General features: G+C 42.4%; 1 long non-coding RNA gene and 1 pseudogene across 1 annotated transcript; one reads left to right on the top strand and one right to left on the bottom strand.

Annotated features, from left to right (window-relative positions):
• Window positions 1-10,973: 10,973 nt before the first annotated feature.
• On the bottom strand, window positions 10,974-58,187 carry LOC148005977 (uncharacterized). The gene is made up of 4 exons (XR_015621066.1): window positions 57,870-58,187; window positions 19,230-19,335; window positions 18,974-19,120; window positions 10,974-12,238 (listed from the first exon to the last, which is right to left on the bottom strand). It is a non-coding gene; the product is annotated as an uncharacterized LOC148005977 (long non-coding RNA).
• A 4,266-nt stretch (window positions 58,188-62,453) lies between these two features.
• Eno1-ps10 (enolase 1, pseudogene 10) lies at window positions 62,454-63,825 on the top strand (annotated as a pseudogene).
• The last annotated feature ends 5,555 nt before the right edge of the window (window positions 63,826-69,380 follow it).

Genomic DNA, 69,380 nt, shown 5'->3' with positions numbered 1-69,380 from the left:
AGTGTTTCCCGTCCCTTCCTTCCTTCTCCCCCCAACCTCTCTCTCTCATTTATTTATTTTGTTTGTTTGTTTGTGTTTTGAGAAGGGTTTCTTTTTGTAGGCCTGGCTGTCCAGGAATTCCCTGCCTGGCCTCCAACTCACAGAGATCCAGCTGCCTCTGCCTCTCACCTGTTAGAATTACAGGTGTGTGCCACCACTGCCTGGCATTTCTTAAATTTTTAATCACCAGCGCCCCAATCCCTCCCTTTCCGATGCCCTCTTCTGGTGTGTCTGAAAACAGCTACAGTGTATTCATATAAATAAAATAAATAAATCTTCAAAAAAACCATAATCTTAAAATTACCCTGACTACTTAACTACAACTACTTTGTATGTAAAGTTTCAGAAGTATAACTCTTTAAAACAGAGTCTTTATACTTAAAATGAATTAGTACTGCTGTTTAAGAAGGTATGTTTGTGGAATGCTATTACACCTTTCATACGTATGTTCATCTGCCTCTAACCTTATTGGATGTCACTCCCTGTATGTGGTAAGGCTGATGCTATAGTCTACTGATGTAAAACTATAATTCCTGTACTTGTGAAGTGAGGGAAAGATGATTATGAGCTCAGGGGTAGCCTGGGCTATATAGTAAGATCCTATTTCAGTCATTAACAAAACATAAGACTCAATAGTCTTTATAAATTTAAGAAGAAAATATAGAGTTTTAGAAAAATACAAGAGAAATTTAAATAGCTTTTTCAAATGTTATTCCCCTTCCCGGTTTCCTGTCCATAAGCCCCCATCCCTTTCCCCCTCCCCCATATGGGTATTCCCCCCATCCATCCCCCTTACTGCCTCCCCCATATCCCCATGCACTGGGGGGTCCAACCTTGGCAGGACCAAGGGCTTCAATGTCCCCTGATGCCCCAACAAGGCTATTCTCTGCTACATATGCAGTTGGAGCTCTGGATCAGTCCATGTATAGTCTTTCAGTAGTGGTTTAATCTCTGGAAGCTCTGGTTGGCATTGTTGTTCTTATGGGGTTGCAAGCTCCTTCAGCTCTTTCAATCCTTCCTCTAATTCCTCCCAAGAAGGTCCTGTTCTGAGTTCAGTGCTTTGCTGCTAGCATTGACCTCAGTATTGGAATGCTCCGGATGTGTCTCTCAGGAGAGATCTATATTCGGTCCCTTTCAGCATGCATTTTTAGCTTCATCAATCTTATCTATTTTTGGTGACTGTATATATATGGACCACATGTGGGGCAGGCTCTGAATGGCCTTTCCTTGAGTCGCTGCTCTAAACTTTGCTTCCATATCCCCTCCTATGGATATTTCCCCCCTTTTAAGAAGGAGTGGAAGCATCTGCATTTTGGTCGTCCTTCTTCTTGAGCTTCCTGTGGTCTATGGATTGCATCTTGGGTAATTTTAACTTTTTGGCTAACATCCACTTACCAATGAGAGCATACCATGTGTGTTCTTTTGTGACTGGGTTACCTCACTCAGGATATTTTCTAGTTCCATCCAAGTGCCTAAGAATTTCATGAAGTCATTGTTTTTAATAGCTGAGTAGTACTCCATTGTGTAGATGTACCACATTTTTTAAATCCATTCCTCTGTTGAAGGGCATCTGGGTTCTTGCTTTTTTACTTTTCCAGGTGAGGTAGAATATATTTTTAATCTCAGCACTTGGGAGCAGAGGCAGGCAGACCTCTGTAAGTTGGAGGCCAGCCTGGTCTACATATCAAGTAGGGAAACCCTGTCTCTCAAATAAAAACAAAAGTGGATATGGAGGTTTTGCCTGGATATGTGTCTGTGCCCCATGTGCATGCAGTGGTTGTGGAGGCCAGAAGAGGGCATCACATCCCCTGGAACAGTTCTAGCTAGTCCTAAGACAAGATGGTACAGGAAGTCTTTTTAATTAAAAGCGCTGTGACCTTACCTAGATGACTGGTAGATGTGGCGAACTCACCACATTGAATTTACACAGCTTTTTTTTCCCATGTGACGATGACATTGTGTCAATGCGGCTGGAAATATGACTCATTGGTTAAGAGTGTATATGAGTTCAGTTCCCAGAACCCACACCACACACCTCACCACAACCTGCAGCTCCAGCTCTAGGGAGATCTGATACTTCTGGCCTCCCTGGATGCCTGCAGTCACATGCACATGCAGTCACATGCAGTCACATGAACTCACATGCAGTCACATGCACATACTTACAGAGTCACACTTGTGAACATAATTTAAAATAACGAGCCTTACAAAACCAGAATTAAACTAAAAACCAAACACCGGGAAGGGAAGCCTCAACGAGCCAGTCTTTCATAGGTATGACTGTTAAGTTCAGTTATCTCAGCTAAGTGGGACGTGTGCCCTTCTGCTGGAAATGCCAATAGCCACTTTTTCTTGACCTATATACAGAGTGTAACACCTTCAAAAATAACCTCCTTGGAGTGCCAGCTCCAAGAAAAATGAAGAAAAGGAAGAATTTTCTTGCAGAAGTCTAGTTGACCAATGTGTCCATCTTTCTTTTGCTTGCTGTTTGCATGGATTCGGTGTGTCTCCTGAGCTGTCTGGCGGGCTGGTGAGATGGCTCGGCAGGTGAAGGCATGGGATGCCAACCCTGACGAGGAGAGTTCAATTCCTGGGACCCACAGGATGGAAGGTGAGAACCAATTCCCACAAGTCGCTCTTCTCCACATGTGGCCTGCGGTGCACACAGGCACACTCTGGGTGTGCGCACATGAGTGTGCTTGTGTACATACATGTATAAAAGTAAATAAGTAAATGTAATTAAAACTTTCAACCGTGTGACGCTTACCGGTTTTGTTTGTTTAGTTGGTCGGTTGAGTTTTAATGATGCTTCTGGGTTATAGCTCACTTGTTCTTCTGTAAGAATTTCTGAAGAATTTATTGTAAGATTCAGTCATGAACGCCCTCTATAAGGTCTATTCCAAGTCCATTCAGATTTTCTGAATACACAGTCATTTTCATACAGGGAGCAAAACTTGCTTCCGAGATGCTCACATACCTGGTATGTCTCTAGATGCTTGCCTGCTTTCCATATTTTGGCTGACAAATAATTCTCTGATCATCATACAGGCAGCCACTATGACAGAATTTTACACCGGGAATAGAGGAGATGATCTGAGGGGACAAAATGACCTGTTACAGGGACCTTCCTCGTCTCCTAACAGTTTAGAATGCCTATCACGGAAGCAGATGCTGCATACAGATGTGTTGCAGCTGTTTGGATGGGAGCCGGCTGCTGTAGTAACCTCTGTGAGTGCCTCCATAACGACAGACTCAAACTCCACAGTATCAAAATCCCTATCTGTAACCCCCAGATGCCAAAGCTAATCTGAGAATCATCTGCACATAGACAAGTTTCATAATCACTATTAGTAGAACGTGGGTGGGCGTGGTATGCATTGGCAGTGGTCTTCATGGACCGGCTTCATCCAGTGGATCTACAGCCTAGAGTCGGGCACTTGTAATGTAGTAGGACCTCTCTAACTATCATCTTTCTCGCCCAAGTTTTATCTTCTGGGCTTTTGTCTGTTTCACAGATTTTTCCATAATCAGATTGCTTTGTCAATGGTAGCAGTTAAAAACAGAATATTGTTTATCTTTCTTTTTAAATGATGTTGTCTTTTTATTGGTGTATGGAATTTGAAAATTTTATAAAATGCATTTGACCACATTCAGTCCCTACCTAACCCCTCCCCTAACTCTTTTCAGAACCACCCCTACCTCTCTGCTCCCCGTCTTTTCTCTCTTTCTTTAATTACCACTGTTATGTGTAAATATACATTTATATGTATAAATACAACCCTTATATGTATAAGTATCCATTTAATGTTGCAAATATTTTTATTTTTGGAGCTGCCCGCTTGGTGTTGGATAACCCACTGGGGACTGGGTGGCACTTTCACATGCTATGTAATTTTGTTGCTCTCTTCTATTCCTAAACTCCTCAAGCAGTCAGATTCTGGTTCATGGTTTTATTGGGGTCTATATATATATTCCCCTCAGCTATGAGACTGCACCTATGCTTCCGTTGCATTTTAACTCATAAACGCTCTTCCTTCCCAGTGCAAAATACATTACTGTGCACGGCAAAAACAAAACAAAACAAAACAAAAACAAAAACAAAACCCACTTATGCACCTGAAAAAGATAGAAATTAAATGAAGACTCATGAAAAGCCAGTTGACCCTAGTCTCGCCTCTTAATGACAGTGTCTTTGGAACAATAAGTATGGTCTCCAACTCTAAGTTTTTTCATCTATAAAATGAGAGAAAATCTGTACACCCCATAGAATGAAATAAAACTAAGTGTAGGAAGTCCCTTTCACTAGTCAGGGGTCCAGGGTAGCCTGGGTTAATCGGGGTATTAGAAACACATGTTTAATTGAAAGTTGGTACAGATGGCTGTGTATAGAAACACTTACAGCTATGTGTGCACAGGTCAGTGTGTATACGTGCACTCCTTTGTTTCCTCAGCTAAGAGTTCCTAGCAGAATGACATCCTAACGACAGTGAACACCTGAGTGGTCTGGTCTCAGCTCTAGGGCTTCTTGGACAAATGGCTCATTCTAGGACTGGGACAGGAAATGTATCAGATGAGTCTGAATTGTGTCACGGAACTAAAAAGTAAGCAATTATTGAAAGTATACACACACAGGCACTGGTAAACATGGCAAAGGAACACACAGACCGAAAGAATCTACGACCAACAGGAGAACCAGCTGAGCTAAGGATGAATGCGTAGATCTGGGTCCGTGCTGCTCTCAGGAGTGGAGCACTGAGCGTTCCGAGCATCTGATGCAGCAATTATACCTCACAGGAAGGAGAGCTTACGTTCCCACTCCTTACACACGGTGACTTTGGTCCACAGTGACTATACACAGCACTGAAAAAGCAAAGAAGACGTTTACGAAAAGAAAGGTTCACAAACGCGGCTTTAGGTGAGCGTTCGCGATCAGGAACAGGATGTGAATGACACTTCGCGGTTATTACCTTTCTCCAATAAACTTTAAACTGTCGAATCTCTTTAACTGTGACAAAATAATTAAGCAAATTCCCACAGAACTTCTATAATATACTGGTGGACTTCAAAATGTCGTGGCAATAAAAAACAAAGTAAAACAAAACAAAACTTTGAAAAAATGTGCAAGTCAAAGAAGCCCAGGGAGTCAGTATAATTAAGATCTTGGACGAGTTTATGGGACAGAAAAGGACATTAGAAAAAACAAAAAACCCACAAGGAAACACAAGCAAACTACCAACTTATTATCAGTAATATATCTGCTGGTTCATTAACTATAATAACATACCACAGGAATGTTTGACTTAGTAATGGGGGAGCTATGCGTCTACATGAGAACTATGGACTACTCTGTGCTCAGTTTTTTTATAAATCTAAATCTGTTCTAATTTAAAAAGCAATGTTCCATAATATTTTTATTAATTATTTGGGAGTTTCACACAATGTGCCCCATCGCACTTGCTTCCCATTCCTCCCACCTCTGTGTTCTCCTCACTCCAAAAACCTCACCAAGCCCACATCCTGTTGCTCATATACTCACTGGAGCTCTGTCAAACTTCCGGTGGCTATTCCCTTAAAGAAAATTGAGTTCTCGTTCACTCTCCCACCAGAAGCCATCAGCTGTGAAGAACTGCACTTCAGTTAAAATTCAATTTTAAAAATGTTGTTTGTGCTGCCTAGATTGTGAAGTTGTTCAAGCGATCTGTGTAATTATCATTATCATTAACAATAAAGTGACATGTTTTCAGTTGGTACCAGTTCACAGTCAAAGCATAATCTGATTTAATCCCCTGCTTTAAATGGGAGCCATTATATCATAGAAAGAAATACTTAATATTTAGAAAGGGGCTGGAGAAAAGGCCCAACAGGTAAGCAGCACTTGTTGCTCTTGCAGAAGACACAGGTTCTGTTCCCAGCATCCACATGGCAGCTCACCATCATCTGTAAGTCTGGTTCCAAGGGATCCAGTACCATCTTCTGGCCTCTGAGCATCAGACACACATACCATCCACATACATGCATGCATACATACATACATACATACATACATACATACACACACACATGCAAACGTGTGGTTCTGCGTCTTTACTAACTTTGTGACTTTAGATAAGTTCTTTACCTCTCTGTTAAAGTATATGTACGAAGCATCCCCCAAAGGCTTAGGTACTGATGACTTTGTCATAGCTTGGGTACTTTTGAGAGGTGTTTGGGTCGTGAGAACTATGCTGGTCAGCTTTTTGTTGTTTGTTTGTCTGTCTGTCTTTGCTTTTGGGGAGAGAGAACATAATTGAGACAATGCCTCTATCAGATTGGCTCGTTGGCAAGTCTGTGGGGGGCATTTTCTTGATTAATAATTGATGTGGGAGGGTCCTACTATGGGTTGTGGCACTTCTGGGCAGGTAGTCATGGGCTGTATACAAAAGTAAGTTGAGCAAGTTAGGGAGAGCAAGGCAGTAGGTAACATTCCTCTACGGCTTCTGTCATGGCTTCCTCAAATGATAGACTGATTGGTGTGCCTGATGCTCCTACCCCAAAGGCCAGAAGATGGTACTGGATCCCCTGGAACCAGACCTACAGATGATTGAACTAATGATGAACTACTTATAAATCCCTTTGTCACCCAGCTACTTTTGCAGCCTATCATCTCGGCAATAGAGAACAGAAGATGACAATGACACTAACTTCACTGATGGACTTATCAGTGGATGATTTCTTACTGAGTGAACTGTTAGGAGATGGGACCTTATTAGAGGAAACAGGTCTCTAGGGATGTGTGCTTGAAGGATATATCATTTCCTGACCTTCCCCCCTTTCTATCAGCTTTCTGACTGTGAGGAGGTGAACAGATTTGTTCACCAAGTATCCCCTGCCATAATGTTGTGTCTGAACACCAGCCCATATCAGAAGGGCCAACTGACAATGGACTGGCCTCTGAGACTGAGCCAAAACAAGTCTTCCCTCCATTACATCATTTCCTTTGCTATTTTGCTGCACTACAAGTTGCTTTCTAATACTGAAAACCAATACTAAAACATAGGGTCATTGTTTTCGATCTTTCCTGACCATGTAGAAATCTACCTTTGGACAGATTTGTGGGAGGGACTTGGAAACGTTTAGAGATGTTTACAGCACTGCAAATGAAGCCTCATGGGTGATTCTGGTGTGAGCTCAGAAGAACAAATTGCTGATGGAGGCAATGAGGTGCTGACTGGAAATGAGGACTCCAATCATGTTACGTTCTAGTCAAGAAAGTGTCCATGATCTGTTCACACTCTGAGAATTCGTGAGATATTGAGCTTAAAGGTGATGAACTACTTACCTGGTAAGGAAGATGTCAAGGCAGCGTAACATTCAGGACTTGGCATGGCTATCACATAATTCATCTAGCCAGACTTACAGTGACAATTAGGAACAAAAAGCAGAGTGGATAGATTTGAAATCTTGCAATTTAGGTGAAAAGTTAGGCTAGGGAAGGTAGAATTTTTAAGAGCACCACTAAAACAAGTCACATGTGCATTTGAAGAATATATCATCTCCATGACTGCCTCTTTTTCCTCTCTGATTCCTGGTCCCATCACATGCTCCCTGTCATGGTTTTGTCTGCTCTGAATGAAGGCAGTAATGAAGTAACTATCGTAAGTATATAAATATAGGAAATACCAAAACAGGAATAAATAAAACTGACTAAAGGTAGATCCTGGCCCTTAAAGAAGATTTATCTTTATTATATGTATATGACTATTTTGTATGTGTGTGTGTGTATGTATGTATGTATGTATGTATGTATGTATGTATGTATGTAGACCATATGCATGAAGACCCACAAAAGCCAGAAGAAGATATTAGGTTCCCTGGAGCAGTTGTGAGCCACTGTGTGGGTGCTAAGAACTGAATCCAGGTGCTCTGAGGGAGAAGCCAGAGTTCTCAGCTGCTGGGCCCTCTTCTATTAAGACCATCTACCAGTAATTTTAAAATATACAAAATATACTAGGGACAAAATAGGCATGTCCCCAGATGCTTTGTTGGTCTGATCTCTAGGCAATTGCGTAGTCACACTATGAGCTGTAACGGTATATACATAAACTTCCAATTAGCCCCCTTTTATTATTTAAATAATATATTCTTCATAGAAATAATTGAGTCAGGCTCCAGCACAATCATACCAAGCTGCACATTTGTTTTGAGTAAGTTCATAATAGTTCAGAATTGTCTGCATTCATTACAGACATTCTAATCCTCTGTCTCTAATGACTATGGGACTGTATATTTCCACATTTGAATAGTAAACTTGATACAAATAATGACAATAGGCATAATGAAGAAGAAATAGAACTTTAGTTACTTCAATTCTATCATTTCTATGAACACATAAATTTATTTGTGTTTAAAAATTGAGATTTAAGATGGGGCTGGGGTGTTGCTTGGTGGTAGCAATACTTTTTTAGCAGACGAGATGCCGCGGGTTGATCCGCAGAGCTGCAAGTAAGTAAGAAAATAAAATCAAACAAAGGATGTATGAAAGCTGCTAAAATACTAAATACTGAAGAAACAAAGACCCTGCGATCCCAGCACCCAGATGGCCAAGGGAGAAGAATAAAAATTGGAGGAGACTGAGTAGTTCAACACATCTCTGTTTCAAAAAGAGACAAACAGAGGGTGGAGAAACAGCTCAGAGGGGAAAAGCACTGCCTGTCCCTTCAGTGTGGTTCCCAGCACCCAACTCAGGAGGCTCACAATTGCCTCCAAGTCCAGCTCCAGGGGGTAGCACCCTTTTCCCACCTCCATGGGCAAAGCCCACACGCATGCGTACATACACACACCCTGATGCACATATACATAAATAAAGTAAATCTAAAATAAAGGAGAAAACATGCAGTTTCTTTTTTACTTTAAAAGATTTGAGTATAATTGACATAGAATGTGCATATTGGAATGGTACAATTTGGTAAATCTTAACATGTGAATAAACATGAAAACTCCAACTAATATGCCTCATCTTTAAAATTTCCATTGTAACCCTTTTAACAGCCTGCTATCTCCTCCATTTTTAGGTAGCCATCAATCTATTTAATAAAAGATTACTAAGGGCTTTATCTTCTATAATTGGATATTATTAGTAATGAAATATATACATTTTCTGACTTCATTTACTTAGCAAAATTATTCTAGGCTGTTGCATCTAAGGCCACGAATATTCATGAGCAACTTATCATATTGACAGGAATTTTCATTCTCTTGAATAAAAACCCAATATGCCTCAGACATGGTGGTACAGACCTCTAGTCCCAACACTGAAGAGGCTGAGGCAGAAGGATTCCAAGAGTTCAAGACCAGTCTGATAAACATAACACGCAACCCTGTTCGAAATCAAAAACAACCAACCAGCTTTCCAATAAACCAAAAACACCACTAGTGAACACCTGTTCACCTTTCACAGAAAAGTTTTCTCATTTGCAATGTATGACGTCTCCACTTCCTCTGCGTTCCTGTCACAGTTCTTCTATTCATCTCTTGATTATGCAGTGTTAATAGGTGTGAAAACATACAATTAGACTTTAGAAATTAGATATTACTCACCCCAAGTTCATATCTCGAAAGACTTCTATTTGTAGTCTGGTGTTCCACTTGAAATAAACTCTACAAGATTAAAATTAATACGAGTTCTGCAGTTAATGGTAAAGATAGGTTGATAAACTTGGCTGTGCTCTTGATTAAACATGAGATTTGAAGGCCAATTTTTTTTGTGAATTCATTAAAAAATACCTAGGAGTTTGGGACTGGAGAGACGGGGTCGTGGTTAAGAACACTGGGCTGCTTTTCCAGAGGACCAGGTTAGTCACCCACATGGTGGCTCAGAACTGTCTTTAACTTTAGTCCCAGGGGGATCCAATGCCCTTTTCTGCCCTTCATGGGCACTGTTCCCACATGGTACATAGACATACATCCATACATATTAAACAAACAAACTCTAGAAGTTAAGGCTCAAAACTCAAAGTTATTACCGCAGACCAGAGTGTGACTTTCAGTTTCTTTTAAAAACGTTTTATATGTTCGGGTGTTCTGCTTGCATGTATGACTATGTAGCACTTGTATGCCTGGTGCCCCTAGAGGCTAGAAGAAGGTGACAGTCCCTTCAAACTGGAGTTACAAACCATTGTGAGCCACTGTAGGATACTGGAAATCAAACCCAGGTCCTCTGAAAGAGCAGCTCTTTACCACTGAACCCCCATTATTTTTCTTGTTTTTAACATTAGAGATAATATTTATAGTAAATATTATTTATAACAGAAAATATAATTAATTGATGATTATGACTGTGCATTTCCTTTCTGATTTTAAGAGAAGTGCATTCATAAAATGATTCAATCCTGGGGTCACATCTATTATACAACAAAAATGATTCAATCCTGGGGTCACATCTATTATACAACACTACCTGTAATAGCAACAACTTACTTGTGTGTGCACTGTGCAGGTGTGTGAGTGAGGGCACATGCTTACCATAAACACATGTGGAACTTAGAGGGCAACCTTGGGTGTCAGTCCCTGCTTTCCAGTTTATTTCTGAGACAGGATTGCTTTGCTGCTTGCTACTAAGAACACCAAGCTTGCTGTCCGGGGTCTTCTGTTCTCGTCTTTTCTGCTGAGATTGCCAGTGCATGGTGCCACACCCAGCTCTGTAGGTTCTGGGGATTTGAGCTTAGTACTCATGCACTTTACCCACTGAGCCATCTTCCCGACACAACAATTTAATGTTTTTAAAAGAACAATTAAAATTCATCTGGAGTTAGGGGTATAGTTCAGTGATAGAGCACTTGCTTGACACATATAAGCCCTTGGGTTTGATCCCAAGCAACACACACACACACACACACACACACAACTACACAACATAAATAAAAATGAAAAATAAAAAACCACAGTCCAATAATATGCTGCTTGTAAGAATCTAATTTCACCAGTAGGTACACATATAAAGTGAAAGTGAAGAATGAAAAAAAAACCACATTTCACTGCAAATGGAAACCGAAGTGATCGGAACTATTATAATTACATCGTATCAAATAGATGAAGTGGAAAACTATAAAAAGTAGACAAAGGAGATCATTATATAATGGCAAAAGAATTCACTATTCAGCATTGAATATAGACTATAAACCAATACCAGAACAAATACATAAAACAAATATCATGTCAAAAATCAAAACTAGATAGATGCACATATGATAACTGGGACTTTAAAATTCTACACGGGATAATGAAGCTCATCCAGACAGGAAAGTTAGCCGGGAGCCGTTGGAGGTAACTGACACTGCAAACTAAATGGCTGTAGTAGACATTTATAGAGCATTCTTATCCAACAACTGCAGAAAACACAATCTTGTCGACTTGTCAGATCTTCTCCACTACAGACTGTATGTTAGGCAATAAAGCAAGTCTCAATATTCGATACGAGTGTTGTAACATTTATAGTTCCATTGAAGTTGATAGTTTGCTGCAATAATGACTAGCATGGGAAGGAGCCCAGGAGTGCAATAGTGGCATGATTGTTTTGGGGGTAACCACCTGCTTTCTGATGAGATCTAATGCCTGCTCCACAGAGGAAACACATGCCTAGTACTGCAAATCTGGACAAGAACCCATGGTTGGGGAACTCAGTAGCCTCAGGGATGACACAATTCTTCTGCCAAATGGACATAGTATCAAACACTCTCTAAGATCACCTCTCTCTATCCATAGGTTAATTCAGCTCTCAATCTTCACAAATGATGTTCCTTTGTATAGTGAAGAGTGGTTAAAACAGAAACTCACAGCTGCTCAAAGTGCAGAGAATAGTGTCACTGAAGTGCTCAGCCTCAAGTGGGGACATCTACATCATATCCTTTCCCAAGACTCAGAGCCACCACGAAAGAAGGGGAGGAAAGACTGCATGAATTAGAGGTTGGGGAGGACCAGAAGAAAATCATGATATGGCTGCTGTACTCATGAACTCAGAGCAGCTGTGGATGCCTACACAGGTCAAGCCACACAATATTCTAGCATCATAAGCTCCCACCATTAACCCAGGGCAGTTGATAGCTGTTGAGGGAGGTAGAGTCAATTTTCTTGAGGGTATGAGCTCCTGGCAGATCAACCACACTCCAGAAGATGGCCTGACAGGCAGAAGTTTATGGGCAGCACAGATGGCAATTAACAGATGCTGAAAAAACAAGACACAAAATTTGAGATGGGTAGGGAGACCAGATGAATCTGGAAGGAGTTAGAGGGAAAAACTAGAGGTAATATGATCAAAATACGTTATATGAAATTCCAAAGAATTAATAGTTTACTTTTTTCAGAAAATATAATTTTAATTATACTTTTAATTTTTGTTAGTCAGGAAATGGATTTCATTGTGACTTTTTTTTTTTTTTTTTTTTGGTTCTTTTTTTCGGAGCTGGGGATCGAACCCAGGGCCTTGCGCTTCCTAGGTAAGCGCTCTACCACTGAGCTAAATCCCCAGCCCCGTGACTTTTTTTTTTAAAGACAGTGTTTCTCTGTGTAAACAGCCCAGGCTCTCCTGGACTCACTTTGTAGACCAGGTTGGCCTTGAATTCAAAAAGATCCACCTGCCTCTGCCTCCCAAGTGCTGGGATTAAAGCATAGGCCAACACTTTTTCTTTTATTTGTTTCACCACTACCCTTTCCTTCTCTCCCTCTTGTTGGTCCCCTTCCTCACCCCTCCCCCACTCTCCCATTTTGCTATTATTGCAGATATATCCCATTTTCTTCTCTTGTTCCTCTTCCTTTGCCCCCATCCCCCTTCTCTCCAGAGCCACCAGAGATGTAAAAGCTTTGGAGGGTGGCCTTTTGGGGAGCAGGGGAAGAATTGAGTGTGCCTAGTCATTGTTAGCCAAGGCATTTTGAGAATAACTGGTGTCCGCGTGTTGTGGTTGTGTGTGTGTGCATGTGCGAGTGTGTGTGCATGTGCGTGTGTATTTCTTCAATCCACTAATCTGTGATAACTCTTGGGCAGGTGAGAGAGTGCGACCATTGGGAACACAATGCCGGGTAGCAAGAGCTACATACAGCAGAGTCCCCTTTCTATTTTGTGTCTCATATGCATTCACATAATTGAGGTTCCATGTATGAGAGAAAACACGTGATCCTTGTCTCTCTGAATCTGGCTTATTTCATTTAACACGGGTCTGTTTAACTGCACGGAACTATCCCACACTGTCCCATACATTTTTCTATCTCATTCTTCTTTAGTATCTGAATAAATTCTATTGTGCATACATTCTACACTTCCTTCAAATATCCGTCTCTTGATGGCCAACTCTGTTTTTTAGAGTAGTAGCAGTAAACAGAGATACTTGTCTTTCTGTAGTATTCCGACTTACAGTCCTTTGTGTATATGCCCATGACTGTTGTTGCTGACATCCGATTCTTAGATTTTTGAGGAACCTTCACACTGATTTCCATAGTGGCTGCTCTAGCAGCCTATGAGGGGTTCCTCTTTCCGCAAACCATGGCAAGTATTTGCTGTCTTTAATTTTCTTGATAATAGCCATTCTAACTGGGGTGAAATGAAGTTTTAAGGCAATTTTAATTTGTATTTCCCTTGATGGCTAAGTATGTTGAACACTTTTGCAAATATTTATTGTCTGTTTAAATTTCTTCCTTTGAGGGCTATCTATTCAATTTTAATAAGTCTATTCACTGATTGGATGATTTGCTTTATACATACTTAATTTTTTGGAGTTCTTTGGAGATAATAGTCATGTCACATATATACCTGGCAAATGTTGTCTCTGTAGGCTGTCTCTTCATTCTACTGAGTCATTTGTTTGCTGTGCAGACGCCTTTTAATTTCACTCAATTTCACTTGCCAATTCTTGGGATTATTTTCTGTTAATGGAGACCTTTTCAGTAAGTCCTTGCCCATGTATGTTATGAAGGGCTTTGCTTGTGCTTTTCTCTAGCAGTTTAAGGCCTAAATTGAGGTCTTTGACACATTTTGAATTACAGTGTGTGTGTGTGTGTGTGTGTGTGTGTGTGTGTGTGTGTGTGTGTGTGTAGTCACATCCATGTCAAAGTGTGGATGGGGAGATCAGGTCTCACCTCCCGCCTTGTTGAGGCACAGTCTCTCTTCCTATTCCTGCTGCTGGTGACATACTCCAGACTAACCGGCCCACGAGCTTCCAGGTGATTATCTCGTCTCTGCTTCCCATCCTGCCTCAGAGGTTCAGGGATTGCAGATGCATGCCGTGGCTTCCTGCTTCTTGTTGATGTTGTCTGTCTGTCTATTTGGTTTTTTGAAACAGGGTTTCTCTGTGTAGCCCCGACTGTCCTGGAACTTGCTCTGTAGAACAGGCTGGCCTGGACCTCAGAGATCCTCCTGTCTCTGACTCCCAATGCTGGGATTAAAGGTGTGCCCCACCAATACTTTGCTTGGCATCCTGCATGTTATGTTATGTTATGTGTTCCAGGTATATATTGGACTCAGTTAATCAGGCTTGTGTGACTAGTGATTTTACTCACTGAGACATCTCTCCAAACCTTGAAACATGTGCGTGTGTGTATGCCAAATAAAAGATGTGCATCAAGTTTCATTCTTGCACACGTGGTTATACAGTTTTCTAGCACTGTTGTTGAAGGGATTGGCTTCTTTGCAATTATGTGGATGGAGTTGTATGGGCTTATTTCTGGAACCTCTACTCTATCCTATCCTATCCTATCCCATTGATCCGATCCGATCCGATCCGATCCTATCCTATTCTATTCCATTGGCCCACGTTTCTGTTTCGCGTGATGACCATGCTGTCTGTGCTACTGTGCTGGGAACTCCAGTTCCAGAGAGGTATTGTGATATTCCAGCAACAAAAAAAATCTTTTATTTATGATTGCTTGGACATTTTTGTGCCTCTCTATACATTTTAGGTTTTTGGGTTTTTTTTGCTGATTATGTTCAGTTTGTCAGTGTGCAGTGTGTTTCTGTGCAGTAGTCAGTGTGTGTAGTGTGTGCATTTTATCAGTATGTTCAGTGTGTCAGTGTGTACAGTGTGTCAGTAGAGGGTTGTGTTAAGTCTGTATATTACTTCTAATATTATGTATATATATGTTCCCACACAATTAATTCTGTGAACCATGAGCACAAGAGGCCTTTGCATATTCTAACATCTGCCTCAAATTTTTTCTTTTTCATTATAGAGGCTTTCTATCTTCTTGTTTGACTATTTTCTTTTTTCTCTCTTTTCTTAAAAAGCGATTGTGATTTTTTTTCCTGATTTAGTTCTTGGCAAGTTTATTGTTGGCATAATACAGAAGAGCTACTAATCTTAATATGTTGATTTTTTTATTCTAGTTTGATGAAAGTGTTAATAAGATTTTAATTTTTTCTAGTGGAGTCATTAGGATATTTTAAATATCAGATCGTGCCACCAGCAAATAGGAGATTTGACTTCTTTTCCTCCTTGCATCCACTTTATTTCTTTCTCTAGTCTTACTGCTAAGATTTCAATCACTATATTGTATAAGAGCAGAGAGGGTGGGGCTCCCTTCTCTTGTTCCTGGCTTTAGAGAACTGCTTAGACTGTCTCCATTTGGAATAACGTTGGCAGCAGGTTTGTAGTGTGTACCCCTTTGTTATGTTGAAATGTGTTCCTTATACTCCTACTTTATTTAGGGCTTTTATCAGGAACATTGAACTTTTTCAAAGGCCTTTTCTCCATCCAGTGAGATGATCACGTGATTCCTGTCATTAGACTCTCCACTCGCCATATTGCATCTCTTTTTTTTTTGTTGTTCTTTTTTTGTTCTTTTTTTCGGAGCTGGGGATCGAACCCAGGGCCTTGTGCTTCCTAGGCAAGCGCTCTACCACTGAGCTAAATCCCCAACCCCCATATTGCATCTCTTGATTTGCACATGACGCATCTTCGCATCCCTGAAATGAATCCAACTACAGCAGAGTATGATTTTCTTAAGTGTGTTCCTGTATTTGCAAGTATTTCATTGAGAATTTGTGGGCAGGGTGTGGTGACACACCCCTGTAATCCCAGCACTCTGGGAGGCAGAGGCAGAGGCTGAGGATATCTGTAAAGGTCAGCTTGGTCTACAAGGTGAGTTCCAGCACAGTAAGGGCTACACAGAGAAACCCTGTATCAAAAAACCAAAATGATGATGATGATGATGACAATGATGACGGCGGCTATGGCTGCGGCGGTGGTGGTGATGATGACAGGAACATGTGACAGCAGCACTGCTCACCCCAAGACTAGTGTAGGAAAGAGGAGGAAGAATGCGGAGGCCCCACCTATGAGGACGCTCTCACTAACCAGGAGATTGCCTGCTGGGCCCCATCTTTTAAAGTTTGTGTCACTTTCCAAAAGCAGGAAGCCATAGACTAAATCTGAACACTTGGGCCTTTGGAGAAATTTAGGAAACAAACTGTAGTGTTTCTTCCTTGCTTCCCTGTAAGCTGGTGTCTATCTCCTAATGCAAAGTGCACTTAGCTCATTTCTGAGTGCCTAAATTATTCTAGAGTTGTCAAACAAACAAATAATAATATTAAAAGAGTTACAGCCTTCAGTCTTCTCCAAGACTCAAGTGAACTTAGCTGTGAGCCTTCGTGAAAACAAAAAAAAGAGAAAGTTATGTGCTTCTAATACATGGGGGAGCAGCACAGGCCCCAACCCCCCTTTGAAGAAGGAAGAAAGAAATGTCGAGGGATAGGACAGAGTGAGGCTGCCACTCAGCAGCCCCGTGACCTTGGGCGCACTGTGGTGGACATCCGTTCCCAAGGGCTTGCGGTTTGCAGCACACAGAGTGTCTCTCAGGTTCTGGCCTGCCACTTTAGTTCCCGTGTATCCAAGAATAACTAGAAAACGAAAACGTATAAAAGAAAAAAATGGATATATTTATAATTGGGCCAAGCTGGAAAGAGAAAGAATCCAAATTCTCTCCACCACACCAGCAGCACTCACTGTTTAGGAAAAACCAACAGGCAAACGCCAAAAGACACTCGGATTAAGCATGAGACATTTGCCTTCCTTTTCTGGGAAGAGCAGGTCTGGCCCCAGGTTTTCTCCTTGTCTCCTCCATCCTCAGCACGCTATATATTTACAAATTATGCCACAAAGATCTTTTTTTTGCTTAAGTCTAGGCACGAGGAAAAAATAATTTTTTAATCTCTAATATTCCCCAGTTTTTAAAGCAAAAATAACCTGCAGCTGGAGGGGAAGTGGGGGTGATGTAATGAAATTGTAACCTCAAAATTTACGGAAGAAGAATATGTTGAAAAAGCAAATTTTAAGTGCTTTGTTTAAATTGTAAAAATGTAACTGAATGAAACATATTTCTCCCTGCACAAATAATTTACCAGTGCAATGATATATAGATGTTTTCTGTTCTGGCCTTTTTTTCACTGCAAGATGTTCATGTATTCATTTGATAAATAAATGTTGATTACAAGTGGTAAAAAAAAAGGAAAGAAAGAAAATATTTATTTATTTAATTTTCTTTTTTTAATGGGAGGATGGGTGAAAGATCCCCACCCATTCTAGGCCTATTCTTTGACCCAGGGCCATTCATCCCTTGATAGATGTAGATGAAACTCCTTTGTATCTTTGTGTTTTTTCTTTTGGAGGTCAGATTCCAGCCCATATTCCTGCAGGCTGATTAAACACATTAATTTTCCAAATGGAAATAAAAAAAAGGGGGGGGTTGGGGATTTAGCTCAGTGGTAGAGCGCTTGCCTAGCAAGCGCAAGGCCCTGGGTTCGGTCCCCAGCTCCGGGGGTTGGGGGGGGAAGAAAGAAAAAAAGGAAATAAAAAAAAAAGAGTCTCATAGCTAGAGAGGACACAGGTATCTCTGTCAGAATTTAGAAGAGCTCCTTGGAGGTCCCAGGTGGTCTTTCCCAGTCCCAGTCTGTCACAACCCAGTTCCACCTACCCAAAGTGCCAGGCTGGGGTCTAACCATTTACCATGAAGGTCTTGGGAGGGAATTTAAAATCCAAAACTATGGCACAGCCTTATTACTAATAACCACAATAAATCAAGGAAAACGAAGTTTGCAGGGCATTGTTCAGCTCACTAACACTTGCTGTATCATGGTTTCAGAATGAAATGTCCCCACAGGCTCATTCTTTCAATCACTTTCTCCAGCTGTCATTACTATGTTGGGAGATTTTGGACTGGAGCCACCCTGGAGGGAGTGGTCACTGTGGAGTGGCCACTGATTATAGCCTGGCCCTGACTCTTTCCCAGGCTTTCCACTTCGACCTCTGACATGATGTAACCAGCTTTGCTTCTGTGGCCAACCCTTCTCCACCATTGTGGGCTGTGTCCTCTAAACCATGGTCTAAAATCAGTTCTTCCCCAGATCTGATAGAACTTACACAGAACATTGAAAGCAAAGATGATGTCTTGCCCTTCAGGCACCAGCCCTATCACCCGACACAACACACACTCCTTTACTTAGCACTAATACCTTCAACAATTACAACTATTTCCTCCTCACCCACTGGGGCTGCAACTTCAAGGGTTTGCCTCTCTTTCGAAAGGCACCAAATTGTGCCTTTCCTCCACTCCTCTGCTCTTTTTCTGCTGTCTCTCACTGTAAACCAAGCTAAGTCCAGCGAGTGATAACAAAACTTCAGCCTAACACCATGATTTCTGGAAATTTCTTCTGCCCGCCCCCCAACCCCCAAAATGAGTTTACTACAGAAATGGAAACTTAAGGGTTCTTTGGACAGTCAGTTGTGTCGCATGGTGTTTAGCTGGGACAAACACGTGAAGGAGTGTTCTGATGTGGACATACAGGTGAGAGGATGCTTTGCTAAAGCAGACATGTGAAGGAATAGTTAGCTGAAGTAGACACAGGTGAAAGGATATTCTGCTAAAGCAAGCACGTGAAAGAACACATGATGAAGGATTCTTTGCTAACGACACTCACATATTGGTCTGATTTACATTTTGTTGTTGAGCTCCATTTGTCAGGACTCCACAGAGAGAAATGCACCAAAGGAATTCTGGTGGTATTTTGCAGCTTCTGTGGACCCAGGCTGATTGGCAGTGATGTCAGCTGAGACAGACTCATGTGCTGAGGAGAGACATGTGGTGAGGCAAGACCTTGGATGATACATGATGCTTGGAGGGAGTTTAAGTAGGACTCAGTGGACTACAAGAAGGGCTTGGCTTGGTTTACTTACATAGCTAAATGCTTCTTTGTCTCACATCTTCGCTACTCTTTGCTTCCTCAAGAGAGACACAGCTGAGAACTGCTCCTGGCATTCCTGGTGATCCTGGTCCCTCCAGCTAGTAGGAGATAGAACAGAAGGCACAATCTTTTCTGAGTTTCTGTCAGTCTTCTGTTCTGTTTCCTACTAGTGTGGCCATCAATTCTATTTACACACTGTAGGGATCTCTTAGCCCATTGCTCCAAACTTTCCCACATTCCTCCCACAAACCAACTCCAAAGGCCCTTAAACCACATGGTCAGGTTTACCACAGCCAACAGCCTGTGTTTGGTCATCACTGTGACAGAACAGCTGACAAAACCATTAGAAGGTGAAATGAATATTCTAGCTCATGGTTTGAAAAACAGTCCATCAAGATGAGGAAAGGCACGAGAGTGGGGCAGCTTGTGGTTGTGGCCATGTCAGTGGAAGGTGACTGATTATGTCAGAGCTCAGATAGTTTGGCCTGGAAGAAGGCCTAGGCTGTGGCCCTTAATGCCTCTTTCCAGCAAGTTCTTCTGCCCATTAGCCAACATCTCTCAAAGGTTTCAAAACCTCCAAAAGCAGAGCTACCAGCTAAGGACAAACCGTTCAAAGGTACAAACCTATGGCTGTTCCGTTGGTCAGCTCAAAGAGAGATATAATAAGAACGAAACACTCACAGAATTTTCAAGTCATAATAACAAGAAGAGAATGTGAAATATAGTAAATTGCATTCACTACATACTGAAGTGGTAAACACTTTGCTAGACCTGGTCAAAAAGCAGCATCATTTTAATTGATTTTACTCTTGTGCTTTTACTTTTAATGTGAGCCCATAAAAACCGACATTACATACAGAATTTGCCTCAGACAATACTCTGGAGCAGAGAACCTCAAACATGGTTGATTTGGTGAGGTCAGACACTCTGTAGCAATATCTGGAGATAGTTTGCACAACGGGAGGCAGGAGGACACTGCTGCTGGGCAGAAGCCAAGGGTGCTACTTAAGACCCTGCAATGGAAAGGACATCTTGTCACAGAAGGAGTTGTTGCCCCAGAGTGTCAAAGTGCTGGGGTTGAGAAATTTGGCTGTGAAGTGATCTTTATGAGAACAATACCAAAAACATGTGAAACTTGAAATTCTCAGCTTGTCAGGGAGACAGAGAGGAGAAATAAACAGAGACTAGAAGAGACAAATACAAAAATCAGCTCGGGAGTGCATTAGCTCCATGTATATCAGTACTCATATTACATAAATATCGTCCAAATGACTGCAAAACAAGAAGAAATTGTATGCTGTTTTCAAGACGTGTACAGTGGATGAGTTATGAGAAAGTTGAAAATAAAGCCCAACCCAAAGAAAACCGTCAGGGCTATGTTACTACAGGGAAAACAAAACTTTAAAGCAAAAGTATTATCAAGATACACATACGTACTTTACAATCATTAAAGCGCCAGTGTGGAAGGAACACACAAGAACCCTAAATTGGTATACATTCAATAGCATAGTCCTAAAAATACAATAGGAAAAGAGCTGAATGGTCTCAATTTGGAGAAAGAAATTATATTCCCAATTAAGGCCCTTAGACAATCTCCAGGTCCTCAATGCTTTGCTGGAAAACAATTCCCAACACTGAAGGGAAGACAAGACACCAAGACGACAGCTTCTGTCTGACTGTAGAGAAACAATGGGTAGGTCCTAACTCAGCTCTGGGGACAGCAGACAGTAGATCCATAACCACAGCAGTTGCAAAAACATGTCACTTTCTCCCGTGTTCCTTGAAGTAGAAAACCTAAATAAGGTATCAAAAAATTAACAGTTTGACACATAAAGCTTTTAATACATAATGGTTCACTTATATTAATTCCAGGAAGCAAAGTGGGTTCCATGTTTGAAAAAAATCAATCGATTAACCATATTGACTGAGTAAGAGGAAAACTGATATAATTATCAAGAACCACAGCAAAAACATTATGATAAAATTCAATACTCGCCTAAGACAAAAGCTCACCGAGTGGGAGAGAAAGAAAGAGAGATAGAGAGAGACTGAGAGAGACAGAGAAGAGAGAGGAGAGAAGGGGGAGACTGAGAGAGACAGAGGAGAAGAGAGGAGAAAGAAGAGAGAAAGAGAGAGGGAGAGAGACTGAGAGAGACAGAGAAGAGAGAGGAGAGAGAAGAGAGAGGGGGAGAGAGGGAGGGAAGGAGAGAGAGAGGGAGGGAGAGAGAAACAAAAAGAGAAAAGAAGAGAGAGAAAGATAGAGAGAGAGGGAGAGGGAGGGAGAGGGAGAGGGAAAGACAGAGAAGAGAGAAGAGAGAGAGGGAGAGAGAGGGAGAGAGGGAGAGAGGGAGAGAGAAAGACAGAGAAGAGAGAAGAGAGAGGGAGAAAGGGAGAGAAACAGACTGAGAGAGACAAGAGAGAGAGAAACAAAGAGACTGAGAGAGACGAGAGAGAGAGAGAGAGAGAAAGAGAGAGAGAGACAGACAGAGAGAGAGGCAGAGAGAATGAGAGAGAATCTGAAATGAGCCAGCTGTAACAGCACACACCTGCAGTCCCAGTACTTCAGAAGCTGAGGAAGGGGAGCTGTCATTGTCATGAGTTCAAGGCTTGGGCTCTAGAGTGAATTCCAGACCAGCCTGAGCCACACCATGAAATTATGTCTTAAGAAAACTAAAAAGAGTAAGATGGTCCAGCAGGTAAAAGCAACTGCTCCCAAGCCTGACAACCTGAGTTCGATCTTGGGGGCTCAGGCCTGTAGCTAAAGTAAAGCTTTTTAAAGTATGAAAATAGTAAACAAAGTAAAAATGTTACCACAGATAGTGATGCATTCACTGACAATCTAAAGAATAAATTTAACAAGGCAGATATGTGCACAGTTAACACACAAACATTAATTGTATTTCTGTAAATCATGGAAAAGTGAAATTTATAAAAACATTAACATTTAAATTTAAAAATCCATTGTCTAGGAACAAAGCTAATAAAAGGTTCAACAGATCTCAACATGGAAAACTACAAACTGTCACTGAAAGGAATTAAAGACCTTAATCAAAACATTCCTATTAGGAGGTGTGGCCTTGTTAGAGGAAGTGTCATGAGAGATGGGCGTTGAGGTTTCAAGTGCTCAAACCAGGCCCAGTGTCGATCTCTCTTCCTGCTGCCTGCCGATCCAGATGAGGAACTCTCAGCTACCTCTCCATCACTGTGTCTGTCTGTGCTTCCTGCCATGATAATAATGGACTGAACCTCTGAAACTATAAGCCAGCTCCAAGTAAATGCTACCCTTTATAAGAGTTGCCTTGGTCACGGTTTCCCTTTACAGCAATGGAAACCCTAACTAAGACACCCTCAGAAAGCACTGTGTATCTCTTGCAGACTATGGGGACAAAAGAAACAGTCACTGGAGACTGTCTCCTTGTTACTAGCCAAAACATCAAATGTCCAGAGAGTCTGTTCTTTCCAAAGCTATGGCTAAATAGAATTTATGGATTTTACAATGAATGTAAAAGTGACAGAGCATTTAACTGTGGCAAAGCTCACAGCAGCCAGCATGGATGAGAAAACAGTCTGTTATAGACGTATACCACCAGATTGGAAAGGTATGGAGCAGTTTGGATTAACAGTGATGCCAACCGATGAATCAAATCAAGGTTTTGGCTGTGATATCTTGTGGTCTGATCCCTATATGGAACTCTTAGGCTGGGTTGACAATGACAGGAAGTATCCTTCCCTTTGGTACACAAGTGGCAGGGCGATTTCTCCATGAGCATCTGAAGGTGAATATGAAAATTTTATGCAGAGCCAGTTAATCACTCTGCTTCTTCAACCAATTATCATGGAGAAGTTGGCAATGCAGTTGCTGCAGTCTGTGTGGATGATACACTGATATGTTCCTTTTACATTTTAAAGACTGGAGGGACAAAAGCATCCAATGTCTTAAAACCTATAGCACATCCAAGGGGCATGATGACCCAGGAAACAGAAAAATGGGTTCCATTTGGCACGGCCTACTTGAGACTTATAGTGTAAAGCACTCAATCTGCATTTTTTAAATTTAAGATTTATTTCATGTATAAGAGTACACTGTCACTGTCTTCAGACACACCAGAAGATGGCATCGGACCCCATTTCAGATGGTTGTGAGCCACCATGTGGTTGCTGGGATTTGAACTCAGGACTTCTGGAAGAGTAGTCGGGTGCTCTTAACCACTGGGCCATCTCTCCAGCCCTCAATCTGAAGGTTTAAGAACTATAGTGCACACTGGTACTGGTGCTCAGGTAGCTCTGTGTTTGGGGCCACACATTCCATTTTCTATTTACTGAATGGCAATTATTATTTGTAACAGGAAATAAAAACTAGTCTACTCTCAAAAAAGAACATTTCTGTTATTTAACTTGCATATCATGTTAAAGGTGGAAGTGTATATTCCAGAACAATCTTGTCTGAGGAGTAAGAGTGTTGTAGATCAGGATTTTTAAAAATAAGTGGAAATCATGTAAATACTTGTTTTCTCATAAAGAGAGGCCTAGGATGTTCTAAATATGTGCATGTTATTGTCACGACATGTATACAGTTAATATAAACTATTGAGTACATTTTTATTTAACATTTTTGCTTTCAAAGGGATTGATTTTTCTTCTCATCTTCTGTAGAAACCACTTTTAACAGTTCTCAACAGGACGGGCTGAACAGATAGTTTAGTGGTTAAGAGCACTTACTGCTCTTGTAGAAGACACAGGTTTGGTCTCTGCCATGGCTCACAACTACCTGTAATTCCAGTTCCAGGAATCTGAAGTCCTCTTCTGGCTTCCACAGGTACCAAGCAAACTCATGGTGTATACACACACATGAATGCCAAACACTTATACACATAAAAGATAAATAAATCCTTTAAACACATATATGTGTATATATTGTTTTCAACAAGAGTGACTTCTACCTTGCCATTTAATTAAATGTACATTTAATTAAGTGTATATTTAATTAAAGCATACCATCCTCTTTAAAAATTTTTATTAAAGTACATTTATTGAGCAAAAATGATACATTTTAGAATTATGACATACAGTGTAAACAGCTCATTTCTCAGTATCTTTAAATTCTTGGCATGTTATTCTTTAAAATCCAGGGACAATAAATCAGTGTTTCCAGGAACTCTTAGAAATTCCAAAGTTGTGATGATTTTAAATATACTTCTAATAATTTTCTTACTTTGTTATTCTTAACATGACAATTAAAGGCATCTTTTAAATTTTTGTGATTCTTTTATAAAGCAAAAGTTCCTATTGACATATACAATGACACCCAAATCCAAATACAGGGTGACAAGGTGAGGTCCACATCCCACTTCCTTGTGGATTCAGAAACATGATTTTATTTTTGAGTAGCAATGTGTCTGTTCAAGTTATTGATGATTAAAGTTAATAATTTAACATATTGTATAATTTCCCACAAAATGTATTCATATGTAACCCTTTTTTATCAGTTGAACCAGGCCTGAGCACAACTATTCTGATTCTATTTTGAAAGCCTCAAGTCAGAGAAGCAATAGTCCTAGATGAGTGGCCAACCATGCCTTCCTTGGCCCGTGTTCTTTGTTTTGTGGTGAAGTTGAGGCTCGTCCATTAAAATAATGGAACTGACACTAGTTTGCTCAAAACGCACAGTATTTATGGTGTTTAAAAACTAAGATCTGTACAAAGAAATCTATTTCAACAGATGACCATGTATGATAGTACATGGTGTTAGGTGATAAGCTATTGGTGTACATGTTGCTGAGCTTTGGTCTTTTGCTGTGTATTGTAATGCTAAGTACTGCCCCCCAAGGCCTGAATACTGCCCCCCAAGGCCTGAATACTGCCCCCAAGGCCTGAATACTGCCCCCCAAGGCCTGAATACTGCCCCTCAAGGCCTGGATGCCCACAGGGACAAGACAGTCTGCACATACAATGTGACCTTGCTCCTTAATGTGAAACTATTGGTTAAATAAAGATGCTGACAACTTATAGATGGGTGAGAGATAGGCAGGGCTTGGGTTCCCAGGGTTGGAGTCTGAGGAGACCATAAGGAGGAGGAGGGATAGGAAGAGGAGGAGACGCCATTTGTTAGGTGAGTCATGGAAACAAGGCCATGTTGGCTGGCCAATTGGAGTTAAGAGTACCCCAAATGGAAGTTATAACTCAGGGTTATTGATAGGGAAGTAGGTATAATAGCATAGAGGGGAGATATCTGTCCAGCTCTAGTGCTGATTAAGGCTTATTATAAATATAAAAGTTATGTGCCTTTTATGTAGGTTGATGTCGTTATGCAGGTGAAGGCAGGTATAAGATAAAACAAGGCCTGTCATTGGATGAGAAGAAAGGGAGGAGGGAACAGAGGTTTTAGAAGGAGATGGGAGGGCAGAAGGGGACAAGCAACATGGAGGCAGACAATCCTCCCCATGCATCTCTACATAGATACAGGTTGTTATCAATATTTCTTAAGAGATGGACTTCTATAAGCAAATTTATCTTATCTAGGTGGGCAGTTTATATCTTATCAATTGGTTGTAAGTTATTTGTGTGGATGTATTGTACATTGAGCATTTAACATATAAATCTGGTTGTTGGGTTACAGTTTGTTCAGTCATGACTTATCTGGGTTGCTGGGAGTGTGAGCAGAGTCCGTGACAGGAAGCTTGCAGGGATATAGAATACTTGGGGCTAGTGTGGTGTGGGGTCGCCCTAACACTGCCAAATGTGATATGTGTGAGGTGTGGTAACAACCTGCCAAGGGGACAGTATGTAAAAGCGGCTGACAGAGAAACAACTAGAGCATGTGGATTCGCACAGAGTGGGGACTCCCGGGAACCAGTCGTGTCCTTTTTTATTAATTTTACCAAAACTTTTTTATCTGGGAACTGAATGATCAAAGGTAGGATAGAAACACTGAGACTTGAAATTAAATAGTTTTGGCAACAAATTTGGACCCAATATGGGGTGCCATATTAGAGAATTTAGTCACTGGTTCTTCCTCCCAGTCCCATACTCCCAGAAATAAGACTCGAACTTGAAGCATATTTACAAATACCTTGGTCATATACCTATGTTCTTCTATGCCAGATCTACCTAAAAGTACCCCACGTATTCTAGCCTACATTTTGCCATGTGGCTGTTTACCTGTGCTTAGGTGCCATGTGTCTGTCTTATCTCATCTTCCGGGTGCATCTTGCATACCCGGCTCTATCCCAGAACCCTTTCTCTCTCCTTGATGTCCCACCTCTATTTCCTGCTTAAGCCATAGGCCACAGGCTTTTTAATTGACAGGTGATGCATCCATACAATATATGAGATAGTCTCTCTATAATTTGTCAGCACAGTTCACACAGGAGGACTGTTGATAACTGATTGAATAGATCTGAATGAACAAATATCTATGGAAAACAAAAAAATGTTCACAGAGAAGAAAAATCAATATTATAAAAACCTCAATTGCCTACTCTATTATAATATTAATCAAAATTCTAGAAGATTTGAAGTTTATGGAAATTGACAAGCTGATTATAAAACTTGTATGCAAATGCAGAAATCCCAAGACAGTTACAAAAATAAGGCTTCAAGATTTTTCAAGAAGCCTTGATATCTTGCATATCAATATATCAATATTAATGATATATGTTTTGATGACATTTGAATATATGCCACAAATTCTTAAAGCAATTAATATGTTTGGCTCAGGCATAGTAGAGACATAGGCCGATAATGATACAGAACAGAGTAAAACAGGTGTCCTATCTAAAGTCACCACACTTACCATGTAGTTTATAGCTTCAGTTGAGCAGGGTAGTTTTTTTTAAGTGCTAGACTAATTGAATCTCTGTAAGAGAGATGATGAAACTTAATCCCAAACTCATATATCCATAATAGCTGAGATAAAAAGAATAGAGGTATAGAGGTAGAGGAATTTTAATCTAGCAACAGGGCTGCTCTGGCAAGAAATCACTTCCAAAGACTTCCTAGGCCAATGTGATCCAACTAGAATGTAGACATACCCTGGATTATGGTATGATCTGGCCGGAACACAGACATGCCCTTAGTATACACCTTTAATCCCTAATAATGAAGGTAAGGTTAGTTTGTAGGGAGCAGCCATGTTTAAAAGGGAGGTCTAATTGCAGGGCAGACAAAGTGACAAATCAGAGAAAGATTTGACAGAATAAGTCACAGATAGGATATGCCCAATTCACACAAGAACAGACAGGAAAGAGAGGCTACCTAAGAGCAGCGAGAGAGGAAAAGGTGTGCGATGTGTGCTTATGGCAGCTTTTCTGGGACAGTTTGCAGAGACAGGTTGTGGAAAGAACAAGCTAGACACATGAAAAGACAGAATGAGCCAGAGAATGAGAACAGATTGCCAGAGTTAGTATGAAACCAAGGGGAGCAATTCAGTCAGAGCTGAGAAAGCTGAGAGAGGCCAGAGTGAATCAGTCAACTCAGAAGATATATATATATATATATATATATATATATATATATATATATATATATATATATATATATGTGTGTGTGTGTGTGTGTGTGTGTGTGTGTGTGTGTGTGTGTGTGTGTATTTGTCTCAGGCTTTTATTTGGCTATGAAGAATAATAAAATTATGTTATTCATAAGAAAATAGAACAAGAATTATCATAGTAAACATCTGTCTTCCTGAGTAGTGGCCAGAAAAGGATTCACTGGAGCTGAAGACGCAGGAGTCTGTGAGCAGCCTGTCATAGGTGCTAGGAGCTCTGTAAAAGCAGCGAGTACTCTCAACTACTGAACCATCTCTGTAGCCCTGATAAAGGCATTTTAAAATTTTAATATGGACGACAGAATTAAATAGATCCTCCTACAACAAGATATCCAAATTGACGATAATTGTCAATGTTATCATCAGGGAAATAACACTTTACAACTATCAAGAGACAACAATCCATATCTACCAGAATAGCTACTGTAAGAGCTGATTTTAATTGTAAACCTGGCATGGTCTAGGGTCACCTAGTAAGGGGGTCTCAATGAAGGATTATTTATATGAGGTGGGAAATTACCTTGATTATATCACAAGACATGGAAGACCCGCCTACTGTGGGCGACACCCTTATGGGATCCTGCATTGTTTAACAATGAAGGAAGCAATCTGAGCACTAGGAGATAGGCATGCATTTATTTCTCTATGCTCTTGATTGTGGCTGTACTGTGAATAGCTGCTTCAAGGTCAGGCTTTCACTTCCCTACAATGATGGGATCGATGTGCTAAGTAAAGAAATGCTTTGACCCTGATATTGCTTTGGGAGGATATTTTATCACAGTAACAGGAAATGAAACAGAACTACTGATGGAAGAGGACTAAGAATTCCAGGCAGTGGGTGGACAAAGAAATTATAGTAAACCCACAAGAAAGCTACTCATCACTAAGGAGCAAATACTAGTAGCACAGTGAATTAATATGGATGGATCTCATGAATGTTATGCTCCATTAAAAAAAAACAAATGCTTCATTCACTTAGGTGTGTTTGTGCATGTGTGCATGCACAGGTGTGCTGTGGTCTGTGTGTGGAGGTCAGAGAATGACCTGGTTCTTTCACCAAGTAGATCTAAGGGATCAAAGCAGACCCTCAAGCCTCACCTTACTTGTTGAGTCACCTCCCAAGCCTAAGTCCGAAAGAAAAGAACACATAACTAGGCAAAACCAACCCATAGTAATCTAAAGTTAGAACAGTGGTGAGGGGTGGTTATAGGTAAGAAAAGGGCAGGAAGGAGTGGAGAAATAGTTCAGCAGTTAAGAGCATGCATTGCTGTTCCAGAGAACCTGGGTTCCATTCCAGAACCCACAATAGGTGGTTTTCAACCACCTGTGACCCCAATTCCAGGGGACCAGACGTCCTCTTCCTGTCTCCATGGGCACCTATACACTCATGATACCCATATAGCTACCAAGGCACAGACATACACATAAGATAAATAAATCTTTAAAAAGAAAGAAAGGAGAGGAAAGAGAGAAAGAGGGAAGGAGAGAAAGGAAAGCAGCATAGAGAATCCCGACTGCTGAAAATATTCTGTATTTAAACCCGGTAGCTTCCATGTTTATGTGCTTCAGTTCATGAAGATGGGAAGTTGCTGTTTTGCTCTTTTTCTCAGCAGAAAGTGGGGATGTGACTGTTTACCACTAACAGTTGGAAAATGGTTCATATTCAGAATTATACGAAATTATAGAATTTCATTGAAGACACTTCTTGCCTGGACTCTGTCTTTTCAGAAATGTTTATTCTAACAGGCTTCTGTACTTGTGTCACCAAAAGCCTTGATGTTCTCTACAGTGCACCGATTATTTCTACAAAATTTGACATCTTAATTCAGGCATCACTGCGTCCAGAAAGCTTTCCCAGGACATCTCCGACACAATCAAGAACCTCTTTGTGTTCTCCTAGTAATCTTGGTGACATCTGCAAACTATAAGGTTTTGTGTTTCCGTGCTGTTGTTGTATGTTTTTCATATGTGCATGTATGTATGTGCATGTACATGGCTACACATGTGTTTGAGGGCACGTGGAGCCAGAGGTTGACATTGGGTATCTATCCTACTTTGTTCTCTGTTGCTGTGATAAAACTTCTCAACTAAAAGTGACTCGGGAGAAGGATGGGTTAATTTCAGCTTACAGGTCACAGTCCCTCACTGAAGAGAGCCATGCAGAAACTCAGGGCAGGAACCTGGAGGTAGGAAGTGAAGCAGAGATCTGAGGAATGTGGCCTAACAGCTTGCTTTCTATGGCTTGCTCAGCCTGCTTTTTATACAACTCAGGAACTCCTGCCTAGAGTGGACTGGGTCCTCCCACATAGATCGCCAAATGGGACTTCATAAAATTGCAAAGCTTCTGTAAGGCAAAGGACACTGTCATTCGGACAAAACAGCAACCAACAGATTGGGAAAAGATCTTTACCAATCCTACATCTGATAGAGAGTTAATATCCAATATATACAAAGAACTCAAGAAGTTAGACTCCAGAGAGTGAAATAACCCTATTTTAAAATGGGGTACATGGGCTGGTGAGATGGCTCAGTGGTTAAGAGCACTGACTGCTCTTCCAGAGGTCCTGAGTTCAATTCCTGGCAGCCACATGGTGACTCACAACCATCTGTAATGGGATCTGATGCCCTCTTCTGGTGTGCCTGAAAACAGTGACTGTATATTCATATACATAGAATTATAAATCTTTTTTTTTTAATGGAGTACAGAGCTAAACAAAGAATTCTCAGCTGAGGAATATCGAGTGGCTGAGAAGTACCTAAAGAAATGTTTAACATCCTTAGTCATCAGGGAAATACAAATCAAACAACCCTGAGATTCCACCTCACACTAGTCAGACTGGCTAAGATCAAAAACTCAGGTGACAACAGATGCTGGTGAGGATGTGGAGAAAGAGGAACACTCCTCCATTGTTGGTGGGATTGCAGACTGGTACAACCACTCTAGAAAGCATTTTGGAGGCTCCTCAGAAAATTGGACACTCCACTACCTGAGGACCCAGCTATACCTCTCCTGGTCATATACCCAAAAGATGCTCCAACATACAACAAAGACACGTGCTCCACTATGTTCATAGCAGCCTTATTTATAATAGCCAGAGCTGGAAAGAACCCAGATGTCCCTCAACAGAGGAGTGTATACAGAAAATGTGGTGTATTTACACAATGGAGTACTACTCAGCTATTAAAAACAATGACTTCATGAAATTCATAGGCAAATGGATGGAACTAGAAAATATCATCCTGAGTGATGTAACCCAATCACAAAAACCCACACATGGTATGCACTCACTTATATATTGTAGCTTGGATTACCCAAGATACAATCCACAGACCACATGAAACTCAAATGGACCAAAGTGCAGATGCTTCAGTCCTTCTTAAAAGGGGGAATAAAAATATTCCTAGGAGGAGATATGGAGACAAAGTTTGGAGTAGAGACTGAAGGAATAACCATTCAGAGCCTGCTCCACCTGGGGATCCAACACACACATATATATATATATACAGCCACCAAACCTAGACAGTATTGATGAGGCCAAGAAGTGCATGCTGACAGGAGCCTGATATAGTTATCTCCTGAGAGGTTCAGCCAGAGCATGACAAATACAGAGGCGAATGCTAACAGCAAACCATTGAACCGAGAACATGGTCCCTATTGGAGGAGTTAAAGGATTGAAGGAGCTGAAGGGGTTTGCAACCAACAACACAATACCAACCAACAAGAGTTCTCAGGGACTAAACCACTACCCAAAGACTATACATGCTGCATATGTATCAGAGGATGGCCTTGTTGAGCATCAATGGGAGGAGAAGCCCTTGGTCCTGCCAAGGGTCTACAACCCAGTGTAGGGCAATGTCGGGGCATGGAGGTGGGAAGGGGTGGTGGATGGGTGGGGGAACACCCTCATAGAAGGGGGAGGGGAGATGGGATGGGGTTTTAAGGACGGGAAACCAGAAAAGGGGATAACATTTGAAATGTAAATAAATAAATAAAATACCCAATAAAAATAAATAAAAAGAAAAAGAAAAAAATCCACCTAGAACTGATTTTAAAAAAACATTGCCTTAACAGACTTTCCTATAGGCCAGTCTGATGAAAGGTAATTCTTCAACTGAGAACAAAGGTTGAGGGGAAGGGTTCCCTTTTCCCAAATGACTCTCGTTTTTGTCAAGTGGACAGAATCTAACTAGCACAGCATCTTTCGAGATGGCTGTCTCCCTTGCTAAGGCAGATGCTCTTGCTCAGCCTGCGGCTTGCAGATTGAGCGGCTGTAACCAGCCAGCTGGCCCCAGAGAACCCATGTCAATGCCTTCTAAGCACCGGGCCTGGGTTATATATAATAGGAATCCTGATATCTGAACTCCAATCCTCACACTGGAACAGCAAGTGCTTTTCCCCCTGAATCTCACCAGTCCCTCAAACTGTTTCTGTCATTCATTCTTTCTACACTATACACTTGTTGAAAATAGTTATTTTGTATCCTTAAGTTTTATTAATGCATAGCATAGAGTCTGATATAAAGTAGAAACAAAATTTGTTTTTCTAAGTGACTTAGTAAGATCGTTTAAAGAAAATCCTAGTAGGTCTCTCTCTCTCTCTCTCTCTCTCTCTCTCTCTCTCTCTCTCTGTGTGTGTGTGTGTGTGTGTGTGTGTGTGTGTGTGTTTCACAGGCTTAAAAGAGACAACTACAAAACTCCTGCTTTGAATATGGAAAAAGATGGGGTTTCATTTACCTTGTCAGTTATAAGAATATATTCAAATATAGAGAATTATCCATAACCCCAGATACTGTGCCAACTGATTTAAATGGTGAGTAGATAATTCTGTATAAGATAGGCTCAGCAAGCAACAGACCTAAGTTCTGTCCTGAAAGGCAGCTATGTGAGCAGTAAAAGGTACCAGCATTTTAAGCTAGCACAGAATGTTTATGTGGCCAGCCAACAGGAACACATGGCATTGAAATTCCAAAATATAGAAAGGTCTGCCTGTGTGCATGTTTTAAGGTCACTTATCACAGTTAAAACTTTGAAAATGACTATTTTCATCTAACCATTATTAAACATTTCCCCAAAATGTCACAACAGGGTTTATGAAATTAATTATTATGTACTTAAATGATGGATATTAGACTGATGATCTAGGCAGTATACTGAATCTCGGCTTACTTTTGTTACTGTAATGCAACATGTGTTTGCTTTAAATCAAGAGACGTTTTCAGGATCATTCCAAAGCTATCTGAAACTGTAAGCGCTTGGTTTTTGCATTCTTTTTTTTTGTTTGTTTGTTTGTTTTGTTTTGTTTTGTTTTTCTTTTTTCTTTTTTATTCGGAGCTGGGGACCGAACCCAGGGCCTTGTGCTTGCTAGGCAAGTGCTCTACCACTGAGCTAAATCCCCAACCCCTGCATTCATTTTTAAGGCAGAATTTAAACTACAAAGGAAGAGTGGACAGTGTTTTAAAACATGATTATCACAATACGCATGTCACTGTACACTGTACACTGTACAAATGAAGATGAAAGGCTGTAAATTCCCTGCCAGTTGGTTCCTTAGGAATCAAACCACATCTTACAACTTATTGTAGAGGCTGGAGAGATGGCTGTCAGTGGTTATGAGCACTGGCTGCTCTTGCATAAGACCTGGGTTTGGTTTCCAGCATCCACATGGTGGCTCATAACCACCTGTAACTCCAGTTCCAAGAGGTCTGACCCCCTCTTCTGATCTTCAGGGGAACCAAACATGCACCTGGTGCGCACACACACACACACACACACACACACACACACAGAGAGAGAGAGAGAGAGAGAGAGAGAGAGAGAGAGAGAGAGAGAGAGAGAGACTCTCATGTACATGAAATAAAATAAATAAGTCTTTAAATAAAAATTTAAAATGTACGGTCTGATGTCATTTACGTCTGAGTTCCCCTCATTTCTTACACTGCTCTCAGTTTTTCTGGTGACCTAATGTCTTTTTTTTTTTTCTAGAGCCAGATGATTTCTAGAATGTGTAATCAAGTCTGGTACAGTTTAGTCTAAGCAGCATATGATGTTTTTAATAGGAGGAACTCATTTTGTTGAAATTTAAAATACTCACCTACTTTCATTAGGATTTAAATGATAAATTTGTTCTTGTGTATATAAAACCAAATTTGGAAGAAAATGAGCTGCAGTCAACTTTTAACAGAAATGCAATTTGAGAATTTAGAAATTCATCGTGTAAATGGCAGGAGAAAGAAGCACTGCTCCTGAGAAGCCACCTGTAACACATTAAGTATAAATCATGGTTTCTCAAGTGTCGTTTGGGGACTTTCATGTTGCAATTCCAGATGCAGAGTTGGTTAAGCAAGGGCATTGCTGCATCAGGGAGAGCAAAAGGAAAGTGACGAAAGACAAGCCTTAAAATAGGAGAGAAATACTTTGGAATTTAAACTTGATGCAGAGTAAATGTGGAGGGCCACAGCTCAGTATAGAATAACTTAAATTTTGAGGTGTCAGCATGTCCACAGCCCTGATCATCAATTCAGTGATACTAATATTCACTTTTTAAATTGTGGCAAGAGTTTTTTTAAAAATAAAAAAACATAAGTTAGAATAAAAAAAACTATTTTAACATCCAACCATATTCTACAACATACAGAATCTAGTTTTTTAAAGTCCCTAAAAACATTTAAAGTCTTTATTGCTTATTTCCTTAAATGTACTTATTCCACGTGTCTGTGTTATGCCTGCATATCTGTCTGTGCATCACCTGTGTGCCTGGTACCCCAAAGGGCCAGAGAGGGCGTCAGATCCCGGATCTGAAGTGAGCCACCATGTGAGTGCTGGGAATCAAACCTTCGTTCTCTGGAAGGGCAGCCCGTGTTCTTAACTGTTGAGCCATCTTCTCAACTAATATTCTCATTATTTTGAAGAATGCTTATACAGTGCTTTAATATGCTAGTCACTGTTCTAAGAACTTTATAAATATTAGGTCATCAAATTATTTTAATGATCTCATAGGTAAGCACTATTATCCCCTTTGACAAATGAGGAAACACATTCTTGGCTAAGTCAGGTCTCTACGCAGAACTTAATAGTATGCCAAGGTCACAGAGCGATTAAATGATAGAGCGGGGCCTGAACCTAACTGCTGCAAGGACTGTGACAGTGCCCACTCTGCTCCTTCTACATTAAGACTCCAGGTAGTTACCTGTCACCAGAACTCATTTGAACCTTTTTAACCGAGTGACCTTTCAAAGCGTCTGAGTCCTCAAATGAGTGGGTACGCTACAGCAGCTCCCTATAAACACTTGAATTCTTAAGGGCGGTCTTAAGCTCATGGGAACTACACTGCTAGTGGTGGGGGAAATGCTTATGAATTTCATTTCAGAAATTATTTTTCTGAGAGTTGCTCCTTCAAGCTTTTAAAATATTTCTATCCTATCTTATGTCATCACACAAACTTATCTTTATTTTTCTCTTACACAGCTGGCCTTGAAACATGAAGAAGACTTTTAGGTATATTATACTTTTATTGCTAAATAATTTAAATTTGGATGAACATTGAATCTTATAGATAAAAAAGCTTGCAGAATCTTATCAAATTTAACTTCATAAAAAGAAGTTTCTAATATTTTTCTATATCGTATGCCCAATAACATTTACTGGTGGAATTAATTTTTAGAAGTAAATTCAAACGTATTTAGCCTCATGAAATTACATTGTTGCAGGATATTTGTTCATACTGCGAAAACCGAGATTGCGTTATTTACTTGAAAAACCTGTTTCTAGTTGTGGTGTAACTCAGTCTTAACATTCATCCCTGTGGCTAGAACATAGACATGCCCTTAGCACACACTTTTAATCCCAAAGGGTGAAGGTAAAGTTAGTTTGTAGAAGAAAGCACCCACGTTTGAAACTGATGTTTAATTGACAAACAAAGTAACGAATGAGAAAGATTTGACAGAGTAGGATCTGCCCAACTCTCACAGTGAGAGAGAGAAAAGGGAGGCTACTTAAGGGGCAGTGCAGAGGAGAGGAGGCAGTTTTACTGGGACAGTTGTGGGACAGTTGTACAGAGAGAGGTTGCAGAGAGAGAGAGAGAGAGAGAGAGCGCTAGACACAAGTGAAGACAGAATGAGCCAGAGAATGAAAAGATTAGAACATAGTGCCAGATTAGTATGAGGCAAAGCAGAGCAATTCAGGAAAACTCAAGAAAACATCCTCCTAATATTCTCACAGTTACCAAGTTTAGAATAGTCAATACTGATTTATTTGTATTGTCAATTATTACCTGTTGTCTCAGTCATGTTTTATGGTGCTTGCTATGGTTCCCTTGGTATGTGTTTGTTCCCAGAAGACTCTTGTGCTGGAAGTTTGTTCCCTGATGTGGCAGTATTGAGGAATGATAGAATCCTTAAGAGGTGGAGCCTAGTGGAAGGTGGTTAGGTCTTTGGGAATCCCTAGGAAAGGATTTATTTATTTATTTCCTGGGAGACTCAGTTGGTTCTACAAAATTGAGTTGTTATTAGAAGAGTGAGTCTGACTTACTCTTCTAGTCCACTTTTGTTGATAAGAACACCTGAGGTTTATTTAACTCCTAGTTCGGGGGACTGGAAGTCCAGACAGTGCCTGCTCTGGCAAAGGTGCTGTGACAGATGGCAACATGTGTGCAAGAAGAAATCCTACCTGGGAACAGGGAGGAGAGAGTGAGCTCTTCAACCCCCTCTGAGGGCATCTGGGAACAGGGAGGAGAGAGTGAGCTCTACAATGCCCTCTGAGGGCATGCCTCCGATTCACACAGCCCTATTGGAGGCTCTACAACCATCACCACTGGCTTTCAGGCATGACATGGCAGCTCTTGAACCTATAGCAACTGTGATTGCTTGCACAAGATCATCACATGCTCCGCCCAACAGCACTCTGTCATGGAAGGAAGAGGAACTCATGGGTTCTGACACCTTCTAGATGAGCTGTTGACAGTTAATGATTGATGGAGAGAGAGAGACATTCTCTTCAGTGGTGTGGTCATTGGTAAGGTGCCATGTGCCTGTAAATAACCCTAATTAAAGTCATTAGGTGTTAGAGTAGAAAGAAGGGGCCTCATGGGAATGGGAGAACAAGAGAAGTCATTGTAGGTAGGGCTGGTGAATACGGTCAAGATACATTATGTACATGTATGAAACAGTCTCATTAACTCAGTTATTATGTATTTATTAATATCTGTTAATTTTTTTCAAAAGGTTTCACAACCACCACAATATCACTACCGTTGTGACTAAGCCTGTGACAAATGGATTCTTAGAGGGCCACCACACTTTCAGAGGAATCCAGGAGCAGCTCATGGTTCTGGCCTGGGATTTCTTGTGGAATCGTGTTGAGAAACCGGTTACCTGTAGATTTAACTAGATCATTAGCATCTTCTAAGTGCTCACTTGAATGGCCAGCTTGAATTGGGTTTTGGTCTCTCTGTACATAAGCCTTTAGCTGGGGTCACCTGAGTCTGGTTGTTTCTCATGAAGCAAAAGTCCAAGGTCAATCCAAAGTCAGCCCAAAGCCATATCTTTAAAATTCCCTAGCCTGGAACATCATAGAAATGGTACTTTCAGCATGTTTGACTGGTTTCTTGACTAGCCTTGCTCATAGTGAGAGGAGACTACAAAAAAGAAAGAAAGAAAGAAAGAAAGAAAGAAAGAAAGAAAGAAAGAAAGAAAAGCATGAACATTAGGACATAATTGGGTACCATCAACATTGAGGAAACTCTACCTTATTTTCTCTCATCAACTCTAAGCAGTAAACTTCTTTCTTCCTCCCTCCCTCCCTCCCTTCCTCCCTTCCTCCCTCCCTCCCTTCCTCCCTTCCTCCCTCTCTCCCTCCCTCTCTTCCTCCCTCCCTCCCTCTCTTCCTTCCTTCCTCCCTCCCTCTCTTCCTTCCTTCCTTCCTTCCTCCCTTCCTCCGTCCCTTCCTTCCTCCCTTCCTCCGTCCCTTCCTTCCTCCCTCCCTCCCTCTCTTCCTTCCTTCCTCCCTCCCTCCCTCTCTTCCTTCCTTCCTCCCTCCCTCTCTTCCTTCCTTCCTTCCTCCCTTCCTCCGTCCCTTCCTTCCTCCCTTCCTCCGTCCCTTCCTCCCTCCCTCCCTCTCTTCCTTCCTTCCTCCCTTCCTCCCTCCCTTCCTTCCTTCCTTCCTTCCTTCCTTCCTCCCTGCCTCCCTTCCTCCCTCCCTTTCTTCCTCCCTTCCTCCCTCCCTCCCTCCCTCCCTTTCTTCCTCCCTTCCTCCCTCCCTTCCTTCCTCCCTCCCTCCCTCCCTTCCTTCCTTCCTCCCTCCCTCCCTTCCTCCCTTCCTTCCTTCCTTCCTTCCTATGTGTGAGGAGTGGAAGAAACCTTGACTGAGTGAAACCCCAAGTGAATATACACTGTTGGCATGAGCAAGGCCATTTAAGGCACATGGGAAAATGGCAGATTTTCCCGCAGGGTGAGACTCAGAGGGACAGCAAAACCTTTCTTGGTCTGTGTGCAGAGGTTGACAGTGTGTGCAGAAAATGTCCGCCACAGCCTTCTCCCTTGAAAATCCACAGTTTAAAGCCTGCACCCCTGTAGAGACTGCTCCTCCAGAGATGAGCTAGACCTGCCTCTCTGATCAGCTACATATCATAACCCTGACTCCTTGCTTATCAGTAGGCAACAACCCAGCCTTTCCGTTCAACTGTAGAGAATGCTGTGCTTCCTCCCTCGGAGAACACAATCCGATTGATCCCAGCTGCGCTGTGAGGCTGCCATTTCTTCTTTCCCTCTCTACTCAGTCAGGTCTCAACCTGGAGCCATGTGAGGAATGCCAGCTATACTTCTTTTCTTTTTTCTTTTTTCTTTTTTCTTTTTTTTCAGAGCTGGGGACCGAACCCAGGGCCTTGCGCTTGCTAGGCAAGCGCTCTACGACTGAGCCAAATCCCCAACCCTGCCAGCTATACTTCTTCTCAGGACTTTTTATTTTTTTAAAAAGTGTGTGTGTGTGTGTGTGTGTGTGTGTGTGTGTGTGTGTGTGTGTGTGTGTGTGTCTGTGTGTGTGTGCGCGCGCGCGCGAGCATGTGCGCGTGCGCATGCGCATATGTGAATGCAGATGCCTGAGGCGGCCTGGGATCCCTCTGAAGCTGCTGATTGTGAGATACTGGTGTGGGTACTAGGAGTTGATCTCAGGGTCTCCCACAGAGCGGGCCATGCTCCTAATCACTGAATCAATTCTCCAGGTCTTATGTCCTCTTTGCAAAGATAGGCATACCCATCTCTGCTCTTGTTTCCCTCTCCCCACACAACGTTAGCATACTTACTGTTCTTACAACTTCCGTTTTATGTTCTGGAAACCTGCCTGTTTCATGCATGTCCTCCTTGTTCTTTCTTATGGCTTTGCACTTTCTGGTGTATGAGCCATAGTTTATTCAACTAATCTCCCATGCGTTGGTGTCTAGTTGTTTTCAGTATTTTAGGATTATAGTTGAGCCATCAGTCTCCAAATGCTCTTCCTTCCTTTCCTCTCTCTCCTTCAGGGCTTCCCTTAACATCTGCATTGTTTTTCTTCTTGCCTCACAGGAATGTAAGACCCTGTTCATTTTTGTTCAACCTCTTTTCTTTCTGTTTTTTTTTTTAAATTGAAGACTTTCAATTAAGCATTTTTCATATACATAAATAGAAAGCAATTGACCCTCTAAATCTATAGGCTTTGGTTCTGTGACTGAATTGCAGGCTGAAAATATTTTTAAATTGTCATACGTACTGCATTTTCTTGGCGATATCTTACATTCAATCTTGAAAGAACTGTATAGCGATCCTTTACAAAGTACTTACATTGTATTAGATGCTACAGGTTACCTGGAGGAGATTTAAGATATACGAGAACACGTGGGAAGGATAGCTACAAGCACTCTGCTGTGTCCTATGAGAGACTTGCCCAGTTGTGAATTTGATCACTATGGGGTCCTAGAACCAGTTCCCTATGGGTACCAGGGGACAACTAGATATGGGTCATAAATCATTGCAGAATTGTGGTTTCAGAAGGAGAGGAAACAGAGCACAAAAATATTTTTTAAATTAATGATCTATGTTTTCACACATTTGATGACAAATATTAATGTCTACACCAAAAAAGTTTAGCAACTCAAAAAACGTCACTGAGGCTGTGTGTGCTCACAAACATCCAGAGTCATGGGCTTGGAGGTTTGTTGGTAACATGATTTTCTAAACTATTTTAAAATATTTGTTTTCAGACGGCTATGTGTACGCTACTGACTACACCCAAAGCTGCTTCCTGCCGAGCGCCTCGTCTGTATATTCTGTGTGTAAGACGCAGCTCGTCCTTGCTGATGGCAGGTGTTTTAGCTTAGTTTTGTTTTTGTTTTTCTAGGCTTTGCACATGCTCAGCAAAGCACACTACCACTGAGCCAGAGCCCCATCCCAGAGTCCATCGAAGTTAATGAGTGACTCGGGGAAGGCATCAGCCCTAACTAATCTTTGGATCTGGCAGAGAAATCTTGCTGAGGGAAGTGAGGGAAAAGCTTGGAGAGTTAACACACACGTTTCCATTAGTCTCTAACCTCCTCCGCCTGAGCTTGGATTGTGGTCTAAGGCCAGAGACTCTTCTAACCTCCTCTGCCTGAGCTTGGATTGTGGTCTAAGGCCAGAGGCTCTTCCTTAGCGGAGTGGAGTCATCTTTCATTTTTGCTTGACTGCTGGCCAATTCTTGCCGGCGCCCATGGCTTTTCTTTTCAGCCGTCTTGCTACAAACACCAAGCAACTGCCAATACACATTACATACTGGCATTTTTAACCCCTCTATGTTCTTCCCCACATTCCAGCAGCACATATATTTACTTCCAAGATTTTAGAGGCCTCGGTGTTCGGAAGTCTTTTCCCACATGTGATGGCATCAGCTTTTCCTCACGGAGCTGTATCCTTCCGTATACTGCCAGACTACTAAGAAAACACTCCAGACTTGAGTATCCTTTCTACAGCATCATATCTCTCCAGTACTGAGGACCCCATCAATCGAGTTCTTCCACAGCACAACTGACACTCAATATTTTAAACATAACAGATGTTTGTTTGCTTAGTAGTTATTTTTTCCTTCTATTGAAAATAGATGTGTTTCTCACGTAATACATCTTAGTTACGGTTTCTCCTTCCTCTCCTCCTCCTCCCAGTTTCTCCTCCCCTCCCCTCCCATATGGATCCACTCTATTTCTGTCTCTCATTAGAAAACAAACAGCCTTTTAGGGGACAATAGTAAAATAAAATACTATAAGAGAAAACAAAACCAACACGTCAGAATTAAACAAAACAAACAAACAGAAGGAAAAGAGACCAAGAGGAGGTGCAAGAAACAAAGACCCACTCATTCGCACACTTGGGAATTCCATAAAAACTAAACATAATAAATGTGCAAAGGACCTGGTGCAGACCCATGCAGGCCCTGCGCATGCTGCCCCAGTGCCTTTGAGTTCATATGTGTAACGATACTGCTGATGCAGGAGGTCTTGCTTTCTTGGTGTCCTCCTTCCCCTCTGGCCTTTACACCCTTTCTGCCTCCTCTTCACAGGGTCCCCTGAGTCCTGATGGGAAGGATTTGGTGGACACATCCCCTTTAGGGCTGAATGTCCCATGGTCTCACTCTGCCTACAGTCTAGCTCTGGGTCTCTGTGTTTGTTCCCATCTGTTGCAGACAGAAGCTTCCCTGATGTGAGCTTCTCCTAGTGAGGCATTGACTGCTTCCCTGGCCAGAGTGCTGACCGTGAAGAGATTCAATACAGGGCACAAGGCACTTAGAAAACTCCTGAAAGGCCACTCAGTATCTTGAAATGATGACCAGCCGAACTCTGAAGTGGTACACTGGAGAGAGCTCTCACAGTCACCACAGAATCTGTGCTTTAAAAGGTCACACAGGGGTCGAGGGGGATTTCAGGAGTAGAGCACTTGCCTGAAGTACATGAAGGCCTGGATTTGGTCCTTAATAGTGCAAGCAACAGAGAAAGAGGGAGAAATTCCCCAGCTTTTCCAAACTCATAGTGTGAGAAAATCAATCTAAATAATGTATCATACTGATGTGAACAATGCAAGCTTCCTACATTTTTGGACCTCTACACACATGCACACACATACACCCCACACACATGTGAAAACACAGAAAAAAGCATGCATAACACACATACACACAAAAAAGGAAAAAAAATATGTAAGTTATAAAACTCTCACAGGCCAGTTTCACTTGAGAAAATACATGTTAAAATACTAAGAATTGTCCTCCATCTTGTTTTTTTTTTTTTTTTTTTTTTTTTTTTTTATTAACTTGAGTATTTCTTATATACATTTCGAGTGTTATTCCCTTTCCCGGTTTCCGGACAAACATCCCCCTCCCCCCTCCCCTTCCTTATGGGTGTTCCCCTCCCCACCCTCCCCCCATTGCCGCCCTCCCCCCATAGACTAGTTCACTGGGGGTTCAGTCTTAGCAGGACCCAGGGCTTCCCCTTCCACTGGTGCTCTTACTAGGATATTCATTGCTACCTATGGGGTCAGAGTCCAGGGTCAGTCCATGTATAGTCTTTAGGTAGTGGCTTAGTCCCTGGAAGCTCTGGTTGCTTGACATTGTTGTACTTTTGGGGTCTCGAGCCCCTTCAAGCTCTTCCAATTCTTTCTCTGATTCCTTCAACGGGGGTCCTATTCTCAGTTCAGTGGTTTGCTGCTGGCATTCGCCTCTATATTTGCTGTATTCTGGCTGTGTCTCTCAGGAGCGATCTACATCCGGCTCCTGTCGGTCTGCACTTCTTTGCTTCATCCATCTTGTCTAATTGGGTGGCTGTATATGTATGGGCCACATGTGGGGCAGGCTCTGAATGGGTGTTCCTTCAGTCTCTGTTTTAATCTTTGCCTCTCCCTTCCCTGCCAAGGGTATTCTTTTTCCTCATTTAAAGAAGGAGTGAAGCATTCACATTTTGATCATCCGTCTTGAGTTTCGTTTGTTCTAGGGATCTAGGGTAATTCAAGCATTTGGGCTAATAGCCACTTATCAATGAGTGCATACCATGTATGTCTTTCTGTGATTGGGTTAGCTCACTCAGGATGATATTTTCCAGTTCCAACCATTTGCCTACGAATTTCATAAACTCGTTGTTTTTGATAGCTGAGTAATATTCCATTGTGTAGATGTACCACATTTTCTGTATCCATTCCTCTGTTGAAGGGCATCTGGGTTCTTTCCATTTTCTGGCTATTATAAATAAGGCTGCGATGAACATAGTGGAGCACGTGTCTCTTTTATATGTTGAGGCATCTTTTGGGTATATGCCCAAGAGAGGTATAGCTGGATCCTCAGGCAGTTCAATGTCCAATTTTCTGAGGAACCTCCAGACTGATTTCCAGAATGGTTTTACCAGTCTGCAATCCCACCAACAATGGAGGAGTGTTCCTCTTTCTCCACATCCTCGCCAGCATCTGCTGTCACCTGAGTTTTTGATCTTAGCCAATCGCACTGGTGTGAGGTGAAATCTCAGGGTTGTTTTGATTTGCATTTCCCTTATGACTAAAGATGTTGAACATTTCTTTAGGTGTTTCTCAGCCATTCGGCATTCCTCAGCTGTGAATTCTTTGTTTAGCTCTGAACCCCATTTTTTAATAGGGTTATTTGTTTCCCTGCGGTCTAACTTCTTGAGTTCTTTGTATATTTTGGATATAAGGCCTCTATCTGTTGTAGGATTGGTAAAGATCTTTTCCCAATCTGTTGGTTGCCGTTTTGTCCTAACCACAGTGTCCTTTGCCTTACAGAAGCTTTGCAGTTTTATGAGATCCCATTTGTCGATTCTTGATCTTAGAGCATGAGCCATTGGTGTTTTGTTCAGGAAATTATTTCCAGTGCCCATGTGTTCCAGATGCCTCCCTAGTTTTTCTTCTATTAGTTTGAGTGTGTCTGGTTTGATGTGGAGGTCCTTGATCCACTTGGACTTAAGCTTTGTACAGGGTGATAAGCATGGATCGATCTGCATTCTTCTACATGTTGCCCTCCAGTTGAACCAGCACCCTTTGCTGAAAATGCTATCTTTTTTCCATTGGATGGTTTTGGCTCCTTTGTCAAAAATCAAGTGACCATAGGTGTGTGGGTTCATTTCTGGGTCTTCAATTCTATTCCATTGGTCTATCTGTCTGTCTCTGTACCAATACCATGCAGTTTTTATCACTATTGCTCTGTAATACTGCTTGAGTTCAGGGATAGTGATTCCCCCTGAAGTCCTCTTATTGTTGAGGATAGCTTTAGCTATCCTGGGTTTTTTGTTATTCCAGATGAATTTGCAAATTGTTCTGTCTAACTCTTTGAAGAATTGGATTGGTATTTTGATGGGGATTGCATTGAATCTGTAGATTGCTTTTGGTAAAATGGCCATTTTTACTATATTAATCCTGCCAATCCATGAGCATGGGAGATCTTTCCATCTTCTGAGGTCTTCTTCAATTTCTTTCCTCAGTGTCTTGAAGTTCTTATTGTACAGATCTTTTACTTGCTTGGTTAAAGTCACACCGAGGTACTTTATATTATTTGGGTCTATTATGAAGGGTGTCGTTTCCCTAATTTCTTTCTCGGCTTGTTTCTCTTTTGTATAGAGGAAGGCAACTGATTTATTTGAGTTAATTTTATACCCAGCCACTTTGCTGAAGTTGTTTATCAGCTTTAGTAGTTCTCTGGTGGAACTTTTGGGATCACTTAAATATACTATCATGTCATCTGCAAATAGTGATATTTTGACCTCTTCTTTTCCGATCTGTATCCCTTTGATCTCCTTTTGTTGTCTGATTGCTCTGGCTAGAACTTCAAGAACTATATTGAATAAGTAGGGAGAGAGTGGGCAGCCTTGTCTAGTACCTGATTTTAGTGGGATTGCTTCAAGTTTCTCTCCATTTAGTTTAATGTTAGCAACTGGTTTGCTGTATATGGCTTTTACTATGTTTAGGTATGGGCCTTGAATTCCTATTCTTTCCAGGACTTTTATCATGAAGGGGTGTTGAATTTTGTCAAATGCTTTCTCAGCATCTAATGAAATGATCATGTGGTTCTGTTCTTTCAGTTTGTTTATATGATGGATCACGTTGATGGTTTTCCGTATATTAAACCATCCCTGCATGCCTGGGATGAAGCCTACTTGATCATGGTGGATGATTGTTTTGATGTGCTCTTGAATTCGGTTTGCCAGAATTTTGTTGAGTATTTTTGCGTCGATATTCATAAGGGAAATTGGTCTGAAGTTCTCTTTCTTTGTTGGGTCTTTGTGTGGTTTAGGTATAAGAGTAATTGTGGCTTCGTAGAAGGAATTCGGTAGGGCTCCATCTGTTTCAATTTTGTGGAATAGTTTGGATAATATTGGTATGAGGTCTTCTATGAAGGTTTGATAGAATTCTGCACTAAACCCGTCTGGACCTGGGCTCTTTTTGGTTGGGAGACCTTTAATGACTGCTTCTATTTCCTTAGGAGTTATGGGGTTGTTTAACTGGTTTATCTGTTCCTGATTTAACCTCGATACCTGGTATCTGTCTAGGAAATTGTCCATTTCCTGAAGATTTTCAAATTTTGTTGAATATAGGTTTTTATAGTAAGATCTGATGATTTTTTGAATTTCCTCCGAATCTGTAGTTATGTCTCCCTTTTCATTTCTGATTTTGTTAATTTGGACACACTCTCTGTGTCCTCTCGTTAGTCTGGCTAAGGGTTTATCTATCTTGTTGATTTTCTCAAAGAACCAACTTTTGGTTCTGTTGATTCTTTCTATGGTCCTTTTTGTTTCTACTTGGTTGATTTCAGCTCTGAGTTTGATTATTTCCTGCCTTCTACTCCTCCTGGGTGTATTTGCTTCTTTTTGTTCTAGAGCTTTTAGGTGTGCTGTCAAGCTGCTGACATATGCTCTTTCCTGTTTCTTTCTGCAGGCACTCAGCGCTATGAGTTTTCCTCTTAGCACAGCTTTCATTGTGTCCCATAAGTTTGAGTATGTTGTATCTTCATTTTCATTAAATTCTAAAAAGTTTTTAATTTCTTTCTTTATTTCTTCCTTGACCAGGTTATCATTGAGTAGAGCATTGTTCAATTTCCACGTATATGTGGGCATTCTTCCCTTATTGTTATTGAAGACCAGTTTTAGGCCGTGGTGATCCGATAGCACGCATGGGATTATTTCTATCTTTCTGTACCTGTTGAGGCCCGTTTTTTGACCAATTATATGGTCAATTTTGGAGAAAGTACCATGAGGAGCTGAGAAGAAGGTATATCCTTTTGCTTTAGGATAGAATGTTCTATAAATATCCGTTAAGTCCATTTGGCTCATGACTTCTCTTAGTCTGTCGACATCACTGTTTAATTTCTGTTTCCATGATCTGTCCATTGATGAGAGTGGGGTGTTGAAATCTCCCACTATTATTGTGTGAGGTGCAATGTGTGTTTTGAGCTTTAGTAAGGTTTCTTTTACGTATGTAGGTGCCCTTGTATTTGGGGCATAGATATTTAGGATTGAGAGTTCATCTTGGTTGATTTTTCCTTTGATGAATATGAAGTGTCCTTCCTTATCTTTTTTGATGACTTTTAGTTGGAAATTGATTTTATTTGATATTAGAATGGCTACTCCAGCTTGCTTCTTCTGACCATTTGCTTGGAAAGTTGTTTTCCAGCCTTTCACTCTGAGGTAGTGTCTGTCTTTGTCTCTGAGGTGTGTTTCCTGTAGGCAGCAGAATGCAGGGTCCTCGTTGCGTATCCAGTTTGTTAATCTATGTCTTTTTATTGGGGAGTTGAGGCCATTGATATTGAGAGATATTAAGGAATAGTGATTATTGCTTCCCGTTATATTCATATTTGGATGTGAGGTTATGTTTGTGTGCTTTCATTCTCTTTGTTTTGTTGCCAAGACGATTAGTTTCTTGCTTCTTCTAGGGTATAGCTTGCCTCCTTATGTTGGGCTTTACCATTTATTATCCTTTGTAGTGCTGGATTTGTAAAAAGATATTGTGTAAATTTGGTTTTGTCATGGAATATCTTGGTTTCTCCATCAATGTTAATTGAGAGTTTTGCTGGATACAGTAATCTGGGCTGGCATTTGTGTTCTCTTAGGGTCTGTATAACATCAGTCCAGGATCTTCTGGCCTTCATAGTTTCTGGCGAGAAGTCTGGTGTGATTCTGATAGGTCTCCCTTTATATGTTACTTGACCTTTTTCCCTTACTGCTTTTAATATTCTTTCTTTATTTTGTGCGTTTGGTGTTTTGACAATTATGTGACGGGAGGTGTTTCTTTTCTGGTCCAATCTATTTGGAGTTCTGTAGGCTTCTTGTATGCCTATGGGTATCTCTTTTTTTAGGTTAGGGAAGTTTTCTTCTATGATTTTGTTGAAGATATTTACTGGTCCTTTGAGCTGGGAGTCTTCACTCTCTTCTATACCTATTATCCTTAGGTTTGATCTTCTCATTGAGTCCTGGATTTCCTGTATGTTTTGGACCAGTAGCTTTTTCCGCTTTACATTATCTTTGACAGTTGAGTCAATGATTTCTATGGAATCTTCTGCTCCTGAGATTCTCTCTTCCATCTCTTGTATTCTGTTGGTGAAGCTTGTATCTACAGCTCCTTGTCTCTTCTTTTGGTTTTCTATATCCAGGGTTGTTTCCATGTGTTCTTTCTTGATTGCTTCTATTTCCATTTTTAATTCCTTCAACTGTTTGATTGTGTTTTCCTGGAATTCTTTCAGGGATTTTTGCGATTCCTCTCTGTAGGCTTTTACTTGTTTATTAATGTTTTCCTGTGCTTCCCTAAGTGTGTTCAGGTCTTTCTTGAAGTCCTCCAGCATCATGATCAAATATGATTTTGAAACTAGATCTTGCTTTTCTGGTGTGTTTGGATATTCCATGTTTGTTTTGGTGGGAGAATTGGGCTCCGATGATGGCATGTAGTCTTGGTTTCTGTTGCTTGGGTTCCTGCGCTTGCCTCTCGCCATCAGATTATCTCTAGTGTTACTTTGTTCTGCTATTTCTGACAGTGGCTAGACTGTCCTATAAGCCTGTGTGTCAGGAGTGCTGTAGACCTGTTTTCCTCTCTTTCAGTCAGTTATGGGGACAGAGTGTTCTGCTTTCGGGCGTGTAGTTTTTCCTCTCTACAGGTCTTCAGCTGTTCCTGTGGGCCTGTGTCTTGAGTTCACCAGGCAACTTTCTTGCAGCAGAAAATTTGGTCTTACCTGTGGTCCCGAGGCTCAGGTTTGCTCGTGGGGTGCTGTCCAGGGGCTCTCTGCAGCGGCAGCAACCAGGAAGACCTGTGCCGCCCCTTCCGGGAGCTTCAGTGCACCAGGGTTCCAGATGGTCTTTGGCTTTTTCCTCTGGCGTCCGAGATGTGTGTGCAGGGAGCAGTCTCTTCTGGTTTCCCAGGCTTGTCTGCCTCTCTGAAGGTTTAGCTCTCCCTCCCACGGGATTTGGGTGCAGAGAACTGTTTATCTGGTCTGTTTTCTTCAGGTTCCGGTGGTGTCTCAGGCAGGTGTCCTGCCGCTCCTGGGCCCTCCCCCACGGGAGCCCAGAGGCCTTATACAGTTTCCTCTTGGGCCAGGGATGTGGGCAGGGGTGAGCAGTGTTGGTGGTCTCTTCCGCTCTGCAGCCTCAGGAGTGCCCACCTGACCAGGCGGTTGGGTCTCTCTCTCACCGGGTCTGGGAGCAGAGAGCTGCTGCGGGCTGGGATCCTCGGGTGTGGGACTTCCGGTAAACACAGAACGTGCCCGGTCCTAGAGAAATTCTGCTTCCGTGTGTCCCAAGCTCACCAGGCAGCTTTCTTGCAGCAGAAAATTTGGTCTTACCTGTGGTCCCGAGGCTCAAGTTCGCTCGTGGGGTGCTGCCCAGGGGCTCTCTGCAGCGGCAGCCCTCCATCTTGTTTTTTGAGGCAAGGTCTCTCAATCAAACCCAGAGCTCACCAATTCAGCTGCTCCTCATACCCGGCTTGCTCTGACAAAATGTGCATTCTTTTCAAATGATTTGAATGCTTTGCTGATGTCTGGATTCCCTTTAGGCCCTGAAATAAGTGTTTCAATCTCCGTGTGCACTGTTGGACCTTTTAGTCCCTACAATAAGTATCTCGGCCTTCAAAAACACTGGCTTGGTTGTCTTTTCTATTGTCTCTAACCTTGACTCAGAGCTCTTCTCTCCTCACTCACCTAGTATTTTTCTCACTATAAGCTGACGTGGAAACTTCTAGTTTCTTTGGAAAGTTAGTTATGTCAAATGCTGTTTTGCTGGGACACACAGTTGAAAGGATGTCTTGCTAACGCAGACTCATGAAAGAATATTGTCCTGAAGCTGACACTGGTGAAAGGATGTTTGGATACAGCAAACACGTGAAAGGACACATGATGAAGGGGTATGAATATGACAGACAGTGGGAGACGAGCACTGAGCGTTGGTTTGGTTTGCTCCGTCTCACTATTCTTCCCTAACTACAGGCATGTATTGGTTCACCTTCCATAGCGTTGTTGAGCTCAACTTGTGGTAAAGCAGCCTCTTGGGAGAGAAACTCTCCCAAGAACTGCTCATGAGGTTCCTGGGGCAGCTTGCTGCTTCCTCAGCCTCACCTCAGGCTGGTTATTGAGATTTCCGGTTTCTTCGGGATTGAACTACAGCTGCTGGTTCGTGCCTGGTGTCTGCCTCTTAGAGGACTGGTCTACAGCTTCTTATCATATTTGGTGTTTGTTATGAGACTGAACTGATGAGAAAGAAGATTAAGCTCGCCCCCAAAGAACTACTGCTGAGCAGGTCCACTTCCCCCATAGCCTAATAACTTTTCTCTTCTACTACCTCTGCTGAGTGATGGGCTAGAGGAGAGCTTGAACCCTTACTTATTGAAAGTAGGTTGCAAAAAGTTTATGCCTACAATAACCTCTCTAAATTCCTGCTTGCATTTTCATACCTTTACCAACTTAGCTTGCAGAGTTCGTTCTTTCAATACTTGTCACGTTTGCACATTGCTATGTTGAGTAAGAAGTCACCGCAAACCTTTATCTGGTTAGCGTTCTTAGAAAACTATTATAAAAGGTATACTTAAGTAAAAATATAAAACCTAGGGAATGACACTATGTTTTTTTAATGCCCAGTATTTAAATGACTATTTTAGGTAAACACTGAGTGTCCATATCAGTTATACTGAGCAAAACTAGAAAAGATAGCTAATTTACTCAATAAGAGAATCAAACATTTAAAAGCTAACAACAGACTGGAATGACGGTGAGCTAGTTTCTAATAAGACACAATTTAGTAGTAACTTTTATTTTCCTGATGAAATTGTTGTCTTGGAGGTTTACTGTCTCAGTCTGCTAACCTAGGCCTAGTCCTGGACGCTTCTAGCCTCTGTAGGATCTAATCTAGGCCTAGAATGTTTTCAGCCTCTGAGACTTACTGGTTGAACAAGCTCACCCTTCCTTTTGTTCTTTCTGAGCTCTGGTTGGCTAATTTAATTCAGCTGTTTTGGCTCAACCATCTCTCCAAACTGACCAATTCAATCTAGTGTTTCTTGAGTTTTCCTGAATTGCTCTGCTTTGCCTCATACTAATCTGGCACTATGTTCTAATCTTTTCATTCTCTGGCTCATTCTGTCTTCACTTGTGTCTAGCTCTCTCTCTCTCTCTCTCTCTCTCTCTCTCTCTCTGTCTCTCTCTCTCTCTGTCTCTCTCTCTCTCTCTCTGCCACCTCTCTCTGTACAACTGTCCCACAACTGTCCCAGCAAAACTGCCTCCTCTCCTCTGCACTGCCCTTAAGTAGCCTCCCTTTTCCCTCTCTCACTGTGAGAGTTGGGCATATCCTACTCTGTCAAATCTTTCTCATTCGTTACTTTGTTTGTCAATTAAACATCAGTTTCAAACGTGAGAGACCCAAAGAGACAGAGAGAGAGAGAGAGAGAGAGAGAGAGAGAGAGAGAGAGAGAAAGAGAATGTAGGAAAATGGAACAGGAAGGCTCATTTACAGGAAGACATTTACATTTAGTGAATCTGAGTAAAGGGTGTGTAAGACTGCACTATTCTTTTAAATTTCAGAATCATTTCAGATTTTAAAGTCTAACGTTAGCAAATCCTCTGTGTTTTCAAGTTGTATCTGCATTAAATAAACAAACAGCTTGATAATTAGAGATAACTCTTGAAAGATAGAGAAACAGAAACAGTAATTAAAGGGGTTTAAGGTTCAGACTACTTCTAGAAGGAAGATTTCTGAAAAGTTTCATTATCAGCGTAACCAATGACTGCTCAACTTGAGCCCCTTCCCATGAGAGGGAGCCCACCCCCGACACCATTAATGACACTCACTGCAATGCTTCAGACAGGAGCCTAGCTTAACTGTTTCCTGGGAGGTTTCATCCAGCAGCTGATGGAAACAGATCCAGACACCCACAGCTAAACATCATTTTGAGTTCAAGGAGTCTTATGGAGGAGGGGGGATAGTACTACGTGAGCCAGAGGGGTCAAGGACACCATAGAGAAGATCTACAAGATCAGCTAACCTGGGCCCACAGGGACTCACAGAGACTGAACCACCAACAAAAGAGCATGCAGAGGCTGGACCTACGCCTCTTACACATTTGTAGCAGATGTGCAGGCTGGACTTCATGTGAGTCCCTTAAGAATTAGAGTGCAGGCTGTCCCTGACTCTGCTGCCTGCCATTGGATCTCCTTCCCCTAACCAGACTGCCTAGTTGGACCTTGGAGGAAGAGGTTGTGCTTCGTCCTCCCGGGACTAGATACCCAGGGAGGATGGTACCTAAGTAGGTCTTGGTACCTTCTCTGAGGAGAAGGGGAGGGAGTAACAGGGGGTGGGAACTATAAGGGTGGAACTGGGAGAGGAGAAGGAAGGGGGCTGCAATTAAAATAAATTGAAAAAACTACGAAAGGCGATTCTTAAGCAATCGATTATTTTGCAAACAGGTTACTAGTTAAAGTCTAAGAACATAGCTAAATTTTTTTTCTAGTAACTCAAGAATGAGGTAAAAACACTGGATGCGATGGTATATTCCTTTAATCCTAGTACTTAGTAGGCAAAAGGAAGCAGTTCTCTATGATTTCAAGGGCAGCCGTCTACAAAGTGAGTTCCAGGATAGCCAAGGCTACATAGTGAGAACCTGTCTTACACACACACACACACACACACACACGAGAGAGAGAGAGAGAGAGAGAGAGAGAGAGAGAGAGAGAGAGAGAGAGAGAGAGAGAATACAATGATAGCTATTTCACATCAGCTGGAGAGATGGCGCAGCAGGAGGTAAGAATATGTATTACTCTTGCAAAGGACTGGAGTTCTATTCCCAGCACCCATGTTGTATAGTTCACAACTGCTTATAAGTCCAGCTCTAGTTCTGATGTCCTCTGCATGCATCCACACTCACATCTGCCCATACACAGACACACATGAACATATATAATCAAGAATAAAAATACTCCTAAAAATCCTATTGCACACAATGATCTGTGAAAATCCTATAATGGATATGTCACATGAGTGAAAACTGGGGAATCAAAGAATGCTTTTGAATTTCAAGGAGAACTAACAAATAATATTCACACCCCCGTGGTGACATGCAGAGACCATGGCTCAGTGATACATTTCTTTTTTTCTTTTTCTTTTTTTCCTCCTCACTTTTTCTTGAGGCAGGACTTCTCTGCTATTAAATTATCAGCTGATAATTTTCTAAAACGATGACTTTCAAGTGTTTGTATGAAATTCGGAGACATTTCCACACTTCTTCATAGTCAGAGTTTTCACTACCCTTTGCCCAGTTCCTCACTTTCCGGCGCCTTCCTGAATTTCATGATCCCTTTACTTATTTCACTCACATCACCATTTTTACAACAGACATGTTGACCTACATTGGAACAGTCCCAGTACGACTAATAATTACATATCATTAGTCACATAAGTAACAGTTAAACACTATTAACTGTACAAATTGTTATCTGTTCTATAATTATGGTTGTGTTGGTTAGTGTTTTTCAATCTGACACGAGCTGAGGTCACCAAGGAGGAAGGAACCTCGGCTGAGGAATAACCTCCATCAGACTGGCCTGTGGGGCGTTCTCTTGATGAATGATTAATGTGGGAAGGCCTAGCCCACTGTGGGTGATGCCACCAGTGGGCAGGTGGCCCTGGGCTATATAAGAAAGCAACCTGAAGGGTTGGAGAGGTGTCTCAGAGTTAAAGAGAACTTACTGCTCTTACAGAGGACTCAAGTTTGATTCCCAGCACCCAAATGGTGGCTCAGGACTGACCACCCATAACTCTAGTTCCAAGAGATCCGACCCGCTTCTGACCTCTGCAGGAATAAGGCATGTGATACATATAGTGACGTGCAGGCAAACACTCATACATATAAAATTAAATCTTAAAGTATTTTTTAAAAGAAGCTGAGCAAGTCATCGAGCAGCTTCTCCCTGTGGCTCCTGCCTCTGCCTCTGCTTGAGTTCCTGCCTTGGCTTCCCTCAGTAATGGGCTGTGATGAAGGCATGTAAGTCAAAGAAACCCTTTCCTTTCCTCCCCAGGTTGCTTGGGGTCAGTGCTTTATCACATCAATAGAAAACAAACTGTTAAATGGGTCTTTTAAAAATTGCCTTCTGAAATTTTAGTATTTTTCTTTGCTAAAATTGTTTTGTGAGTAGGATGTACAGCTCAGTGGATAAGTAATTTTTTAGAAGCCATGAGCCTTTGGGTATCCCCAACATATAGAAAAAGGGACATAGGAGAAAAAAAGGAAGATGAAGAAGATGAGGAGGAGGAGGAGAAGAAAGAGATCTGTTTGAGTTTCCATAAAAAAAATACTATAGACTGTGTGACCAAAAAAGGAGACACATTTAGCAACATAAGAATCTGAGATCAGGTACCAGCATAATCAGATGGCTGCCTTCTGGTTATGTCCTTACATGGTAGAGATAGAAAGAGAGTTAAGGTCTTTTGTATGTCTCCTTATAAATGTAGCAAGCCCAAGAGCCTCACCCTTATCTAATCCTCACCTAACTCTAGCCACCTCTCGAAAAGCCCACTCCACAGATCCTCATACAGAAACTGAGAACTCCAACTATGCATTTGGAGGAACTCAATTCTGTCCACAGCAAAGACCTTGCCCTTATCACGATTTAACTTACACTAGTTAGAGGAATCCAGTAGGATAGTATTTTTAATCCTGACATAAAGGTTAAGCAAGAGCTCATTTAAAATACATCTATCAATTTGTAAAGTTAGAAAAGGTCCAATTCCTGTCTATATTAACAATTTGAATATTATATTGTTACTTAATAGACCCAATGAAGAAATTTGTTTACAAAGAACAAAAAACATGGATATGAAATGCAACCATCTGGAAACGGCATGCACTAATGGGTAGTGACACCATTGAGTCAGGACAGTGTGACGGCATCTTCTATATAGTGACGTATCAGTGCTCCCCCTTGAAATTCTCAAATCCCCATGCTAACATGTTAACCAGGGCACCATCTTGTGGATGTTTCCTCAAATAGCCAGGATATACAAACGTTTGTAGGGAGACACTATAAATGAAAGTTATTTCTTTTAAAAAGGAAAGCCATACAACGACATTTAATTTAGCATAATGCTGGAAAGCAATCTTCCTATCCTCCTTCAAAGAGCTTCAGCTAGGAAAGTAAACTATTCAACTAGCTCCAGCATGGGTGTACTCCTTTCTTAAAGTATTTTCCGTATTAATTATTTATAGACAATCTCAGACTGGTCCATTGGTGATGAAAACATCAAATGGATACCATAATCTGAAGCATGTTAGTGTGTAGAGTGGACATGTGTTTACAGGTAAACGTGTGTGTGTGTGTGTGTGTGTGCATGCGTGCACGAGTGTGTGCGCATGTATGCACACATGCACACAGTTGCTCTTTTCATATGCTTTAACATTAGGCTCTGTTAAACAAAGGAAATTGATACATGGTAAAAAAAAATAAGAGACTAAAAAGGCTTTTGGAAATCATCTTTAAAAACCTTTAATCACTTACTGGCTATGAACATAATATTGATCAATTTTATGTTATAATCATGAAATACCTGAAGTTGGGTAACACTTCAGAAAGATCTATCCAGTTCAAAGACCCATTTCTGTAACTCCTCTGGTGGCTTTGCTAAGCAGGTCCCCAGGAGCATTGTCACTGAACTAAAATTTTATATATCGGTAACCTTTGTCTTTGAATTTTCCCTAAAACTTTTGAATTTTAAAAAACCTAAATTTGAATAATAGGAACATTTTATTGTCTATGATATTTTTTAAAAATGTCTTGAAACTCTTTTTTTTCCTCTTCAAACATCTTCAAGTGCCAGGTATGGTGGCACACACCTTGGATCCCAGCACCCAGGTGGCAGAAGGAGGTGGATCTCTGTGAGAAGCATGTGGCTATCCTGGTCTATAGGACAAGTCCCAGGACAGCCAGAGATACACAGAGAAATGTTGTCTCAGAACAAAACAAAACAACAACAAAAGTCTCCAAGAAGCAGATAGTTCACAGGAAGGATATAGAAATGTTTCAAATACATTAAAAAGCCATCTTCCCGAGAGTTGGAGAGATGGCTTAGCTATTAAGAGCACTGCTCACTCTTCCAAAGGACCAGGGTTTAATCTCTGCACCCACATAGCAGCTCACAACTGTCTATAACTCCAGATTCCAGGGCATCCAAGGAACACACATACATGCAGGTAAAGGACACATAAATAAAAACAAACCTTTCCAAAGTGAGAAAAACAATAGAACCACACTGTGGTGAGAATTTTCTCCTAAACTAGCCAAGGAAGCCATTGACTATGCTACCAGGGTAATGAAGACATGGAAAGACGTCCATCCCCTTACAATGCTGGTGTGAGCACATAATTCACACCCTACAATGGCAGCTTGGTATCGAAATTACAAGTCCACATATTAGTATGTGTTATTTTTAAGTTAACTAAGTTTCCACCTACACATGTAATTTGCATAAGTTAGACACGACATATAGATTATTCAGAGTTTGTGTTGGCAAACTCTGGAGATGACTTGATCTCCACTAACTGGAAACTGTTATCTCCCTTAAAATGACAGAAAACAGTGGCCATACTAAGAAATCACCAACAGTGGCTGCGTGAGAAGGAAACTGAAATAGAAGGGAGACTTTCGCTGTTCACGTATCTGAATCTGTTGAAAGTTGAACCATGGGGGTTGGGGATTTAGCTCAGTGGTACAGCGCTTGCCTAGCAAGCTCAAGGCCCTGGGTTCGGTCCCCAGCTCCAGAAAAAAAAAAAAGAAAGAAAGTTGAACCATCTCAATTTATAGCCATTTATATAAATAAAAAATTCTCCCTCTGCTTCCTGGGCCACTACACCTCCCAGCTCTGGTTTCTCCAAGGCTGTGCACATGAGTTGGGATGTCTAAGGTCACCATGTTCCCTGTACATTCTAACTGTGTGCTGTGGACGATCTCTGTGGAAGGTTCAGCCTGGTCCCTGATTTCCCTCTGACCCAACTCTTTTAACACTGCTTCTCCACGCCCTGGGTGTTCCAGCACACTCGGTCAGGAGTCAGTTTTGAAAATGTTGATTCAAGTCTAGGGCAGGCCCCCAGCAAAGCAGTCACTTGCATGAGGTCACAGGACTCATATAGCCCCAGATTGCCACTTGCCTCTCAGCCTGTGGTCCTCCCCCAACCCCTTGAATACCTTTGATTGTGGGCCAAAAAAAAAATTGTATATGCTACATAAAAACACACTAATGGATAAAGAACCCGAGGATTCCATGACTTCACCACTTCTCTTTTCTTATTACCCCAGCCAGATCTCCTCTTCCACTCCTGACCTATTTATTTAACTGGCTCTTTGGCATCCCAACTCAGATGCTTACTGTTTCAAAATCTATGCGTCAAAAAAATTGGCCTCATATTCAGCTTCAAACCAACTCCTCTGGGCAACGCCAGTTACTCTGATCTGGAGTTGTCCTCTTCTGACTCCTTTAAAATCCTCTGCCCCCTTATCCCCTGCTGAGAACCCAGGAGTTACACAGTCCCTGAGGCCAGTGAGTCAGCGATTGAAGTTGTCCCACAGTGCTGTCCTCCATGGATGGCAGCCAGACAACCAGCAGCTGTTTTGCCACAATTGCTGGTGCCTCCGCAGTTCCAACCTGGTGCCAAAAGGCCAAGCAGTTCCTGGAGAGCTGCTGGTGCCAGTCCACCATGATGAGAGTTTGGAAAAGCTGGTTCTGGCATCAGGGAAGGAATCTGCAGCCACAGGGCAAAGAGGGAAGGCCAGGGAGCAAAAGGTGCTGTGCCTTTCATCCTTGTCACTCCTGGAAGATGCTGCCCAGGGTGGGTCTTTACACATCCATCAAGGCGATCAGCACATTTCTTCACCACCTGAAGAATTATGCAATTCTTTCTTTTTTTTTTTTTTTGGTTCTTTTTTTTCGGAGCTGGGGACCGAACCCAGGGCCTTGCGCTTCCTAGATAAGCGCTCTACCACTGAGCTAAATCCCCAGCCCCGCAATTCTAATTCATAAGCATTATAGGCAATTATAATTTGTGGCAAGTTGGCATTAAAATCAACCGTACAAAAGCTGACTCCCAAAAGTTGTTCTCTGACCTCTGAGTGGACACATTAATGATAATAATAATTGTTATTTCTTTTTAAATATATAATTTACTTTTACTTTATGGTCATTGGTGTTTTGCCTGCCTGTATGTCTTGTAAAGGTGTCAGAATCCCTGCAACTAGAGTTGCAGACAGCTATGAGTCCCCAAGTGGATACTGGGAATTGAACCCCTCCTCTGGAAGAGCAGCCAGTCGCTCATCACAGCCGGGTATGCTGTTAAGTAGTACTGCTGAATAGTTACAATTCATTGGAATGTCCGTGATGACATTATGATTTGTTTTTATTAAGGGCATCAGATTCCCTGGGACTGGAGTTACAGAAGGCAGTGAGCTCTCAATTGGCTGTGGAAGAGTAGCCAGTACTCCCATCTGTAATTTTTTCAAAAACCTCTTTTTAACAATGGCTCTTAAACACTTTAACCTCCCTTTTAGCCCACCTCCCACCAGAGATAGTGGGAAAGAAAGGATACTAGGGAAGTGGACCTGTTTAGAAAGGGTCTTCGGAGCAACTCCCATCTGTGTAGTCTGGAAATCCCAGTTCAGTTCACAGGTCAACAGCAGCGCTTCACGGATGCACCAGCATTCCAGTTCGGTTCGGTAGAGTGGAGATAGCAAACACGAATCAGGATCAGGGGCATGACTTAGAGACAGTCAGGCCTCAGCCTCAGCACAAATCAACAGGAGAGAGCAGGAGGAGTGCCAGAAGTTCTTGGCTGTGCCTCTCAGCAAAGCAAAGATCACTGAATACGCAAACCCAGCAAGCTTTGCACAGCCAGCTCTCTAAGCAAGCCTTGCTGTGCCTCCGTCACTGTCTATCAAGACCTTTTTATACTCTCTCCAAACATCGTGTGTCCTCCATAGCTCAGCTCGCCTCAGCACGCGCACCTGTCTCAGCTGACATGAGCCTGCCGATTAGCCTGAGTCTGAGGAAGTGGCAAGAAACTGCAGCACACCATCAGAAGTTTCTTGGTACATTTCTCTCTGTGAAGTCCGGACAGATGCAGCTGAACTACACAAGGTAAGGTGGACCTAACACATGCATGGCATTAGCAAAGAATACCTTCATCACGTGTCCTTTCAAGTGTTCGTTTTAGCAGAACATTCTCTCTCCTGTGTCTGCTTCAGCAAAACATTCCTTCACGAGTCTGCCTTGGTCTTTCACCTGTGTCCACTCCAAACGTTCCTTCACGTGTTTGCCCCAGCAAAACACCATCCAACTGACTTTCCAAAGAACCCTTGGTTTCCACTTTACCCAGCCACTGAGCCATCTCTCCAGCCTGAGTCTATATTACGTTTTACATTACGTTTTACTTGTTGAAATGCTCCCATAAAGGGACACTTCTCTTCATCTATCATTTGGCCCTCCAATGGTGCAGTGTATGCAGGGAAGACACTATAAATTCTTGATCTTCCAAAACAATGCAAACATATCCTATTACCAAACATGAGCACTGCTTTATCACTGCCAATTCATAGATTTTGACAGTCTGAGATATTTGTGATTATAAACCTCTCTGAAGCTTAGTTCATCAGGTCTGGGAAACTGAGAACCATGTTACATTCCATTCAGGTCTATGTCCCTTTAACTCTAGAACTCGTTGCCAGCTTCCTTGCTAAATAGCTTAGCATGATGGCCCAGAAGCCATCTTTTAGAAGCAAATATTAGTTCAAGATCACAGTAAGGGAAAAAGGCCAAGTATCATATAAAGGCACCTGTCAGAATTACACCTAATTTCTCAACAAAGATTCTAAACATCCCAAAGATTCTGCACAGGTGGCATGCAGACCCTAAGAGACCACAGACTACTATACCCAACAACACTCAATCACCATAGATGGAGAAACCAAGATATTCCACGACAAAACCAAATTAAGGAATATCTTTCTACTAATCCAGTCCTACAGAGGATACTAGAAGGAAAATGCCAACACAAAGAAGGCAACTACACCCAAGAAAACACATGAAATTAATCATCTCACAACAAACCCAAAAGAAAAGAATCACATGCACATAATACCACCTCCAACAACAAAAATAACAGGAACTAACAATCATTGGTCATTAAAATCTCTCAACATCAATGGACTCAATTCCCCAATAAAGACACAGGCTATCAGGCTGGATACATAAACAGGAGCTGCTGTTTTGCTGCATACAAGACACACACTTCAGCAACAAAGACAGATGCTACCTCAGAGTATTAATCTGGAAGTTCCTCAAAAAATGGGAAATAGTTCTACCTGAAGACCCAGCTATACCACTCCTGGGCATACTCCCAAAAGATGCCCCAACATACCACAGGGGCACATGCTCCACTATTTGCTCAGCAGCCTTGTTTATAACAGCCAGAAACTGGAAGCAACCCAGGTGTCCCTCAACCAGAGAATGGATACAGAAAATGTGGTTTATTTACACGATGGAATGCTATTCAGCTATTAAAAACAAGAACATCATAAATTTTATAGGCAAATGGATGGAACTAGAAAATATCCTGAGTGGGTAATCCCAACCCAAAAGGATATGCATGATATGTACTCACTGATAAGATATTAGCCCCCAAATACCAAATACCTATGATAGCACCAACAGACCCCTAATAAGTTAAATAAAAGGAAGATCCAAGTGAGGATGTTCAACCCTCTTAGAAGGGGGGAACAAAATAATTATGGAAGCAGAGGGAGGACCCTGGGTGGGAGAGGGGAAAGGGAGGCAGGGTCATATATGGGGGAGACAGGAGAAAAGCTCAGGGGGGCAGAGAATGAATGGAAATATGCAGCTGCTGGGGGTGGGCATTAGGGAGGAACCTCTAGAAAGTCCCAGAGACCTGGGATGTGAGAGGTCTCAGGACTCAGTGGGGATGACCTTAGCCAAAATGACCAACAGCAGGGAGATAGAACCTGAAGAGGCCACCTCCAGTAGTTAGACAGGGCCCCAGTGGAGGATCGGGACACTAATCCACCCTCAAAAGTTTTGACCCAGAATTGTTTCTGTTTTTAAAAAAAAATGCAGGGACAAAATGGAGCTGAGACTAAAGGAAAGACCAACTAGTGACCGGCCCAACTTGGGATCCATCCCACGTGCAGTTGCCAAACCCTGACACTATAACTGATGCCATGTTGTGCTTGAAGACATGATTCTAGCATGGCTGTCCTCTGAGTGGCTCTACCAGCAGCTGATGGAGACAGATGCAAATATTTACAGCCATTCATTGGACTGAGGTCAGGGCTCCTGTGGAAGAGTTAGGGGAAGGATTGAAGGAGCTGAAGGGGATTGCAACCCCATAGGAAGAACAACGGTGTCAACTAACCTGGACCCAGAGCCCCTCGAGACTAAGCCACAATCAAGGAGCATTCAGGTGCTGGTCCAAGGCCCCCAGCACATATGTAGCAGAGGACTGCTGTGTCTAGCCTCAGTGGGAGAGGATTGACTAATCCTACAGAGACTTAATGCCCCATGGAAGGGGGAGGCCAGGTGGGAGGGAGCAGCCTCTCAGAGGCAAAGGGAAGGGGGGGAGGGAGTAAAGAACTCTGGGAGGGGCCCTGGGAGGGAGGCAACATTTGGGATGTAAATAAATAAAACAATTTTTTAAAAAGACCACAGGCTGAGTATCTGGCTGTGAAGGTAATACTCTTTTTTGGAGGGCAGACCTAAGATTCATGCAACATGTGGAATCTCAAAAGTTCATTCTAGAACTCAGAGTTCAAATTGAGTATCACATATGCCCAACTTACACTGAGGTTAGAGGCTGTTAAAACCACTGGAAATTGGCAACACATACTTAATCCAGTCCACCAAACCCCGTAGCTTAGCAACATATAGAGCTGACAGAAAGCTGTGAGGATAGCATAGCTCCAATCTCCAGCCTGGAAAAGATCAAAAGACGATTCTTGGCTAATGTAGTTTTTGAGGCATTGTAGTAAAAGAAAAATCATTAAATCAAACCATTCTATGTCAGGGTTCATTTTTGGGGGCTTTGATAAGACCCCCTCTGACTCCTGTATTATTTCTCTAGCTCCTTTCTTTCCTACTGAGAATCCTGATTCCTAAAATACAGCAGATGGTACCAATAATAATGGGAAACTTTAATGTACTTTGTCAGTAACTGATAGATCATATTTTAAAAATGCAATAATATCAAATAGGTGTACTTAGAGCATTGAATCTTGACCTGAAATTTTGATCTTATTAGTCAGCATCTCAATAGAAAACAGATGGTGCATTTGAAATACGCTAAGTCAACGGGGCTTATTATGAAGGAATACTTATATGTTGTAAGAGTAAGAAAACCACAAGAGATGGTTCTGGGTTTAATTGCAGCAAAGCTGTCATCATCCTGTGTCCAAAGATACAACGGAAGGAGAGAAGGAATTTGAAAAGACAGAAATAGATGAAGTCAGTGATACTGGGAGGAACAATGACTTTTGAAGAAGAGGAGCAGCCAGGGGATGAGATAAGGGCAATCTATAGCAATTCTTAGCGTGAACCCAGCCTCCCTCCAGTCTCCTATTGGAGCTTCAACCAGCTTACTTATTGCAGGAACCTCCTAATGGTATCTATGCTTCTTCCCATGATGTTTTTCAATATCCTGAAAAGAGTAGCTAAAGTGACCCCTAAAACAATGCATGTGGATCAGGTCATTCATCCCCTTGCTATCCGCCAATGATTTCCACTTCACTCACAGGGAAAGTCCACAGGAGAAAATGCATGCATAACCTGGCAGCCAGCCTGCTCTGCATACTGTGCTTTTAAGTAAGAAGCATGGCAAACCGTGCCACAGAAGTCAGAACACTGAGTTCTGAACTGGCATGAGTAGCGGGGAGCTGGCCTGTGGACTCTGCACTCTCCATGTCTCCTTTAATGGCTTCTTCTGAATAGACACCCTGGTGGTATGAATGCTCTCTGTCCAATCACACCATCACAGTCGCTAGGCTTCCACTATAGAATTGGTTGCTCATGAGTGCTGCTCCGGTGCAGAGTTGCACTCATGCCTGTCCTTAATGCTCTCTTCAGTGTCTACGGAACCGTCTTTCCTTTCTCCACAGTGATCCGACTGCCAGGAGTTCACCATGTCTATTCTCTGGATCCATGCCAGAGAGATCTTTGACTTCCATGGGAATCCCACTGTTGAGGTGGATCTCTACAAAAGGTCTCTTCCAAGCTGCAGTGCCCAACAATGCGTCCACTGGCATCTACATGGCCCTAGAACTCTGAGACAATGATAAGACCCGCTTCATGAGGAAGGGTGACTCAAAGGCTGTTAAGCACATCAATAACACTATTGCACCTGCTCTGGTTAGCACAAAACTGAATGTTGTGGAGCGGGAGAAGATTGACTAGCTGATGATCGAGATGGACAGCACTGAGAATAAATCTAAATTTGGTGCAAATGCCAGTCTGGGAGTGTCCCTGGCTGTCTGCAAAGCTGGTACTGTGGAGAAGGGGGTGGTGCCGCTTTACCGTCACATTGCTGATTTGGCCGGCAACCCTGAAGTCATCCTGCCAGTCCCAGCTTTCAATGTGATCAACACGGTTCTCGGCTTGACAACAAGGGGCCATGCAAGAGGTCATGATCCTGCCTGTGGGGCATCCTGTTTCCAGGAAGCCAGGTCCATTGAAGCAGAGGTTTACCACAACCTAAGAACATCATCAAGGAGAAGTATGGGAAAGATGCCACCAATGTGGGTGATGAGGGTGGATTCGCACCTAACATCCTGGAGAAGGAAGAAGCCCTGGAGCTGCTCAGGAGGCAATGGCAAAGGCCGGCTACACTGACCAGGTTGTCATCGGTTCGGATATGGCTGCCTCCTAGTTCTACAGGGATGGCAAGTATGACCTGGACTTCAAGTCTCCAGATGACTCCAGCTGATACATCACACCCGACCACCTGGCCGACCTGTACAAGTCCTTCATCCAGGACTATCCAGTGGTGTCCATTGAAGACCCCTTTGACCAGGATGACTGGGATGCTTGGCGGAAGTTCACAGCTAGTGCAGGCATCCAGGTGGTGGGGGATGACCTCACAGTGACCAACCCTAAGTGGATTGCCAAGGCTGCAGGGGAGGTGTCCTGCAACAGCCTCCTGCTCAAAGCGAACCAGATTGGCTCTGTGACTGAGTCTCTGCAGGTGTGGAAGCTGGCCCAGTCCAATGGCTGGGGTGTCATGGTGTCCCACTGATCTGGGGAGACTGAGGACACTTTCATTGCCGACCTGGTAGTGGGGCTGTGCACTGGGCAGATCAAGACTGGTGCCCTCTGCACAACTGAGCGCCTGGTCAAGTACAGTCAGATCCTTAGAATTGAGGAGGAGCTGGGCAGCAAAGCCAAGTTTGCTGGCAGGTCCTTCAGGAACCTGCTAGTCAAGTAAGGCATGGACCGGAGATCCCTGGAGCTACCAGATCTGTCCCTGATGTCATCCAGGTGGCTCAAGGCTGGCCCAGTGCTTGCCCCTCCCATGTCACTGCTTCCTTAGATGTCCACCCTTGACCACCTGGAGCCCTGCTGGAGCCCCCAGTTTTGTAATCATGTGATCAGTCTGAATCATTGTTTCTGTCACCTGACTTCCCAGCTAGTGTCTGGAACCCTCAAAACTCCAGTGTGATCTCTAGAGTGCCCACGCCGTCAAGACTTCCCCAGTGGTTTACATGCAAAAATAAAAGCCTCAGAAGTTGGGGGGGGGGGACTTGGTTGCTCATGTGCAATAAAGCAGATGCTGCCCCATGAAACTGTCTCCAGAGTGGTTTATCTCTGTGCCCTTTACTGATCAACTGGCCTTGTGGTCTCGCCTGGGGATGCCCCAGTAACGATGGCAAAAGTCCAAGCTCTTGTAAAGATACACAAGGTTCTTCAAGATGGGGACACTCATTATCACTCTGACCTTATCTTACTAGCCTCTCTCCCAAATCTCCAGCCACAGTAGCCTCCAAGCCTCTGCTCTTGAGGTCTCATCTAGTGATGTGCACTTCTTACATCGCTGGGCTCCCTCTCCCACTTCCCCAGGCAAAGCTTTCTCTTACCACTCTATTTTAAAACTTCAGAGACTCCCACCATGTATCTGCCCCCCGCCCACCAGTTCACTTTCTACTCAGTACTTACCCAACCGAGGTGCAGCATTATCTGACTAGTCCTTATTCATCCTGTTACCTCCATTTCAGGCAAGAAGAAAAGCTTCACGATGGGGACTTTTGTTCACAAAAGTAAGGAGTTGACTTTTTTTTTTTTTTTTGGTTGGGTTAATGAATGAAAGGAATTTAAGAAGTGATGAAGTTGATGTGTCTTCCATATTCGTTCAAAATGTTGGTGTATTTTCATCAGTCTGCGTGTTTTTCTAATAGCATGGCTATTAATGCTAGCTTAATCTTTAAAACTCGGTCTGTTCTACTACATAGTGTCTAGAGCTAAGGGGACTTGGAGACGAGGTCAAAAGTAAAGGAAAGGGTCATGGACCTAGGCCCCCAGAATCAGACCTGGGTTTGTATCCAGATATTCCACTTGATGGTGAATGTTACTTAATCACCATGTGTCTCCATTGTCGGAAAGGCCGTTAAACCGTGGAAAGAACACACTGGCTTAGGATGCCAACCGAGTTGTGACTTGGCAAGCTATCTGTTGCTCAGCTCAATTTCTCCACCTATAGAGGAGAGTATCTTACAGGAGTCCTGTAAAATGTGCAGTAAAATCACCTAAATCAGAATTAATCAGAGACTGTCCTAATACAAGACGGTCATGTATTTTCTGTCTGAGATAACGCTGCTCATTGCTAAGGCACCTACTTGAGTATAGCTTTGTCCCCTGACCACGGTCCTCCGTGTCTCAATAGTGCTGATAATTCACATCACTAAAAAACAAAATCAGAAGCGTATTCTTATTAGGAAGACTTCCCGTAGCCACACATTCCTGAGGAAATGGAAGGCAATGGCGTGGACTCCAGCTCCCAGCATTCCTCTGTGTCCACCTTCTGTTTCCTGTTACAGGTGGAATCTCATTTTGGTGAGTTGCTCTTTGAACATCTGTTTTTATATACTGAGGGTATTTTTTTTCCTAGCAGTGGGGCCACAGGAACTGTGCTTTGTCGACTTGGCTAGAACAAAAATCTTAAAAATGAAAATTCTTTCTTTACAAATACCATAGAAGTGAGGTGGTTTTTCCCCTCATATAGAACAGCTATCTTCTGTTAAGTGCTACCTACACCTTGGCTGAGGCTACTTCCAGGAGCATAAGCCAAGAGCTGAGTTGGTAGGTGGATGACAAAGTAAATTAGACAGCAACAGAAAAATAAAAGACTAAAAAAATGTAAAAGTCTGTCAACTCAGGTCTGTTAGAAAGTCCAAAACTCAAGCCAGAGTTCCACGGGAAAATGACGCCATTTCCTGAAGGGCTAATTCACACTCTGCCTCCTCCACCAAGCCTTTCCAAGTCCCTCCAAAAATACAGCTCACAGCTCTGTACCTCACATGTGTGCTCAACCTGGGCAGAAGCATTTCACAGCATCCATCCTGTACTTTAAAAAATACTCATTGCCTTCCTTATCCTGTCCTGTTCTGTCGCTGGCTCAGGACTGAGCTCAGATATTACGGCCAAAGGTGATTCTGCTTTTCTGCCCAGTGCCCAGCCTAACGCCCAGCCTAAGACAGGATTGATGTCTAATAAATGTTCGTGGTGTGTGTGTGTGTGTGTGTGTGTGTGTGTGTGTGTGTGTGTGTGAGAGAGAGAGAGAGAGAGAGAGTGAGAGAGAGAGAGATGATGTACTCAGAATGAGTGTTTTTATGTAATTTGAATTCCTTGAGGACAAAAACCATCTTTAACTTCTCGAGAGTTGGTAAGCGGATGCTCATTCTTACACGTTGGTTGAAAAAAAATTACAAAAATTAATGTCAAAGTTGATGAGACACAAAGCCAACCGTTTAACCCTTAATTTCCCCCCCCCCGGTACTTTGATGCACACACAAACCAATTTCATGCTTCTAAATTAAAGCTAAAATACACTGAGTGTATTTTAGTAAGTGACTAAAAGATGCCTCGTGCTCCAGGACCCAGCCTAGGGCTTCTCACTCTAGCCATTAATTACCTAGGAGGGACAAGGGACGTTCCCCAGGGCAGGGACTTGGAAAGCCTGGACAATCCACTGGGTCTATGAGCTGCCAAGGAAGGTTGTTGTCTTAGAGTTTCTATCGCTGCCATGAAAACATCATGACTAAAAAGCGAGTTGGGGATAAAAGGGTTTATTCTGCTCACATTTCCATATTGCTGTTCCTCATTGAAGGAAGTCAGGACAGGAACTCAAACAGGTCAGGAACCTGGAGGCAGGAGCTGATGCAGAGACCATGGAGGGGTGCTGCTCTCTGGCTTCCTCAGCCTGCTTTTCTATAGAAGCCAGGACCTCCAACCCAGGGATGGTACTAGCACAGTGGGCTGCGCCCTCACCCATTGACCACTAATTGTGAAAATGCTTCACAGCCGGATTTCATGGAGGTATTTCCTCAGAGGAGGCTCCTTCCTCTCTGATGACCAGCTTGTGTCATGTTGACACAAAATCATCCAGTTATCTGTACTGGTCCTGAGCCCAGACAGCAAACTCTAAAAATTAACTAAGAGAAAGAGTTTGTGTCTCCTCCTGTCTATATCAACCAACCATTCCCCAGAAACAAGAGTTTCTGATCTGATCCGCAGGTTTCTGGCTCACAAGGACTGCTTTAGCCCCTTGGTAGCTGTGGCATTTCCTTCCTGGAACTCATCTTCTCCACTTGAGCCAGCTTCTGGTACAAGGTGGGAAATCTTGGTGCTTTTCAGCCATTTTCCAGGGGCTGACAAGTCACCAAAGTGCTCAACTTTAAGGTCCTTTTGACTGTGTTGGTTACCTTCCCAGCACCCCTGGTCTGCCCAAGCCTGGCCCTCTCTCTCCATTTCTGCTGCCCTAGCAAGCTTCAAACTCTCTGGGGTTTAAAGTCTCTGTTCCCCTTTCTCCTATGGAGACTGGCCACTGCTTGGAATCTCCTTTAACAGGTCAAAGGTACCCACAGGCACTCTTTAGCATTCTGGCTTTCTCTTCTTCCTTTCTGTGGAGTCCACTGGTTGGAAGAGGGGGGGTTAAGGTCAGCAGCTTGCTTCTCACTTGAAGTTGCTAGAAGAATGAGCAAATGCTTCTCTCTCTCTTTCTCTCTCCTTCTCTCCTGTCACATCTCCATTCCTCTCTCCTCTCCTTTGTGTGTGTGTGTGTGTGTGTGTGTGTGTGTGTGTGTGTGTTGTAAGCATCCGTGTGGCAGCCCAAAGTTAACATTGGGTTTTCTTCAGTTGCCCTGCACTGTATTTATTAATACAGGATTTTTTTCCTGAACACAAAGTTTGCCAATTCTGGTTAATCTTGTTAGCTGGTGTGGTGGTTTGGATAGGTATGGCCCACATAGGCTCCTGTGTTTGAGTGCTTGGCCCACAGGGAGTGACATTATTAGGAGATGTGGCCTTGTGGGAGGAAATGTGTCACTGTGGTGATGGGATCCCAGGGCCTTGCGCTTGCTAGGCAAGTGCTCTACCACTGAGCTAAATCCTCAGTCCTGGGATTTGGGATCACCTAATGCTCAAGCTATGCTGAGTGTGACACAGTCTTCTGCTGTCTGCTGATCAAGATGTGGAACTCTCAGCTGCTTCTCCAGCACTGTCTGCCTGTGTGCCACCATGTTTCCCCACCATGGCCATAATGGACTAAACCTCCGAAACTGTAAATCAGCCCCAATTAAACGTCTTCCTTTATAAGAGTTCCAAGGTCATGGTGTCTCTGCGCAGCAAATAAAAACCACAACTAAGACAGCTGACTTGCCCCAGGGATCCTCTGTTTCTGACTGCTGAGTGTTGGGATACAGGTAGGCTGGCTTCTTATGTAAGTTCTGGGGATCTGAACTCCTATCCTGTTTTGGCCAGTACCTTAACCACTGAGCAATAGCCCTATACCCTTGTGCAATTTTTTTTATATATACTTCCAATAGACCATAGAGAGATGTTATTTCTTTTAAAAAAAAATCTATGAAGCAGTCTGACAAGCTGGAGATGAAAAGGCTAGCAGGAAACTTCCCATTTGGAACATTTACAGTTGAGGCCAGGTGTAAGCACAACACCAGACACCTAAAACAGAGTTCGTGGGGTTGGGGATTTAGTTCAGTGGTAGAGCGCTTGCCTAGGAAGCGCAAGGCCCTGGGTTCGGTCCCCAGCTCCGGGGGGGGGGGGGGGGGGACAGAGTTCGTTACTTTTCTCATTGAGGTGACAGAATAACAGACAGAAGCTACTTAAAGCAACTGAAGTTTGCTTTGGATCCCAGCAGCACAGGATATAGTCCATCATGGTGAGGAGGGCAGAGCACTGACAGCAATGGGTGCACAGGGTGGCAGCTCTCACACCTTAGCTGATGAAGAAGCAAAACGCTGGACTGGAACTTGAAACAGGTGGGACTCCCAAGCCCCCAAACCCCACCCCAGCCCCACACCCAGGAACTCATCTCTGCTAGGCCACAGGCCCCAAACTGTCTGCGACCTTCTTTCTGAAAACAGCACCACCAGATGAGAAAATATCAAACACATGAGACTGGGGGTGGGGTACATGATACTGTGATAGAGGTAGCCAAGGTTTGGCAGAAGCAAACACAAGGGGAAAGCTAATAGTGCCCGTGAGAGTCAATGTAGCTAAGCTAAGGTGATTGATAAAGGAGGATTAGATTGGCAGTGTGCAGAGCAGACTGTTAAAGTGGAGAAGGAAGTGTGTGTATGTGTGTGTGTGTGTGTGTGTGTGTGTGTGTGTGTGTGTGTGTGTGCGTGCAGTTTGGGGAGAGAGATTGTTTTACTCTTAACTTTGTGTTATATAAATGTTTTAAGGGGGAAATGCAAAAAAGAAGAAAGAATAAAGAGAAAGAAAAAAGAAAAACATAATCATTTGTGCTACTTAAAAAAAGAAAGTTACCTGGGTCCGTGGGGGCACATGGATTGAATCACCAACCAAAGGGCATTTAGGGG

Source organism: Rattus norvegicus, chromosome 5 (genome assembly GCF_021556685.1).
Source record: "Rattus norvegicus strain SHRSP/BbbUtx chromosome 5, alternate assembly SHRSP_T2T, whole genome shotgun sequence".
NCBI lineage: Eukaryota > Metazoa > Chordata > Mammalia > Rodentia > Muridae > Rattus > Rattus norvegicus.
This window is presented reverse-complemented; position numbering and strand designations above follow the sequence as displayed.